Source organism: Spinacia oleracea, chromosome 6, assembly GCF_020520425.1.
Source record: "Spinacia oleracea cultivar Varoflay chromosome 6, BTI_SOV_V1, whole genome shotgun sequence".
NCBI classification, from domain to species: Eukaryota; Viridiplantae; Streptophyta; class Magnoliopsida; order Caryophyllales; family Amaranthaceae; genus Spinacia; species Spinacia oleracea.
Window position 1 is genome coordinate 67626565 of NC_079492.1, and position 60948 is coordinate 67687512.

General features: G+C 33.0%; 4 protein-coding genes and 2 long non-coding RNA genes across 11 annotated transcripts; 5 read left to right on the forward strand and 1 right to left on the reverse strand.

The window, feature by feature from the left end:
- The first annotated feature begins 8093 nt into the window (after positions 1-8093).
- LOC110799032 (protein GOS9-like) lies at positions 8094-9716 on the forward strand. The gene is made up of 4 exons (XM_022004231.2): positions 8094-8247; positions 8573-8761; positions 8900-9154; positions 9383-9716. The coding sequence occupies exons 1-4, from the start codon at positions 8227-8229 to the stop codon at positions 9389-9391; spliced, it is 474 nt and encodes a 157-aa protein (XP_021859923.1). The 5' UTR covers positions 8094-8226; the 3' UTR covers positions 9392-9716.
- Positions 9717-20482: 10766 nt separating this feature from the next.
- On the forward strand, positions 20483-22103 carry LOC110799029 (protein GOS9). The gene is made up of 4 exons (XM_022004230.2): positions 20483-20642; positions 20966-21154; positions 21293-21547; positions 21775-22103. Exons 1-4 carry the CDS (start codon positions 20622-20624, stop codon positions 21781-21783), a joined length of 474 nt encoding a protein of 157 aa, XP_021859922.1. The 5' UTR covers positions 20483-20621; the 3' UTR covers positions 21784-22103.
- Positions 22104-26061: 3958 nt separating this feature from the next.
- Positions 26062-33564, forward strand: LOC110780129 (uncharacterized). 3 transcript variants are annotated; one of them, XR_008924183.1, is made up of 7 exons: positions 26062-26202; positions 26528-26716; positions 26855-27109; positions 29735-29883; positions 32327-32515; positions 32654-32908; positions 33136-33564. It is a non-coding gene; the product is annotated as an uncharacterized lncRNA (long non-coding RNA). The 3 variants fall into 3 exon arrangements; XR_008924182.1 differs by lacking the exon at positions 29735-29883 and having other exon boundaries at positions 26064-26202; XR_008924184.1 differs by lacking the exons at positions 26062-26202; positions 26528-26716; positions 26855-27109; positions 29735-29883 and adding an exon at positions 31907-32001.
- Positions 33565-37942: 4378 nt separating this feature from the next.
- Positions 37943-58493, forward strand: LOC110799038 (uncharacterized). 4 transcript variants are annotated; one of them, XM_056830590.1, is made up of 4 exons: positions 37943-38679; positions 39005-44976; positions 55296-55413; positions 57705-58493. In XM_056830590.1, the coding sequence occupies exon 2, from the start codon at positions 40383-40385 to the stop codon at positions 41697-41699; it is 1317 nt and encodes a 438-aa protein (XP_056686568.1). In that variant the 5' UTR covers positions 37943-38679; positions 39005-40382; the 3' UTR covers positions 41700-44976; positions 55296-55413; positions 57705-58493. The 4 variants fall into 4 exon arrangements, 3 of the variants coding, with proteins under 3 accessions (XP_056686568.1, XP_056686569.1, XP_056686567.1); XM_056830591.1 differs by having other exon boundaries at positions 57723-58493; XM_056830589.1 differs by lacking the exons at positions 55296-55413; positions 57705-58493 and adding an exon at positions 45115-45361.
- Positions 45740-51576, reverse strand: LOC110799036 (uncharacterized). The gene is made up of 4 exons (XR_002536284.2): positions 51321-51576; positions 48612-48763; positions 47057-47148; positions 45740-45878 (listed from the first exon to the last, which is right to left on the reverse strand). It is a non-coding gene; the product is annotated as an uncharacterized lncRNA (long non-coding RNA).
- An 11-nt stretch (positions 58494-58504) lies between the features above and the next one.
- LOC110799035 (protein GOS9-like) lies at positions 58505-60124 on the forward strand. Its single transcript, XM_056830596.1, has 4 exons — positions 58505-58651; positions 58978-59166; positions 59304-59558; positions 59787-60124. The coding sequence occupies exons 1-4, from the start codon at positions 58631-58633 to the stop codon at positions 59793-59795; spliced, it is 474 nt and encodes a 157-aa protein (XP_056686574.1). The 5' UTR covers positions 58505-58630; the 3' UTR covers positions 59796-60124.
- Positions 60125-60948: the final 824 nt, after the last annotated feature.

Genomic DNA, 60948 nt, shown 5'->3' on the forward strand with positions numbered 1-60948 from the left:
GAATAATAAAGTTTTTATATATGTAAAAAGGGTGCTACAGAAAATTATTTATTTTAGGTCCACACTAATATTATTATGGACCAGGTCCACACAAGAATAATTTTTTCCCTAGTTTCTTTGTGGTATTTTATGTTGTTGATGTAATGTTTTTACTCCATGGGAGGTGATAAATCCAAGGAATAATTTCACTTCTTCTAAGAAAATCAACATTTCTCAAAGTTGACTTCTTAGGAAGAAGTGATTCCTTGGATTATACCATTCTTGACTGATATACAACTATATATGGAATACAATATTTGTGCTCAAGACATTTTTACCGTCTTTCCTTGAGGATTGTATGATTTTTCTATCTCTGGACAGGGAATGACAGATAATATGAGGCCTTTTACGTAGAATGTTTTGTTCTTTATACTCTGTAGTACCTTAAGATATAATCTTTATGATGGCTGTAAATGTGGATAATTAAGGTAATATGGTACCTGCCTAACTCTACTGGAAACGTCAGCATGTACAGAGTTTCAGTCTAATTGCCGTTGACATTTACATTGCTTATGTTTTAAAGGCCATGTTATATAAGTTTTTTACCCATAATGGCAATGGATCTGATTCGGATCGGATGTAGTAAACTCCAAATTCGATCCATATACTATTCGGACCCCATATTTGAATCCAAATCCGAATCCGACTCCGAACTCCGAATTCCGACTCCGATCCATTTATCCTTATAAGAGGTCCGAATCCGATCCATCCAACGGACCTCCGAAAGGGCCCGAATCATCCGATACGAATGCACTTGAAAGGGTCGAACTCGAGTTTGGCTCATATTCAAACCCGACTGGGCTCATAACTCGAACTTGAGCTTGAACTCAACTCGAATTCCAATCTCATTACAAGTTTATAGCCAAAATCAATATATGCATAAGCCCAAATGTGCAATTGAACCAAAAGTAAATAATATAGATTTGGATCGGGTTTGAACTCATGCCTTGGTGGGCTTGTGGGATCCAAATCTATAATGTGAATGAAAAAAAAAATTCCCATAAAAGTAAAGCAAAAACACATTAAAGTAAATTTCATTGAACCAAAAGTAAATAACAAAATGTGTCATTTCTTATACTTAAAACTTTTCAACTTTTAAGGAAGAAAACATATTAATAACCATAAAGTATCAGCATGAACAACTAATATTTGATTTTTTTTTTATAAAGGATGTGTTCTCTTCAACTTATAAGGCCAAAACTTATCTGAACTTATCTTATCTGAACTTATCTGACCTTATAGTAACTTATATGAACTTATCTTATCTTAACTTATCTGACCTTATAGTAACTTACTTGAACTTATTTAAACTTATATATAACTTATAGGACCTTATTAAAACTTATATGACTTTATTGGAACTTATTGAAACTTATATGACCTTATTGGAACTTATATGACTTATACGACCTTATTGGACCTTATAGGACATTATAGGAACTTATAGGACCTTATTGGACCTTATATGACCTTATAAGACCTTATTGGACCTTATAAGATCTTATTAAACCTTATTAAGCTTTTTTTAAAGTTTATTTGATTATTACTAAACTTTTAACCATTACAATATTGAAAGTAATTATCCAATACTCTGATGATTGAAGCAATCAATTGATAAGATATATAAGTATCTATATTATTAAGAAACGAAATATGTTACCTCTAATTACTTACAGGGGGTGTTGCAAAACGCTGTGATTACTACTACGTACATGTTATTTGTTGCACGTCTCACCAAAAAAATCGTCAATTGATTTGTGATGTACAAATAATATTCAAAAGAAAGTTTTTCCCTTAAAATTATATTGATAATAATTAATAATAACATATTAATTAATTCTTACAAATAATTGATAATTATTAACTTTAATTAGTGATCACAAAGAATTTTAATATAATAACATAAATATGATGTATTTAATATAACAACGCAAATAATCATACTATTACATATTTGTTATAAATGTATTGTATTGTGGATGCCCATTATACACCTAGCATCCTTATCCTATATAATACATGTATATGTACATATTATATTGATGGGAATAAGAATCATAACCGCCTGTTTCTCTCTTCCTCACTCCCTCTCTCCCTAATTTCATCACACGTTATCAGCACCATCGCTCATCGACAGAAGATAACAATGGGAACGAAAACGAAAAGAAAATGAGATCATCACTAATGTAAGTTCAGTTTGATTGTTTGATTAATTTAAATTTGATCACTATGTACGGACAAAAATATGTTATAGTTCGACTTATGTTTTATATTTTTGGGGCTTATGATTTATCTACTTCGTTCAGTTTTGGGGTTGCGATTAATTCCACTTCTGAAGGAAGTAATTGGTTATTAAAGTCTAACAATGCCTCTCATACATCAATGAGAATAGATTATGAAGAGATATGCTTAGTAGATAGGCAAAATTGCTCCCACAATAGTTAAGAATAGAATATATGCATAAATCAGGGGGAGATAGCTTTTAATTTTACAAAATAGTGATATATGGATTAAAATAATACATGGATGGTAAATGTGGTACAGGTTTTTGTTCATAAATTATGAACACGAGTATGAGTTTATGATATTGATATCATCCTGAAGATGAAAAAAAAGATGAATATGTATATTGAAATTGATATGTACCACAATTACAATGCATACTCCAGAAGAGTATAAGCTATCTTTCCATAAGTTTTGTTAAATTGTCTTGCTATCACAAATGAGACACCATTTTGTGTCGTTATATCACATCACAATATGTTCAAATTATAGTATTTTATAATTCCAGTGATCACTTTGGGAAGATAACCAGCAGTTATCGAATGAAATATTTTATATTATATTATATACGTACGATGTGATAATTCAGGCCACCTGGGTTTAAAAACACCCGTCATGAGAATTTGAAAATTCTTGTCTAATAAAAGTTTATGTGTTGACATTCCCTCATATGTTGTATATATTCAAAGGCAAGACATAATGATGAGGTTGAGTTGTATTTCAATCGAATGTCGATTGAGAAAATAAATACAAGAGATATTAAATACTTTGAAAAGTTGTATAATGATATGATAGGTGATTTGAAGTTCACCATGATAGTAAGTGACCCGAAGTTCACCAAAAATGATAGTAAGTGATTGGAAGATCACCAAGAAGTTTACAAGTGTTTTGTGATTGATTTAAGTATCATAAATCTCTTGATTGGGGCAATCATACGTCAGCACGAAATGAGAAAATATGAAAAGAATACAACTGCATATTGCATCTACTCCCCATGATCAATGTTAATCTCCAGAAGAGAACGAAAGTATGAAACATTTATCAAAATACACGTTGAAAAGTGTATTATTAGTTGGTGAAAGATTTTATGCCCCATAATATATTGAAAATATTTTCCCAACTTAGGGGGAGACGAGCTAGAAAAGTTGACAAATTTGAAAGATAATATATTGATCCCCATATGAGTAAGTGTAAATGCCAACTGTATGTCCTCGAAGTATGTTTGGACATAAATATCTATGACTTGATTACATTAAATTGTTACATGTTCAGATGCAGAAATGTGTATAATGGTCATAGTGCTCGATGTTACCATAATGATGTCGCCAATATTTATTTAAATCTTTGCACCTGAAGTGTAAATTATATATACGGTTCCAACATAATTAATGATGAATTATAGATTTATTTATATGAAAGGGCACGATAATGCAGTTGATGATATTATTGAAAAGAAAGAAAACACTATTATATAGTGTGTGAAATACCCTTGAAGTGGTATAGATATCTGAACTATAATAGATGGCCCGTGAGAAAAGATGAATGGTACCTATTGAATAAGTATTCAGATATCATTGATGAATAGCATGCAAAGTATATGTTGAAATTTTTTGATGATACCGGTATATGATGGAACCGAAATATAATGCATATGCGAGAAATAATGAATTGAATAGGGGATTGTAAATTTATGTCTATTTTGATGTAGACATCATTATAATGATCAAATGAGCTCATGGACCTGAAGTCCAACAAGTTTTTTTATGGATTTGAAATATCCACACTGTACAGTATTTTGCATTTGAGTCTTACATTCATATACATGTGTAGTTAATAGGTAAATGCATCATGCATCATTCATCATACATTTAGTTTGTTTTATGTTTTATCATGATATGATTTTTATTTATCCAGTTATATATGTTTCAAAACTATTATGATATCGTTTATGAATATGCATCCAAAGAATGGTAAGACGGATTTGCAACTTTATGAATATTATAAGAGGAGTTTCTTACTCCAATGGGCGAATAGTTGCGAATGAAGTATATAATTAATGTTGATTTAAATAACATGTTATGAATCATGCAAATAAGAAGAGTTCTTGAAGAACTTATACACGATGTTCTTAACATCTAGCCCTTTAAGTTTTGCATATGAATATCACAACATTGATGAGATATTATCAAAAATCTTAAAGAGTGATTTTGAAATGCCGTCTCAACCAGTAGTTTGAGTACTTGAGAATTATGAAATATACATATTAATTTATTCACGGCAGAATTCTTGTACACATACGAGTTGATTCATAATATAAGATAAGAATATGTAATGTCCTTGCATTTGAGTTTTATTTTATGGTCCAGAAGAACCATAAATTACATTTTTAGTTATATACCCTAAGTTGGACATTGACATATTATTTATCATGTATTGTCATGAAAGTATGACTAGAGAAATTTTGATCAACATTAATGATTACTAATACTTATGACCTCCAGAAGAAGGTTTACATATGTCCAATATGAAAGGATACATTTTGTAATATTATATGCAAGAATATATATTTATTTCAGGTATTATTTTCAAAAGTTTGGTGATATAAATACTCACCTAGTGCATACAAGTGAAGATTTGAAAATTCAAGTCCAATGGTGGAGAATCAAATTTCAAGGAGCTACATGTTGATACATTTGAAAAGTTATCAACAATATTATATTCATTGAACTTGAAGATCTCAAGTGATGTATTCATCAGGGGGAGAAAATACGCGTTGCACTCTTTTTCCCTTAACCATGGTTTCGTCCCATTGGGTTTTCCTGGTAAGGTTTTTAACGAGGCAACATCCCAAGCGTATTATGATGAGTGTTTTACTCTTTTCCTTCACTAAGTTTTTATCCCACAAGGTTTTCTTAGTAAGATTTTTAATGAGGCATCATTCCATGTATATTACAGGGTCATTGTATTATTTTAGATAATGGACATCCAAGGGGGAGTGTTATAAATGTATTGTATTGTGGATGCCCATTATACACCTAGCATCCTTATCCTATATAATACATGTATATGTACATATTATATTGATGGGAATAAGAATCATAACCGCATGTTTCTCTCTTCATCTCTCTCCCTCTCTCCCTAATTTCATAACAATATTTTATTTAAGAACTTATTGGAACTTGTATGACCTTATTGGAACTTATAGGACCTTATTGGAACTTATATGACCTTTTTGGAACTTATCGAAACTTATTAGAACTTGTCTGAACTTATCTGAATTTATATGACCCGAAAATAAAGTCCTATAAGTTGAAGAGAACAAAGCCAAAATGTCATTTTGGATAATTTTTCGTTAATTTTATAGTAAAAGTATATAAAATTAGTCAAAATTAAATGCAATTTCATTAAAAGTAAAGAAACTGAGAACCAGTTTGAAAAGTTGTATAAATACGAAAATGTAAATATTAATGACACAGAAATATTTTGGACCATCCGATTTTGATTATCTAAGAGCCCATATTGGTTCTTAGTTATCATTTTAGGGTGTGGTTCTCACTAGAACCTTATCCTATATATATAAGGATCAGGGTCGGGGACGCGTTGCATATATGAATTTTATGTTGAAAATATTACATATTTATATACTCCATAATTCTTTTGTTCCTTCTGATTAAAAAGACATTATGTCGTAGTTTCAGAACCTGCATGTGTACCGATATACTCCCTCTGTTTTCTTACTACGTCGCTTGATTCTTATAGAGATTTTTTTAAATACATCAATTCAATATTTGATTTCTTTTTACCATATTTTATTACGGAGTACTTATTTCTCTTTCATTAATTATCACTGAACATATTTTATTGTTTTATACAGTTTCAGATATTTAACTGTTTAACAAGGGAGGCCAGTAGAAGAATTAAACAATATATTAGGTAATTTATACAATTATATTCAAATTTCCGGGGGCGGGCCCACCCCGACCATCAAGAACATCCGTCCCAGTTTTAATTTTCTCTCTCTACCCAATTAAATAATTTAAAAAATTCCATCTCTCACACATGTTATCTGTATCAGAATCGCTACTTTTGTTTTACTAGAATAAATAAATCATATAAGCCATATTTTGAATTTTGATAGTGCATATATTCTGTGTTTTTTTCATTAATCTTTTCTCAATAAAAAAGATAACAAAAAATATTGTACGCACAAGAAGTACAATAAATTTATTGTACATCAGCCTGTCATCAAGATAACTTTTACCTAGTTAATTTTTTGTAACTTTAAATATGTTTTGAGTACCTTTTATGTACAAAAAGTTGATATATAAAAATTTTCAAAAGTTAAATGATTAACTTTACAGTTAATTTTACACATTATTATTGATACTGAATAACCTATTTTAATTAAAATGAAAATCCTTATCACTACAAATTAAAATAGATAACTTTTCCAAATATGAGGGTAACTTTTAAACATTTTGAATTAACATTTACCTCAGTGAAAAATATTTATTACAGACCGCTTGTAAATAAGAATTTGTGAAAAGCTAAGGAAAGACCTCAACAGATCTCTCATTTGAGTAACTTCAATTTTGGATGAAAATATGCTTTAAAAGTATGACTAATCATATACCCCTTATAATGAGTAAAGAAAAAGTACCATCAAACTTACACTAAGAATCGAAGCTTATTTTTATACCAAAGAATAGAAATGGAAGGATAATAATAGTGGATGCTTCTTTTTCCAACCAAAGGAATATTTATAGAAATGGTGTATGTAGAGAATATATATTGCCATCAGATGTTGAAATTATTAACTAAATAAATAATGGAAAATAGGAAAAAACAATGCAAACAAACTGCAAAAGTATTAGACACGGTAGAGTTGTTACAATTGAGGATTGTACACATGTATGTAGGTTAGGTTCGAATCTCCTCTTCCATTTGTACTCCCTCCGTCCCTTAATACTCGCACCGGTTTGACATGTGCGGAGTTTAAGACACTTGAATTCACTTATTAATTTAATAGGTGTTAGTTGATAGTGGGGTGTTTTTTTTTTTATATAGTTAGTGAGAAATGTGTCAGGAGTGGGGAGTGGTGAGTTGGGGGTGTGAATTTTTAAATGATGTTTGTAGGGATTAGGGGTGTAGGCGGGTTAGTAGGTAAGTGTGAAAAATAATATAATATTGCTAAAAATTCCATTTAACGTAGCGGTGCAAGTGTTAAGGGACAACCCGAAAATGAAAGCGGTGCGAGTATTAAGGGACAGAGGAAGTATTTTTTTTGTATTGCATTTGTACCTCACTCGTACCAGAAAAACATATTTATAGAGATATAAGAAACATACTTGTTCCTACATATATACCTATCCATTTTCTCCATTTAACAATAATTTTGCTGGAGCCTCCTATAACCATGTAACATGAAAAATGCATTTAAAAAACCAGAGGGAGTATAAGTCTAGTTAAGAGAGGAAATAGCCAAAACAAAAATTAGAGAAAATTTTAAGATGAAGAATTGTCACAATATTTTCTCAAGAAGTCAAGAACAAATTATATACAATATTTGTCAAAAATAGATGAAAATGCAGACTAGTTGATATAAAATATATTGATGAACATCTTGGTATTATGCATGCAAATGCATAACAGAATAAATGGAATTGGACCTTGTTCTTTTCTGAATGCATATATAAATTATGCATACACTTGACGAATAAATAAGTGGTGGGCATGACGGACCACCAGAATATGTTCGTGTGTGGTGAGTTGGTGATTCAAATGTGTGTATATATATGAAGATATCTGGCCTCCTCAATTACAACACACAACAACTTATTTCCTACTTACTTGTACCACATACTAATACAGAAGCATCAATCTCACCTTTTCAAACTCAAGAAAATGGCTCAACTTGCCGCTCAGGTAACGTATTCAATCACTTACTAAAGTTTAGAAACTAAAAAAAAATAATATTCTTTGTACGACACAACTAGGATTAGGATGAAGATATATGTACACGATGATCCAAAACAGTTAGGTTGATTTTTAAATTTGTTTTATCTATCCCAATATAAAAATGATGCACCTTATTCTACAACATAAAATTCAAATAAAATTAGTGGATAGGATTAATAGTCTTTCCCTTTGTAAATACATAGATTTTAATCAATTTCACCCCTCGTAGTTAAGTATTCTGTATCTAATTGTATGCCATTAAGTTTTACTCAATTTATTTTGATTTACACAGAGTCAGGGTGTTGAGAAATACGGGCCTTATGGGTGTCAAACTGGACAACCATGGTCTATGATGCTTGAACCATGTGAAAGTTTATGTGAATTAATCATAAAAACTGGTGCTGTTGTTGATTCAATTACGTTTGTCACCACAAAGTGTCGTCGAAAGTTTGGCGGTAATGGCGGAAATGCTGAACACAAGGTCACATTTTCTCTTCACTTTCATAATTATATTCACTACCTAATTCATATACTCGTTTTATCTTATTTAACATGTATTCAATAATTTATTGGGACATTTAATTAATCTAGTTATAATTGAGACATTTAATTTATACAGGTTACACTCCAATGTGGCGAACATGTAACCAATATAAGTGGGGCTATTGGAGAATGGCACAAAAATGTTGACGTAACCAAGTTAAAGATTCATACTAACTTGTGTAAGGATGGTTATGGACCTTATGGAGGTGGACCGTACACCAAGTATTTGTATGATTTTAGCTCAGAAGTACCATCAAATGGCCGTGTTGTCGGATTCTTCGGAACATTGGAAAACAGCTACGTTCAGTCCATTGGACTCTACGTCAAAAAGGTACATTATTAATACACAAACTATTTTATTTTTTTATTTCCATTCCGAACTTCTAAGTTAGTTTTCAAATGAAAGTAACAGCCTTGTCCATAACCATAAACAACATCGAGCACGAAATGGAGGATAAAGTATTTCATATTTACTTAAGGGTTTTTTTTTCCAACAACAATCGCCTCTATTTTGTAGCTAATATATATTTTTTGGTTTTCATGTTCAATATTTGACCAGGAGTGCTAATGCTCTAAACTTCTTGCGGATGTTGCTCAAGTCTTTGGCTACCTTAAAAGCCATATGCTTTCTGCAAAAATACAATAGTCCGCATGTACTACGTACTACCTAATGTACTACTAATGATTTATGTACTGCTTTATTAATAAGCTTCCACGATGATCAATATGTATGTTCCGTGGAATTTCTTTGCTTTCAATAAGCCACATATCATGTACACTACAAAGTGGCCTCTCTCCTCAAGTGTGGTTGTTTCTAATCGCGAACATGAGTGAGTGTGTTGCATCTTGTATCGTTTTCAGTTACAATATAATATTAGCTTTTCTTTACGTGATGTGGCGATGTCACTATGGAATTTAGAATTAAAATAAGCCAACTTTTACTTATTGTATTATTTTAATAAAAAATTTATTAGATAAATTAACCTTATTATTTTCTAGAAATTTTTCAAATGCATACAAATTACGTAGTATATCCTTAAAATTGATATTGCAAATAGCAGCTTAAAAGTATACTCCCTCCGTTCTTAAATATTAGTCCTATTTTGACTTTTCAACTCGGTTCAACTCAATATTTAAACGTAAATATCTCAAAATATGTATGTAAGAAAAATATAAAATTTTGATATTGTTAAACTACACATTAAGACGAACAAAATAAGATATTACATGAATATGTTTCAAATCACGTATTTGAAAGAAATTAGAAGATTCTCTTAAATTGTGAATAGTGTAAGGATTCCAAAAGGGACTAATATTCGAGAACAGAAGGAGTACTTATTTGTTAAATTTGACATTAACCATTTTAGGTAGGGGAGTGCATGTGTGAAAATAGATATGATCGGCGTTGTCTCGATTTTTTCTAACCTCAATTACCCATATCTGTTATAAGTATACGACATCAATTAACCAGATCTATTATAAGTACACGACGTTTCCTTATCAAACAAGGGGGAATTTGCTATTCACATTCCTAATTTTCCTTTACATAAGGCAAATGGAATCATTAAAAGGTCCATAAACGAAAGATCGCAACCTTAACTACAGGTACAAGAATGGCTCAAACCAACAACAATCCGGAGGTGAAGATATAATACGTACATGTTTAGAGACTTACTAGGCTTGCAGAAATGGAGCGTCAAAAAGTGAAATCGGTAGAAGCATTTAGTGCGACTTTAAACTCCCCCTCTCCGGCAAGCAGTACCCCACGACGGAAGTCAGTGGAAATAACATCCACATCTTCGTAACTAACTTCGCTTTCACCCATAAAGGGAAATACTATAAATAGCGATTAGTGAATTCAAGAAACAAACATCATAATATTTTCTAATTTAGCATAGGCGCATAGAATATGTTGGAAATTCTTGTTAAGAAAAAAGAGTGAAAAGTTTAAAGTGAAAAACGTCCCACATTGGTAGAATATCAAATCATTTCTTTATTTATAAAAGTGGGTATGGGTATACTTCTTGTAAAATAAATAAGTAGGAAGGGTTGGTGGACATTCTCAATCGCGCGCGCAGGTGGATTTTGTTTGGGCGTAGGCCTTGGATGCCTGGGTGGGATTGTGGGATCCAAATATGTAATTAGAATGAAAAACAATTTTTCCCCCCTAAAAGTGAAGTAAAAACACATTAAAGTAAATTACATTAAACCAAAAGTAAATAACAAAATGTACAATATCTTATACTTAAAATTATCAACTTTTAAGGAAGAAAACATAAAGTATCAGCATGACCAATTTATTTTGCAATCTTTTTCTCATAAAATGTCATTTTGGATAATTTTTCGTTAATTTTATAGTAAAAGTAAATTCAAAACTAGTAAAAGTTAATAAAATTAGTCAAAAGTTCAATGAAATTTCATTAAAAGTAAAGGAACTGAGAACTAGTTTGAAAAGTTGCATAAATACAAAAATTTCAATATTAACGACACGGAAATCTTTTGGACCATCCGATTTTGATGATCTAAGAGTCCATATTGGTTCTTAGTTATCATTTTAGGGCGTGCTTCTAACCAGAACCTATATTTATAAGTATTAAGGCCGGAAACGCGTTGCATATAAGCATTTTATGTTTAAAATATTACATATATATATACTCCCTAATTCTTGTGTTCCTTCTGGTTAAAAACATTATTTCGTAGTTTCAGAACCTGCATGTGTACCGATATACTCCCTCCAATTTTGTAATTCATCGCTTGATCCTTATAGATGTTTATTTCAAATGCATCAATTCAATATTTGATATACTTTTACCATATTTTATTATGGAGTACTTATTTCTCTTTCTTTAATAATCACTCACCATATTTTGTTGTTTTATTCAGTTGAAGATCTTTAACTGTTTTACAAAGGGGGCCAGTAGAAGAATTAAACAATATAGTAGGTGATATATACAATTACATTAAAATTATAGGGGGAACTAAAAACACACTACGGGAATTTTTTTGGGGGGCGAGCCCACCACGACAATCAAGAAGGTTCGTCCCTGTTTTTATTATCTCTCTCTACCTAATTAAATTATTTGAAAATAACATCTCTCACACATGTTATCTATATTAGAGTCCCCGGCCCGTTTTTGTTTTACTAGAATAAATAAATCACGTAAGCCATTTTTTGAATTTTGGTAGTGCATACTCCCTCCGTCCCACAATAGTTGTTACACTTTCATGGGCACATAGTTTAATGCGATAAGTAGTAGTGTGGTTATCAATTGTTATTTTATTGAAAAAGTAGATGTGATAGGAGTTAGTGAGGTATTTTTTTAATTGAATGAGAGAGGGTGTGGGGACAAAAAAAAATTTAGTGGGAAGAGAGACAATATAATAATTGTGGGGTCATTCCTAATTTAGAAGTGTAACAACTAATCTGGGACGGACGAAAAAGGAAAGTGTAACAACTAATCTGGGACGGAGGGAGTATATTTTGTTTTCTATTCATTAATCTTTTGCCAATGAAAAAGATAACAAAACATCTTGTACGCACAAGGTGTATAATAAATTTATTGTACATCACCCTGTCATCAAGATAACTTTTACCTAGTTGTTTTGTAACTTTTAATATGTTTTGGTTACCTTTTATATAAAAAATATTGATAAATAAACATTTTCGAATGTTAAATGATTAATTTTACAGTTATTTTAATACATTGTTATTGATATTGAAAAAATAATTCTTTTTAAATTGAAATTTTTTATCACTACAAATTAAAATAGATAACTTTTACATATATCAGGGTAAATTTTACACATTTTGAATTAACATTTACCTTAGAGAACAATATTCATTGCATACCGCTTGTAAATAAGAATTTGTGAAAAGATAAGGACAAACCTCAACAAATATCTCCTTTGAGTAACTTCAATTTTGGTATAAGATATTCTTAGTATGACTAATCATATACTCCTTATAATAAGTAAAGAAAAAGTAGCATCAAACTTACACTAAGAATCGAAGCTTATTTTTATACCAAAGAATATTTATAAAAATGGAAGGATAATAATAGTGGATGCTTCTTTTTCCAACCAAAGGAATATTTATAGAAATTGTGTATGTAGAGAATATATCTTGCCATAAGATATTGAAATTATTAACTAAAAAAATAATGGAAAATAGAAAAAAGGATGCAAACAAATTGCGAAAGTACTAGACACGTTAGAGTTGTTACAACTGAAGATTGTACACATGTATGTAGGTTATCATAGGTTCGAATCTCCTCTTCCATTTGTACTCCCTCCATCCCTTAATACTCGCACCGGTTTGACCGGTGCGGAGTTTAAGACACTTGAATTGACTTATTAATTTAATAAGTGTTAATTGATAGTGGGGTATTTTTTATTAATATAGTTAGTGGGAAATGTGTCAGGAGTGGGGAGTGGTGAATTGGGGGTGTGAATTTTTAAATGATTTTTGTAGGGAGTAGGGGTGTAGGTGGGTTAGTAGGTAAGTGTGAAAAATAGCATAATATTGCTAAAAATTTTCATTTATAGTAGCGGTGCAAGTGTTAAGGGACAACCCGAAAATGAAAGCGGTGCGAGTATTAAGGGACAGAGAGAGTATTTTTTTTGTATTGCATTTGTACCTCACTCGACCAGAAAAACAAATTTATAGAGATAAAACAAACATACGTGTGCCTACATATACACCTATCCATTTTTCCATTTAACAATAATTTTGCAGGAGCCTCCTATAACCATGTAACATGAAAAATGCATTTAAATAATCAGAGGGAGTATAAGTCTAGTAAAGAGAGGAAATAGCCAAAACAAAAATTTGAGAAAATTTTAAAATGAAGAATTGTCACAATATTTTATCAAGAAGTCAAGAACAAATTATACACAATATTTGTCAAGAATAGATGAAAATGCAGACTAGTTGATATAAAATATATTGATGAGCATCTTGGTATTATGCATGCAAATGCATAACAGGATAAATGGAATGGGACCTTGTTCTTATCTGAATGCATATATAAAGTATGCAAACACATGAGGAATAAATAAGTGGTGGGCATGACGGACCACCAGAATATATTCGTGTGTGGAGAGTTGGTGATTCAAATTAAATGTGTGTATATATATGAAGATATCTGGCCTCCTCATTACAACACACAACAACTTAGTTCCTACTTACTTGTACCACGTACTAATACAGAAGCATCAATCTCACCTTTTCAAGCTCAAGAAAATGGCTCAACTTGCCGCTCAGTTATCGTATTCAATCTTTTACTAAAGTTTAAAAAACTAAAAAAAAAAAAAACTTTGTACGACACAACTAGGATTAGGATGAAGGTATATGTACACGACGATCTGAAACAGTTAGGTTGATTTTTAAATTTGTTTTATCTATCCCAATATAAAAATGATGCACCTTATTCTACAACATAAAATTCAAATAAAATTAGTGGATAGGATTAATAGTCTTTCCCTTTGTAAATACTTAGATTTTAATCAATTTCACCCCTCATAATTAAGTATTCTGTATCTAATTGTATGCCATTAAGTTTTACTCAATTTATTTTGATTTACACAGAGTCGGGGTGTTGAGAAATACAGGCCTGATGGGTGTCAGACTGGGCAACCATGGTCTATGATGCTTGAACCATGTGAAAGTTTATGTGAATTAATCATAAAAACTGGTGCTATTGTTGATTCAATTACGTTTGTCACCACAAAGTGTCATCGAAAGTTTGGTGGTAATGGCGGAAATTGAGACATTTAATTTATACAGGTTACACTCCAATGTGGCGAACATGTAACCAATATAAGTGGGGCTATTGGAGAATGGCACAAAAATGTTGACGTAACCAAGTTAAAGATTCATACTAACTTGTGTAAGGATGGTTATGGACCTTATGGAGGTGGACCGTTCACCAAGTATTTGTATGATTTTAGCTCAGAAGTACCATCAAATGGCCGTGTTGTCGGATTCTTCGGAACATTGGAAAACAACTACGTTCAGTCCATTGGACTGTACGTCAAAAAGGTACATTATTAATACACAAACTATTTTTTTTTTTTTATTTCCATTCCGAACTTCTAAGTTAGTTTTCAAATGAAAGTAACAGCCTTGTCCATAACCATAAACAACATCGAGCACGAAATGGAGGATAAAGTATTTCATATTTATTTAATGGTTTTTTTTCCAACAACTATCGCCCCTATTTTGTAGCTAATATATATTTTTTGGTTTTCATGTTCAATATTTGACCAGGAGTGCTAATGCTCTAAACTTCTTGCGGATGTTGCTCAAGTCTTTGGCTACCTTAAAAGCCATATGCTTTCTGCAAAAATACAATAGTCCGCATGTACTACGTACTACCTAATGTACTACTAATAATTTATGTACTGCTTTACTAATAAGCTTCCACGATGATAAATATGTATGTTCCGTGGAATTTCTTTGCTTTCAATAAGCCACATATCATGTACACTACAAAGTGGCCTCTCTCCTCAAGTGTGGTTGTTTCTAATCGCGAACATGAGTGAGTGTGTTGCATCTTGTATCGTTTTCAGTTACAGTATAATATTAGCTTTTCTTTACGTGATGTGGCGATGTAGCTATGGAATTTAGAATTAAAATAAGCCAACTTTTACTTATTGTATTATTTTAATTAAAAATTTATTAGATAAATTAACCTTATTATTTTCTAGAAATTTTTCAAATGCATACAAATTACGTAGTATATCCTTAAAATTGATATTGCAAATAGCAGCTTAAAAGTATACTCCCTCCGTTCTTAAATATTAGTCTTATTTTGACTTTTCAACTCGGTTCAACTCAATATTTAAACGTAAATATCTCAAAATATGTATGTTAGAAAAATATAAAATTTTGATATTGTTAAACCACACATTAAGACGAACAAAATAAGATATCACATGAATATGTTTCAAAGTACGTATTTAAAAGAAATTAGAAGATTCTCTTAAATGGTGAATAGTGTAAGGATTCCAAAAGGGACTAATATTCGAGAACAGAAGGAGTACTTATTTGTTAAATTTGACATTAACCATTTTAGGTAGGGGAGTGCATGTGTGAAAATAGATATAATCGGTGTCGTCTCGATTTTTTCTAACCTCAATTACCCATATCTGTTATAAGTATACGACATCAATTAACCAGATCTATTATAAGTACACGACGTTTCCTTATCAAACAAGGGGGAATTTGCTATTCACATTCCTAATTTTCCTTTACATAAGGCAAATGGAATCATTAAAAGGTCCATAAACGAAAGACCGCAGCCCAACTGCAGGTACAAGAATGGGTCAAACCAACAACAATCCGATGGTGAAGATATAATACATACATGTTCAGAGACTTACTAGGATTGCAAAAATGGAGCGTCGAAAAGTGAAATCGGTTGAAGCATTTAGTGCGACTTTAAACTCCCCCTCTCCGGCAAGCAGTTCCCCCACGACGGAAGTCACTGGAAATAACATCCACATCTTCGTAACTAACTTCGCTTTCACCCGTAAAGGGAAATACTATAAATAGCGATTAGTGAATTCAAGAAACAAACATCATAATATTTTCTACTTTTTACTAATTAACATAGGCGCATAGAATATGTTGGAAATTCTTGTTGAGAAAAAAGAGTGAAAAGTTTAAAGTGAAAAACGTCCCACATTGGTAGAATATCAAATCATTTCTTTATTTATAAAAGTGGGTATGGGTATACTTCTTGTAAAATAAATAAGTAGGAAGGGTTGGTGGACATTCTTAATCGCGCGCGCAGGTGGATCCGGTTTGGGCGCAGGCCTTGGATGCCTGGGTGGGATTGTGGGATCCAAATATGTAATTAGAATGAAAAACAAATTTCCCCCCTAAAAGTGAAGTAAAAACAAATTAAAGTAAATTCCATTAAACCAAAAGTAAATAACAAAATGTGCAATTTCTTATACTTAAAATTATCAACTTTTAAGGAAGAAAACATAAAGTATCAGCATGACCAACTAATTTTTCAATCTTTTTCTAATAAAATGTCATTTTGGATAAGTTTTCGTTAACTTTATAGTAAAAGTAAATTCAAAACTAGTAAAAGTAAATAAAATTAGTCAAAAGTTCAATGAAATTTCATTAAAAGTAAAGGAACTGAGAACTAGTTTGAAAAGTTGCATAAATACAAAAATTTCAATATTAACGACACGGAAATCTTTTGGACCATCCGATTTTGATGATCTAAGAGTCCATATTGGTTCTTAGTTATCATTTTAGGGCGTGCTTCTAACCAAAACCTAATCCTATATTTATAAGTATTAAGGCCGGAAACACGTTGCATATAAGAATTTTATGTTTAAAATATTACATATTTATATACTCCCTAATTCTTGTGTTCCTTCTGGTTAAAAACATTATTTCGTAGTTTCAGAACCTGCATGGGTACCGATAAACTCCCTCCATTTTTTTAATTCATCGCTTGATCCTTATAGATGTTTATTTCAAATGCATCAATTCAATATTTGATATATTTTTACCATATTTTATTGGAAAAATTACTTTTAATAATCCAACCTTTAAGCGATTTTCCAATATTAATCCAACTTTTTGATTATTATATTTATCTATTAATCCAACCTTTATACCCCTTTAACCTTTATTGCTCTTTACAGGTTACCAAGTAGGTTAACCCGGTCATAACTGATGACGTGGCATGTAACACTTACAATTTTGTGCGTGGGCCCATATCTCAACTGATTCCTTAAAAATTCCTCCCTTGTTCCTATTTTTTTCTTTCTCTGCACTTCTCTGATTCTTTGTTCTTTTACCCCTCATCCCCCTTCATCATCTTCCTTCACATCCATTGAAGACATAGCTTCATTCTCCAAGAAAATGGGTTGTTGATTTAATTTGTTCGGTTTAGATGAGTTTCAGGAGGGGAATATTTGAAAAACATTTGATAAAAAAAATTGGAATTTTTTTGGAAAATTTGATAAAAAGTATTTCATCAATACCGTTTCTCTTTTAACAATTTCAAGTTCTTCATATAAATGGGTTGCTGGGAGTATTTGAAGATATTGAAATGCCAACAAATCTGGGTTCCTTCGTCATAGGCTCAATTCCATTTGAAGTTCTATTAATTATTTGAAGGACACCAAGATCTGTACTCTGAAAACAACCTCTACCCAACGAAAACCACCACCCACTTTCTCTCCTAACCCCTTCCGCCTGGCCAGAACCACCCCAAACCAGCCCAATGCGAAAGGAGATTTTTTTTTCGGTTTTGAATGGAGGTTGAATTGGTTGTAATTTGTAAATAGGGTCTGAATGGGGCGAGGGTGTTGATGGTGGTTGGAGATAAAAATGAAGATGCAGGAGAGAAAATGTGGGTAATGGTGTTATCTTGTTGAGTTGTTGATGGTGGTTGACTGTTGAAGATGATGATAAATGATTGAATAAAAATTAAAAGAATAATATAAAAAGTTATCTTGAGGAGTAATGAAAAAAACGTAATGAAAAACCGGTTTAGCCGGTTGCAAGTTTTTTGGAGCAATAAAAGTTAAAGGGGTATAAAGGTTAGATTAATAGATAATAATCAAAAGGTTGGATTAATTTTGGAAAATCGCTTAAAGGTTGGATTATTAAAAGTAATTATTCCTATTTTATTATGGAGTACTTATTTCTCTTTCTTTAATAATCACTCACCATATTTTGTTGTTTTATTCAGTTGAAGATCTTTAACTGTTTTACAAAGGGGGCCAGTAGAAGAATTAAACAATATAGTAGGTGATATATACAATTACATTAAAATTATAGGGGGGAACTAAAAACACACTACGGGAATTATTGTTGGGGGGCGAGCCCACCACGACAATCAAGAAGGTTCGTCCCTGTTTTTATTATCTCTCTCTACCTAATTAAATAATTTGAAAATAGAATCTCTCACACATGTTATCTATATTAGAGTCCCCGGCCCGTTTTTTTTTTACTAGAATAAATAAATCACATAAGCCATTTTTTGAATTTTGGTAGTGCATATATTTTGTTTTCTATTCATTAATCTTTTGCCAATGAAAAATATAACAAAACATCTTGTACGCACAAGGTGTATAATAAATTTATTGTACATCACCCTGTCATCAAGATAACTTTTACCTAGTTGTTTTGTAACTTTTAATATGTTTTGATCACCTTTTATATAAAAAATATTGATAAATAAACATTTTCGAATGTTAAATGATTAATTTTACAGTTATTTTAATACATTGTTATTGATATTGAATAAATAATTTTTATTAAACTGAAAATTTTTATCACTACAAATTAAAATAGATAACTTTTACATATATCAGGGTAAATTTTACACATTTTGAATTAACATTTACCTCAGAGAATAATATTCATTGCATACCGCTTGTAAATAAGAATTTGTGAAAAGATAAGGACAAACCTCAACAAATCTCTCCTTTGAGTAACTTCAATTTTTGTATAAGATATTCTTAGTATGACTAATCATATACTCCATATAATAAGTAAAGAAAAAGTAGCATCAAACTTACACTAAGAATCGAAGCTTATTTTTATACCAAAGAATATTTATAGAAATGGAAGGATAATAATAGTGGATGCTTCTTTTTCCAACCAAAGGAATATTTATAGAAATGGTGTATGTAGAGAATATATCTTGCCATCAGATATTGAAATTATTAACTAAAAAAATAATGAAAATAGAAAAAAGGATGCAAACAAATTGCGAAAGTACTAGACACGTTAGAGTTGTTACAACTGAAGATTGTACACATGTATGTAGGTTATCATAGGTTCGAATCTCCTCTTCCATTTGTACTCCCTCCGTCCCTTAATACTTGCACCGATTTGACCGGCGTGGAGTTTAAGACACTTGAATTGACTTATTAATTAAATAGGTGTTAGTTGATAGTGGGGTATTTTTTTATTAATATAGTTAGTGGGAAATGTGTCAGGAGTGGGGAGTGGTGAATTGGGGGTGTGAATTTTTAAATGATTTTTTGTAGGGAGTAGGGGTGTAGGTGGGTTTGTAGGTAAGTGTGAAAAATAATATTATATTGCAAAAAATTTCCATTTATAGTAGCGGTGCAAGTGTTAAGGGACAACCCGAAAATGAAAGCGGTGCGAGTATTAAGGGACATATGGAGTATTTTTTTTGTATTGCATTTGTACCTCACTCGACCAGAAAAACATATTTATAGAGATATAAGACACATACTTGTGCCTACATATATACCTATCCATTTTTCCATTTAACAATAATTTTGCAGGAGCCTCCTATAACCATGTAACATGAAAATTGAATTTAAAAAAGCAGAGGAAGTATAAGTCTAGTTAAGAGAGGAAATAGCCAAAACAAAAATTAGAGAAAATTTTAAGATGAAGAATTGTCACAATATTTTCTGAAGAAGTCGAGAACAAATTATACACAATATTTGTCAAGAATAGATGAAAATGCAGACTAATTGATTTAAAATATATTGATGAGCATCTTGGTATTATGCATGCAAATACATAACAGAATAAATGGAATGGGACCTTTTTCTTATCTGAATGCATATATAAAGTATGCATACACATGACGAATAAATAAGTGGTGGGCATGACGGACCACCAGAATATGTTCGTGTGTGGTGAGTTGGTGATTCAAATGTGTGTATATATATGAAGATATCTGACCTCCTCAATTACAACACACAACAACTTAGTTCCTACTTACTTGTACCACGTACTAATACAGAAGCATCAATCTCACCTTTTCAAGCTCAAGAAAATGGCTCAACTTGCCGCTCAGGTATCGTATTCAATCACTTACTAAAGTTTAGAAACTAAAAAAAAAATATTCTTTGTATTACACAACTAGGATTAGGATGAAGATATATGTACACGACGATCCGAAACAGTTAGGTTGATTTTTAAATTTGTTTTATCTATCCCAATATAAAAATGATGCACCTTATTGTACAACATAAAATTCAAATAAAATTAGTGGATAGGATTAATAGTCTTTCCCTTTGTAAATACATAGATTTTAATCAATTTCACCCCTCATAGTTAAGTATTCTGTATCTAATTGTATGCCATTAAGTTTTACTCAATTTATTTTGATTTACACAGAGTCAGGGTGTTGAGAAATACGGGCCTTATGGGTGTCAGAATGGGCAACCATGGTCTATGATGCTTGAACCATGTGAAAGTTTATGTGAATTAATCATAAAAACTGGTGCTGTTGTTGATTCAATTACGTTTGTCACCACAAAGTGTCGTCGAAAGTTTGGCGGTAATGGCGGAAATGCTGAACACAAGGTCACATTTTCTCTTCACTTTCATAATTATATTCACTACCTAATTCATATACTCTTTTTATCTTATTTAACATGTATGCAATAATTTATTGGGACATTTAATTAATCTAGTTATAATTGAGACATTTAATTTATACAGGTTACACTCCAATGTGGCGAACATGTAACCAATATAAGTGGGGCTATTGGAGAATGGCACAAAAATGTTGACGTAACCAAGTTAAAGATTCATACTAACTTGTGTAAGGATGGTTATGGACCTTATGGAGGTGGACCGTACACCAAGTATTTGTATGATTTTAGCTCAGAAGTACCATCAAATGGCCGTGTTGTCGGATTCTTCGGAACATTGGAAAACAACTACGTTCAGTCCATTGGACTCTACGTCAAAAAGGTACATTATTAATACACAAACTATTTTATTTTTTTATTTCCATTCCGAACTTCTAAGTTAGTTTTCAAATGAAAGTAATAGCCTTGTCCATAACCATAAACAACATCGAGCACGAAATGGAGGATAAAGTATTTCATATTTACTTAAGGGTTTTTTTTCCAACAACTATCGCCCCTATTTTGTAGCTAATACATATTTTTTGGTTTTCATGTTCAATATTTGACCAGGAGTGCTAATGCTCTAAACTTCTTGCGGATGTTGCTCAAGTCTTTGGCTACCTTAAAAGCCATATGCTTTCTGAAAAACTACAATAGTCCGCATGTACTACGTACTACCTAATGTACTACTAATAATTTATGTACTGCTTTATTAATAAGTTTCCACGATGATCAATATGTATGTTCCGTGGAATTTCTTTGCTTTCAATAAGCCACATATCATGTACACTACAAAGTGGCCTCTCTCCTCAAGTGTGGTTGTTTCTAATCGCGAACATGAGTGAGTGTGTTGCATCTTGTATCGTTTTCGGTTATAATATAATATTAGCTTTTCTTTACGTGATGTGGCGATGTCACTATGGAATTTAGAATTAAAATAAGCCAACTTTTACTTATTGTATTATTTTAATTAAAAATTTATTAGATAAATTAACCTTATTATTTTCTAGAAAATTTTCAAATGCATACAAATTACGTAGTATATCCTTAAAATTGATATTGCAAATAGCAGCTTAAAAGTATACTCCCTCCGTTCTTAAATATTAGTCCTATTTTGACTTTTCAACTCGGTTCAACTCAATATTTAAACGTAAATATCTCAAAATATGTATGTTAGGAAAATATAAAATTTTGATATTGTTAAACTACACATTAAGACGAACAAAATAAGATATTACATGAATATGTTTCAAAGTACGTATTGGAAAGATATTAGAAGATTCTCTTAAATTGTGAATAGTGTAAGGATTCCAAAAGGGATTAATATTCGAGAACAAAAGGAGTACTTATTTGTTAAATTTGACATTAACAATTTTAGGTAGGGGAGTGCATGTGTGAAAATAGATATAATCGGTGTCGTCTCGATTTTTTCTAACCTCAATTACCCATATCTGTTATAAGTATACGGCATCAATTAACCAGATCAATTATAAGTACACGACGTTTCCTTATCAAACTAGGGGGCATTTGCTATTCACACTCCTAATTTTCCTTTACATAAGGCAAATGGAATCATTAAAAGGTCCATAAACGAAAGACCGCAGCCCAACTGCAGGTACAATAATGGCTCAAACCAACAACAATCCGGAGGTGAAGATATAATACATACATGTTTTGAGACTTACTAGGCTTGCAGAAATGGAGCGTCGAAAAGTGAAATCGGTAGAAGCATTTAGTGCGACTTTAAACTCCCCCTCTCCGGCAAGCAGTTCCCCCACGACGGAAGTCACTTGAAATAACATCCACTTCTTCGTAACTAACTTCGCTTTCACCCGTAAAGGGAAATACTATAAATAGCGATTAGTGAATTCAAGAAACAAACATCATAATATTTTCTACTTTTTACTAATTTAGCATAGGCGCATAGAATATGTTGGAAATTCTTGTTGAGAAAAAAGAGTGAAAAGTTTAAAGTGAAAAACGTCCCACATTGGTAGAATATCAAATCATTTCTTTATTTATAAATTGGGGTATGGGTATACTTCTTGTAAAATAAATAAGTAGGAAGGGTTGGTGGACATTCTCAATCGCGCGCGCAGGTGGATCCGGTTTGGGCGCAGGCCTTGGATGCCTAGGTGGGATTGTGGGATCCAAATATGTAATTAGAATGAAAAACAATTTTTCCCCCTAAAAGTGAATTAAAAACAAAGAAAGTAAATTCCATTAAACCAAAAGTAAATAACAAAATGTGCAATTTCTTATACTTAAAATTATCAACTTTTAAGGAAGAAAACATAAAGTATCAGCATGACCAACTAATTTTTCAATCTTTTTCTCATAAAATGTCATTTTGTATAAGTTTTCGTTAATTTTATAATAAAAGTAAATTCAAAACTAGTAAAAGTAAATAAAATTAGTCAAAAGTTCAATGAAATTTCATCAAAAGTAAAGGAACTGAGAACTAGTTCGAAAAGTTGCATAAATACAAAAATTTCAATATTAACGACACGGAAATCTTATGGACCATCCGATTTTGATGATCTAAGAGTCCATATTGGTTCTTAGTTATCATTTTAGGGCGTGCTTCTAACCAGAACCTATCCTATATTTATAAGCATTAAGGCCGGAAACGCGTTGCATATAAGCATTTTATGTTTAAAATATTACATATTTATATACTCCCTAATTCTTGTGTTCCTTCTAGTTAAAAACATTATTTTGTAGTTTCAGAACCTGCATGTGTGCCGATATACTCCCTCAATTTTTTTAATTCATCGCTTGATCCTTATAGATGTTTATTTCAAATGCATCAATTCAATATTTGATACATTTTTACCATATTTTATTATGGAGTACTTATTTCTCTTTCTTTAATATTCACTCACCATATTTTGTTGTTTTATTCAGTTGAAGATCTTTAACTGTTTTACAAAGGGGGCCAGTAGAAGAATTAAACAATATAGTAGGTGATATATACAATTACATTAAAATTATAGGGGGGAACTAAAAACACACTACGAGAATTTTTGTTGGGGAGCGAGCCCACCACGACAATCAAGAAGGTTCGTCCCTGTTTTTATTATCTCTCTCTACCGAATTAAATAATTTGAAAATAGCGTCTCTCACACATGTTATCTATATTAGTGTCCCCGGCCCGTTTTTGTTTTACTAGAATAAATAAATCACGTAAGCCATTTTTTGAATTTTGGTAGTGCATATATTTTGTTTTCTATTCTTTAATCTTTTGCCAATGAAAAAGATAACAAAACATCTTGTACGCACAAGGTGTATAATAAATTTATTGTACATCACCCTGTCATTAAGATAGCTTTTACCTAGTTGTTTTGTAACTTTTAATATGTTTTGATTACCTTTTATATAAAAAATATTGATAAATAAACTTCGAATGTTAAATGATTAATTTTACAGTTATTTTAATACATTGTTATTGATATTGAATAAATAATTTTTATTAAACTGAATTTTTTTATTATTACAAATTAAAATAGACAACTTTTACATATATCAGGGTAAATTTTACACACTTTGAATTAACATTTACCTCAGAGAACAATATTCATTGCATACCGCTTGTAAATAAGAATTTGTGAAAAGATAAGGACAAACCTCAACAAATCTCTCCTTTGAGTAACTTCAATTTTGGTATAAGATATTCTTAGTATGACTAATAACATACTCCATATAATAAGTAAAGAAAAAGTAGCATCAAACTTACACTAAGAATCGAAGCTTATTTTTGTACCAAAGAATATTTATAGAAATGGAAGGATAATAATAGTGGATGCTTCTTTTTCCAACCAAAGGAATATTCATAGAAATGGTGTATGTAGAGAATATATCTTGCCATCAGATATTGAAATTATTAACTAAAAAAATAATGGAAAATAGAAAAAAGGATGCAAACAAATTGCGAAAGTACTAGACACGTTAGAGTTGTTACAACTGAAGATTGTACACATGTATGTAGGTTATCATAGGTTCGAATATCCTCTTCCATTTGTACTCCCTCCGTCCCTTAATACTCGCACCGGTTTGACCGGTGCGGAGTTTAAGACACTTGAATTGACTTATTAATTTAATAGGTGTTAGTTGATAGTGAGGTATTTTTTATTAATATAGTTAGTGGGAAATGTGTCAGGAGTGGGTAGTGGTGAATTGGGGGTGTGAATTTTTAAATGATTTTTTGTAGGGAGTAGGGGTGTAGGTGGGTTAGTAGGTAAGTGTGAAAAATAATATAATATTGCTAAAAATTTCCATTTATAGTAGCGGTGCAAGTGTTAAGGAACAACCCGAAAATGAAAGCGGTGCGAGTATTAAGGGACAGAGGGAGTATTTTTTTTGTATTGCATTTGTACCTCACTCGACCAGAAAAACATATTTATAGAGATATAAGAAACATACTTGTACCTACATATATACCTATCCATTTTTCCATTTAACAAGAATTTTGCAGGAGCCTCCTATAACCATGTAACATGAAAAATGCATTTAAAAAACCCGAGGGAGTATAAGTCTAGTTAAGAGAGGAAATAGCCAAAACAAAAATTAGAGAAAATTTTAAGATGAAGAATTGTCACAATATTTTCTCAAGAAGTCAAGAACAAATTATACACAATATTTGTCAAGAATAGATGAAAATGCAAACTAGTTGATATAAAATATATTGATGAGCATCTTGGTATTATGCATGCAAATGCATAACAGAATAAATGGAATGGGACCTTGTTCTTATCTGAATGCATATATAAAGTATGCATACACATGACGAATAAATAAGTGGTGGGCATGACGGACCACCAGAATATGTTCGTGTGTGGTGAGTTGGTGATTCAAATGTGTGTATATATATGAAGATATCTGACCTCCTCAATTACAACACACAACAACTTAGTTCCTACTTACTTGTACCACGTACTAATACAGAAGCATCAATCTCACCTTTTCAAGCTCAAAAAAATGGCTCAACTTGCCGCTCAGGTATCGTATTCAATCACTTACTAAAGTTTAGAAACTAAAAAAATAAAAAATTCTTTGTACGACACAACTAGGATTAGGATGAAGATATATGTACACGACGATCCGAAACAGTTAGGTTGATTTTTAAATTTGTTTTATCTATCCCAATATAAAAATGATGCACCTTATTCTACAACATAAAATTCAAATAAAATTAGTGGATAGGATTAATAGTCTTTCCCTTTGTAAATACATAGATTTTAATCAATTTCACCCCTCATAGTTAAGTATTCTGTATCTTATTGTATGCCATTAAGTTTTACTCAATTTATTTTGATTTACACAGAGTCAGGGTGTTGAGAAATACGGGCCTTATGGGTGTCAGACTGGAAAACCATGGTCTATGATGCTTGAACCATGTGAAAGTTTATGTGAATTAATCATATAAACTGGTGCTGTTGTTGATTCAATTACGTTTGTCACCACAAAGTGTAGTCGAAAGTTTGGTGGTAATGGCGGAAATGCTGAACACAAGGTCACATTTTCTCTTCACTTTCATAATTATATTCACTACCTAATTCATATACTCTTTTTATCTTATTTAACATGTATGCAATAATTTATTGGGACATTTAATTAATCTAGTTATAATTGAGACATTTAATTTATACAGGTTACACTCCAATGTGACGAACATGTAACCAATATAAGTGGGGCTATTGGAGAATGGCACAAAAATGTTGACGTAACCAAGTTAAAGATTCATACTAACTTGTGTAAGGATGGTTATGGACCTTATGGAGGTGGACCGTACACCAAGTATTTGTATGATTTTAGCTCAGAAGTACCATCAAATGGCCGTGTTGTCGGATTCTTCGGAACATTGGAAAACAACTACGTTCCGTCCATTGGACTCTACGTCAAAAAGGTACATTATTAATACACAAACTATTTTATTTTTTTATTTGCATTCCGAACTTCTAAGTTAGTTTTCAAATGAAAGTAACAGCCTTGTCCATAACCATAAACAACATCGAGCACGAAATGGAGGATAAAGTATTTCATATTTACTTAAGGGTTTTTTTTCCAACAACTATCGCCCCTATTTTGTAGCGAATATATATTTTTTGTTTTCATGTTCAATATTTGACCAGGAGTGCTAATGCTCTAAAGTTCTTGCGGATGTTGCTCAAGTCTTTGGCTACCTTAAAAGCCATATGCTTTCTGCAAAATACAATAGTCCGCATGTACTACGTACTACCTAATGTACTACTAATAATTTATGTACTGCTTTATTAATAAGCTTCCACGATGATCAATATGTATGTTCCGTGGAATATCTTTGCTTTCAATAAGCCACATATCATGTACACTACAAAGTGGCCTCTCTCCTCAAGTGTGGTTGTTTCTAATCGCGAACATGAGTGAGTGTGTTGCATCTTGTATCGTTTTCAGTTATAATATAATATTAGCTTTTCTTTACGTGATGTGGCGATGTCGCTATGGAATTTAGAATTAAAATAAGCCAACTTTTAATTATTGTTTTATTTTAATTAAAAATTTATTAGATAAATTAACCTTATTATTTTCTAGAAATTTTTCAAATGCATACAAATTACGTAGTATATCCTTAAAATTGATATTGCAAATAGCAGCTTAAAAGTATACTCCCTCCGTTCTTAAATATTAGTCCTATTTTGACTTTTTAACTCGGTTCAACTCAATATTTAAACGTAAATATCTCAAAATATGTATGTTAGAAAAATATAAAATTTTGATATTGTTAAACTACACATTAAGATGAACAAAATAACATATTACATGAATATGTTTCAAAGTACGTATTTGAAAGAAATTAGAAGATTCTCTTAAATTGTGAATAGTGTAAGGATTCCAAAAGGGACTAATATTCGAGAACAGAAGGAGTACTTATTTGTTAAATCTGACATTAACCATTTTAGGTAGGGGAGTGCATGTGTGAAAATAGATATAATCGGTGTCGTCTCGATTTTTTCTAACCTCAATTCCCATATCTGTTATAAGTATACGACATCAATTAACCAGATCTATTATAAGTACACGACGTTTCCTTATCAAACTAAAGGGCATTTGCTATTCACATTCCTAATTTTCCTTTACATTAGGCAAATGGAATCATTAAAAGGTCCATAAACGAAAGACCGCAGCCCAACTGCAGGTACAAGAATGGCTCAAACCAACAACAATCCGGAGGTGAAGATATAATACGTACATGTTTAGAGACTTACTAGGCTTGCAGAAATGGAGCGTCGAAAAGTGAAATCCGTAAAAGCATTTAGTGCGACTTTAAACTCCCCCTCTCCGGCAAGCAGTACCCCCACGGCGGAAGTCACTGGAAATAACATCCACATCTTCGTAACTAACGTCGCTTTCACCCGTAAAGGGAAATACTATAAATAGCGTTTAGTGAATTCAAGAAACAAACATCATAATATTTCCTACTTTTTACTAATTTAGCATAGGCGCATAGAATATGTTGGAAATTCTTGTTCAGATAAAAGAGTGAAAAGTTTAAAGTGAAAAACGTCCCACATTGATAGAATATCAAATCATTTCTTTATTTATAAATTGGGGTATGGGTATACTTCTTGTAAAATAAATAAGTAGGAAGGGTTGGTGGACATTCTCAATCGCGCGTGCAGGTGGATCCGGTTTGGGCGCAGGCCTTGGATGCCTGGGTGGGATTGTGGGATCCAAATTTCTTTGGATGCCTGGGTGGGATTGGATGCCTTGGATGCCTGGGTGGGATTGTGGGATCCAAATTAGAATGAAAAACAATTTTTCCCCCTAAAAGTGAAGTAAAAACAAATTAAAGTAAATTCCATTAAACCAAAAGTAAATAACAAAATGTGCAATTTCTTATACTTAAAATTATCAACTTTTAAGGAAGAAAACATAAAGTATCAGCATGACCAACTAATTTTTCAATCTTTTTCTCATAAAATGTCATTTTGGATAAGTTTTCGTTAATTTTATAGTAAAAGTAAATTCAAAACTAGTAAAAGTAAATAAAATTAGTCAAAAGTTCAATGAAATTTCATTAAAAGTAAAGGAACTGAGAACTAGTTTGAAAAGTTGCATAAATACAAAAATTTCAATATTAACGACACGGAAATCTTTTGGACCATCCGATTTTGATGAACTAAGAGTCCATATTGGTTCTTAGTTATCATTTTAGGGCGTGCTTATAACCAGAACCTAATCCTATATTTATAAGTATTAAGGCCGGAAACGCGTTGCATATAAGCATTTTATGTTTAAAATATTACGTATATATATACTCCCTAATTCTTGTGTTCCTTCTAGTTAAAAACATTATTTCGTAGTTTCAGAACCTGCATGTGTACCGATATACTCCCTCCATTTTTGTAATTCATCGCTTGATCCTTATAGATGTTTATTTCAAATGCATCAATTCAATATTTGATATATTTTTACCATATTTTATTATGGAGTACTTATTCTCTTTCTTTAATAATCATTGACCATATTTTGTTGTTTTATTCTTTTGAAGATCTTTAACTGTTTTACAAAGGGGGCCAGTAGAAGAATTAAACAATATAGTAGGTGATATATACAATTACATTAAAATTATAGGGGGGAACTAAAAACACACTACGGGAATTTTTGTTGGGGGGCGAGCCCACCACGACAATCAAGAAGGTTCGTCCCTGTTTTTATTATCTCTCTCTACCTAATTAAATAATTTGAAAATAACATCTCTCACATATGTTATCTATATTAGAGTCCCCGGCCCGTTTTTGTTTTACTAGAATAAATAAATCACGTAAGCCATTTTTTGAATTTTGGTAGTGCATACTCCCTCCGTCCCAGAATAGTTGTTACATTTTCATGGGCACATAGTTTAATGCGATAAGTAGTAGTGTGGTTATCAATTGTTATTTTATTGAAAAAGTAGATGTGATAGGAGTTAGTGAGGTATTTTTTTAATTGAATCATTAAAAGGAAAGTGTAACAACTAATCTGGGACGGAGGGAGTATATTTTGTTTTCTATTCATTAATCTTTTGCCAATGAAAAAGATAACAAAACATCTTGTACGCATAAGGTGTATAATAAATTTATTGTACATCACCCTGTCATCAAGATAACTTTTACCTAGTTGTTTTGTAACTTTTAATATGTTTTGATCACCTTTTATATAAAAAATATTGATAAATAAACATTTTTGAATGTTAAATGATTAATTTTAAAGTTATTTTAATACATTGTTATTGATATTGAATAAATAATTTTTATTAAACTGAAAATTTTTATCACTACAAATTAAAATAGATAACTTTTACATATATCAGGGTAAATTTTACACATTTTGAATTAACATTTACCTCAGAGAATAATATTCATTGCATACCGCTTGTAAATAAGAATTTGTGAAAAGATAAGGACAAACCTCAACAAATCTCTCCTTTGAGTAACTTCAATTTTGGTATAAGATATTCTTAGTATGACTAATCATATACTCCATATAATAAGTAAAGAAAAAGTAGCATCAAACTTACACTAAGAATCGAAGCTTACTTTTATACCAAAGAATATTTATAGAAATGGAAGGATAATAATAGTGGATGCTTCTTTTTCCAACCAAAGGAATATTTATAGAAATGGTGTATGTAGAGAATATATCTTGCCATCAGATATTGAAATTATTAACTAAAAAAATAATGGAAAATAGAAAAAAGGATGCAAACAAATTGCGAAAGTACTAGACACATTAGAGTTGTTACAACTGAAGATTGTACACATGTATGTAGGTTATCATAGGTTCGAATCTCCTCTTCCATTTGTACTCCCTCCGTCCCTTAATACTTGCACCGATTTGACCGGCGTGGAGTTTAAGACACTTGAATTGACTTATTAATTTAATAGGTGTTAGTTGATAGTGGGGTATTTTTTATTAATATAGTTAGTGGGAAATGTGTCAGGAGTGGGGAGTGGTGAATTGGGGGTGTGAATTTTTAAATGATTTTTTGTAGGGAGTAGGGGTGTAGGTGGGTTAGTAGGTAAGTGTGAAAAATAATATAATATTGCTAAAAATTTCCCTTTATAGTAGCGGCGCAAGTGTTAAGGGACAACCCGAAAATGAAAGCGGTGCGAGTATTAAGGGAAAGATGGAGTATTTTTTTGTATTGCATTTGTACCTCACTCGACCAGAAAAACATATTTACAGAGATATAAGAAACATACTTGTGCCTACATATATACCTATCCATTTTTCCATTTAACAATAATTTTGCAGGAGCCTCCTATAACCATGTAACATGAAAAGTGAATTTAAAAAAGCAGAGGAAGTATAAGTCTAGTTAAGAGAGGAAATAGCCAAAACAAAAATTAGAGAAAATTTTAAGATGAAGAATTGTCACAATATTTTCTCAAGAAGTCGAGAACAAATTATACACAATATTTGTCAAGAATAGATGAAAATGCAGACTAATTGATTTAAAATATATTGATGAGCATCTTGGTATTATGCATGCAAATACATAACAGAATAAATGGAATGGGACCTTTTTCTTATCTGAATGCATATATAAAGTATGCATACACATGACGAATAAATAAGTGGTGGGCATGACGGACCACCAGAATATGTTCGTGTGTGGTGAGTTAGTGATTCAAATGTGTATATATATGAAGATATCTGACCTCCTCAATTACAACACACAACAACTTAGTTCCTACTTACTTGTACCACGTACTAATACAGAAGCATCAATCTCACCTTTTCAAGCTCAAAAAAATGGCTCAACTTGCCGCTCAGGTATCGTATTCAATCACTTACTAAAGTTTAGAAACTAAAAAAATAAAAAATTCTTTGTACGACACAACTAGGATTAGGATGAAGATATATGTACACGACGATCCGAAACAGTTAGGTTGATTTTTAAATTTGTTTTATCTATCCCAATATAAAAATGATGCACCTTATTCTACAACATAAAATTCAAATAAAATTAGTGGATAGGATTAATAGTCTTTCCCTTTGTAAATACATAGATTTTAATCAATTTCACCCCTCATAGTTAAGTATTCTGTATCTAATTGTATGCCATTAAGTTTTACTCAATTTATTTTGATTTACACAGAGTCAGGGTGTTGAGAAATACGGGCCTTATGGGTGTCAGACTGGGCAACCATGGTCTATGATGCTTGAACCATGTGAAAGTTTATATGAATTAATCATATAAACTGGTGCTGTTGTTGATTTAATTACGTTTGTCACCACAAAGTGTCGTTCAAAGATTGGCGGTAATGGCGGAAATGCTGAACACAAGGTCACATTTTCTCTTCACTTTCATAATTATATTCACTACCTAATTCATATACTCTTTTTATCTTATTTAACATGTATGCAATAATTTATTGGGACATTTAATTAATCTAGTTATAATTGAGACATTTAATTTATACAGGTTACACTCCAATGTGGCGAACATGTAACCAATATAAGTGGGGCTATTGGAGAATGGCACAAAAATGTTGACGTAACCAAGTTAAAGATTCATACTAACTTGTGTAAGGATGGTTATGGACCTTATGGAGGTGGACCGTACACCAAGTATTTGTATGATTTTAGCTCAGAAGTACCATCAAATGGCCGTGTTGTCGGATTCTTCGGAACATTGGAAAACAACTACGTTCAGTCCATTGGACTCTACGTCAAAAAGGTACATTATTAATACACAAACTATTTTATTTTTTTATTTCCATTCCGAACTTCTAAGTTAGTTTTCAAATGAAAGTAACAGCCTTGTCCATAACCATAAACAACATCGAGCACGAAATGGAGGATAAAGTATTTCATATTTACTTAAGGGTTTTTTTTCCAACAACTATCGCCCCTATTTTGTACCTAATATATATTTTTTGGTTTTCATGTTCAATATTTGACCAGGAGTGCTAATGCTCTAAACTTCTTGCGGATGTTGCTCAAGTCTTTGGCTACCTTAAAAGCCATATGCTTTCTGAAAAAATACAATAGTCCGCATGTACTACGTACTACCTAATATACTACTAATAATTTATGTACTGCTTTATTAATAAGTTTCCACGATGATCAATATGTATGTTCCGTGGAATTTCTTTGCTTTCAAAAAGCCACATATCATGTACACTACAAAGTGGCCTCTCTCCTCAAGTGTGGTTGTTTCTAATCGCGAACATGAGTGAGTGTGTTGCATCTTGTATCGTTTTCGGTTACAATATAATATTAGCTTTTCTTTACGTGATGTGGCGATGTCACTATGGAATTTAGAATTAAAATAAGCCAACTTTTACTTATTGTATTATTTTAATTAAAAATTTATTAGATAAATTAACCTTATTATTTTCTAGAAATTTTTCAAATGCATACAAATTACGTAGTATATCCTTAAAATTGATATTGCAAATAGCAGCTTAAAAGTATACTCCCTCCGTTCTTATATATTAGTCATATTTTGACTTTTCAACTCAGTTAAACTCAATATTTAAACGTAAATATCTCAAAATATGTATGTTAGAAAAATATAAAATTTTGATATTGTTAAACCACACATTAAGACGAACAAAATAAGATATTACATGAATATGTTTCAAAGTACGTATTTAAAAGAAATTAGAAGATTCTCTTAAATTGTGAATAGTGTAAGGATTCCAAAAGGGACTAATATTCGAGAACAGAAGGAGTACTTATTTGTTAAATTTGACATTAACCATTTTAGGTAGGGGAGTGCATGTGTGAAAATAGATATAATCGGTGTCGTCTCGATTTTTTCTAACCTCAATTACCCATATCTGTTATAAGTATACGACATCAATTAACCAGATCTATTATAAGTACACGACGTTTCCTTATCAAACAAGGGGGAATTTGCTATTCACATTCCTAATTTTCCTTTACATAAGGCAAATGGAATCGTTAAAAGGTCCATAAACGAAAGACCGTAGCCCAACTGCAGGTACAAGAATGGCTCAAACCAACAACAATTCGGAGGTGAAGATATAATACATACATGTTTAGAGACTTACTAGGCTTGCAGAAATGGAGCGTCGAAAAGTGAAATCGGTAGAAGCATTTAGTGCGACTTTAAACTCCCCCTCTCCGGCAAGCAGTTCCCCCACGACGGAAGTCACTGGAAATAACATCCACATCTTCGTAACTAACTTCGCTTTCACCCGTAAAGGGAAATACTATAAATAGCGATTAGTGAATTCAAGAAACAAACATCATAATATTTTCTACTTTTTACTAATTTAGCATAGGCGCATAGAATATGTTGGAAATTCTTGTTGAGAAAAAAGAGTGAAAAGTTTAAAGTGAAAAACGTCCCACATTGGTAGAATATAAAATCATTTCTTTATTTATAAATTGGGGTATGGGTATACTTCTTGTAAAATAAATAAGTAGGAAGGGTTGGTGGACATTCTCAATCGCGCGCGTAGGTGGATCCGGTTTGGGAGCAGGCCTTGGATGCCTGGGTGGGATTGTGGGATCCAAATATGTAATTAGAATGAAAAACAATTTTCCCCCTAAAAGTGAATTAAAAACAAATAAAGTAAATTCCATTAAACCAAAAGTAAATAACAAAATGTGCAATTTCTTATACTTAAAATTATCAACTTTTAAGGAAGAAAACATAAAGTATCAGCATGACCAACTAATTTTTCAATCTTTTTCTCATAAAATGTCATTTTGGATAAGTTTTCGTTAATTTTATAGTAAAAGTAAATTCAAAACTAGTAAAAGTAAATAAAATTAGTCAAAAGTTCAATGAAATTTCATCCAAAGTAAAGGAACTGAGAATTAGTTCGAAAAGTTGCATAAATACAAAAATTTCAATATTAACGACACGGAAATCTTATGGACCATCCGATTTTGATGATCTAAGAGTCCATATTGGTTCTTAGTTATCATTTTAGGGCGTGCTTCTAACCAGAACCTAATCCTATATTTAAAAGTATTAAGGCCGGAAACGCGTTGCATATAAGCATTTTATGTTTAAAATATTACGTATATATATACTCCCTAATTCTTGTGTTCCTTCTGGTTAAAAACATTATTTCGTAGTTTCAGAACCTGCATGTGTACCGATAAACTCCCTCCATTTTTTTATTTCATCGCTTGATCCTTATAGATGTTTATTTCAAATGCAACAATTCAATATTTGATATATTTTTACCATATTTTATTGGAAAAATTACTTTTAATAATCCAACCTTTAAGCGATTTTCCAATATTAATCCAACTTTTTGATTATTATATTTATCTATTAATCCAACCTTTATACCCCTTTAACCTTTATTGCTCCTTACAGGTTACCAAGTAGGTTAACCCGGTCATAACTGATGACGTGGCATGTAACACTTACAATTTTGTGCGTGGGCCCATTTCTCAACTGATTCCTTAAAAATTCCTCCCTTGTTCCTATTTTTTTCTTTCTCTGCACTTCTCTGATTCTTTGTTCTTTTACCCTTCATCCCCCTTCATCATCTTCCTTCACCTCCATTGAAGACATAGCTTCATTCTCCAAGAAAATGGGTTGTTGATTTAATTTGTTCGGTTTAGATGAGTTTCAGGAGGGGAATATTTGAAAAACATTTGATAAAAAAATTGGAATTTTTTCGGAAAATTTGATAAAAAGTATTTCATCAATACCGTTTCTCTTTTAACAATTTCAAGTTCTTCATATAAATGGGTTGCTGGGAGTATTTGAAGATATTGAAATGCCAAAAAATCTGGGTTCCTTCGTCATAGGCTCAATTCCATTTGAAGTTCTATGAATTATTTGAAGTACACCAAGATCTGTACTCTGAAAACAACCTCTACCCAACGAAAATCACCACCCACTCTCTCTCCTAACCCCTTCCGCCTGGCCAGAACCACCCCAAACCAGCCCAATGCGAAAGGAGATTTTTTTTTCGGTTTTGATGGGAGGTTGAATTGGTTGTAATTTGTAAATAGGGTGTGAATGGGGCGAGGGTGTTGATGGTGGTTGGAGATAAAAATGAAGATGCAGGAGAGAAAATGTGGGTAATGGTGTTATCTTGTTGAGTTGTTGATGGTGGTTGACTGTTGAAGATGATGATAAATGATTGAATAAAAATTAAAAGAATAATATAAAAAGTTATCTTGAGGAGTAATGAAAAAAACGTAATGAAAAACCGGTTTAGCCGGTTGCAAGTTTTTTGGAGCAATAAAAGTTAAAGGGGTATAAAGGTAAGATTAATAGATAATAATCAAAAGGTTGGATTAATTTTGGAAAATCGCTTAAAGGTTGGATTATTAAAAGTAATTATTCCTATTTTATTATGGAGTACTTATTTCTCTTTCTTTAATAATCACTCACCATATTTTGTTGTTTTATTCAGTTGAAGATCTTTAACTGTTTTACAAAGGGGCCAGTAGAAGAATTAAACAATACAGTAGGTGATATATACAATTACATTAAAATTATAGGGGGAACTAAAAACACACTACGAGAATTTTTGTTGGGGAGCGAGCCCACCACGACAATCAAGAAGGTTCGTCCCTGTTTTTATTATCTCTCTCTACCGAATTAAATAATTTGAAAATAGCGTCTCTCACACATGTTATCTATATTAGTGTCCCCGGCCTGTTTTTGTTTTACTAGAATAAATAAATCACGTAAGCCATTTTTTGAATTTTGGTAATGCATATATTTTGTTTTCTATTCTTTAATCTTTTGCCAATGAAAAAGATAACAAAACATCTTGTACGCACAAGGTGTATAATAAATTTATTGTACATCACCCTGTCATTAAGATAGCTTTTACCTAGTTGTTTTGTAACTTTTAATATGTTTTGATTACCTTTTATATAAAAAATATAGATAAATGAACTTCGAATGTTAAATGATTAAATTTACAGTTATTTTAATACATTGTTATTGATATTGAATAAATAATTTTTATTAAACTGAAATTTTTTATTATTACAAATTAAATTAGATAACTTTTACATATATCAGGGTAAATTTTACACACTTTGAATTAACATTTACCTCAGAGAACAATATTCATTGCATACCGCTTGTAAATAAGAATTTGTGAAAAGATAAGGACAAACCTCAACAAATCTCTCCTTTTAGTAACTTCAATTTTGGTATACGATATTCTTAGTATGACTAATAATATACTCCATATAATAAGTAAAGAAAAAGTAGCATCAAACTTACACTAAGAATCGAAGCTTATTTTTATACCAAAGAATATTTATAGAAATGGAAGGATAATAATAGTGGATGCTTCTTTTTCCAACCAAAGGAATATTTATAGAAATGGTGTATGTAGAGAATATATCTTGCCATCAGATATTGAAATTATTAACTAAAAAAATAATGGAAAATAGAAAAAAGGATGCAAACAAATTGCGAAAGTACTAGACACGTTAGAGTTGTTACAACTGAAGATTGTACACATGTATGTAGGTTATCATAGGTTCGAATCTCCTCTTCCATTTGTACTCCCTCCGTCCCTTAATACTCGCACCGGTTTGACCGGTGCGGAGTTTAAGACACTTGAATTGACTTATTAATTTAATAGGTGTTAGTTGATAGTGAGGTATTTTTTATTAATATAGTTAGTGGGAAATGTGTCAGGAGTGGGGAGTGGTGAATTGGTGGTGTGAATTTTTAAATGATTTTTTGTAGGGAGTAGGGGTGTAGGTGGGTTAGTAGGTAAGTGTGAAAAATAATATAATATTGCTAAAAATTTCCATTTATAGTAGCGGTGCAAGTGTTAAGGAACAACCCGAAAATGAAAGTGGTGCGAGTATTAAGGGAAAGATGGATTATTTTTTTTGTATTGCATTTGTACCTCACTCGACCAGAAAAACATATTTATAGAGATATAAGAAACATACTTGTGCCTACATATATACCTATCCATTTTTCCATTTAACAATAATTTTGCAGGAGCCTCCTATAACCATGTAACATGAAAAATGCATTTAAAAAACCAGAGGGAGTATAAGTCTAGTTAAGAGAGGAAATAGCCAAAACAAAAATTAGAAAAAATTTTAAGATGAAGAATTGTCACAATATTTTCTCAAGAAGTCAAGAACAAATTATACACAATATTTGTCAAGAATAGATGAAAATGCAAACTAGTTGATATAAAATATATTGATGAGCATCTTGGTATTATGCATGCAAATGCATAACAGAATAAATGGAATGGGACCTTGTTCTTATCTGAATGCATATATAAAGTATGCATACACATGACGAATAAATAAGTGGTGGGCATGACGGACCACCAGAATATGTTCGTGTGTGGTGAGTTGGTGATTCAAATGTGTGTATATATATGAAGATATCTGACCTCCTCAATTACTACACACAACAACTTAGTTCCTACTTACTTGTACCACGTACTAATACAGAAGCATCAATCTCACCTTTTCAAGCTCAAGAAAATGGCTCAACTTGCCGCTCAGGTATCGTATTCAATCACTTACTAAAGTTTAGAAACTAAAAAAATAAAAAATTCTTTGTACGACACAACTAGGATTAGGATGAAGATATATGTACACGACGATCCGAAACAGTTAGGTTGATTTTTAAATTTGTTTTATCTATCCCAATATAAAAATGATGCACCTTATTCTACAACATAAAATTCAAATAAAATTAGTGGACAGGATTAATAGTCTTTCCCTTTGTAAATACATAGATTTTAATCAATTTCACCCCTCATAGTTAAGTATTCTGTATCTAATTGTATGCCATTAAGTTTTACTCAATTTATTTTGATTTACACAGAGTCAGGGTGTTGAGAAATACGGGCCTTATGGGTGTCAGACTGGGCAACCATGGTCTATGATGCTTGAACCATGTGAAAGTTTATGTGAATTAATCATATAAACTGGTGCTGTTGTTGATTCAATTACGTTTGTCACCACAAAGTGTCGTCGAAAGTTTGGCGGTAATGGCGGAAATGCTGAACACAAGGTCACATTTTCTCTTCACTTTCATAATTATATTCACTACCTAATTCATAAACTCGTTTTATCTTATTTAACATGTATACAATAATTTATTCGTACCCATTTTTCTTCGAATGTTAAAAATGGCGGGGAAGGGGGTAGTGGGCCTAATTTGAATTCTACTACTCTCAATGAACCTGTAAGAATGCATATGGATGAAAATGTGTTGTTGAATTCTCCTATTTCTCCTGCTAATACTTCGATTCATTCGTCCCCTGTTTTGTCCCCTGTTATAATTAAAATCGAAGATATTGAAGATGAAATCAGTTTCTGGCAATCTGCGATTGTATGTTATGTGTTGGGAGCTAACCCTCCTCAACATGTAATGGAAGGGTTTGTACACAGGATTTGGGGGAAATTGGGGGTGGACAAGGTTGCTTTGATTGGGAAAGGTATTTTCATTGTTCGATTCCTCAACATGGAAAACTGCCAAAAGGTCTTAAATGGGAATGCTCAATTTTTTGATAAGAAACCCCTCATTATCAAACCTTGGTCAGCTGAGGTGAATTATGCTAAGGATCCAGTGAAACAGGTTCCAATCTGGATTAAGTTCCCTGATTTAGATGTGAAATACTGGGGGGTAAAGAGTATGTTTAAGATAGTTGGTCAAGTGGGGAAAGCAATTAGAGTTGATCAGGCTACAAAAAATAGGGACAAATTGATGTTTGCAAAGGTGTTGGTTGAGGTGAACCTTGGTCAAACCTGCCCCAAATTAATTCAGTTTGTCAATGAGAAAGGAGATCTTGTGGACCAACCTGTGGAGTATGATTGGTTACCTACCATTTGCTCCCACTGCAAGGGGTTGGGTCATGAGAGTAGGGTATGCTCTAAACTACAGAAACCACCACAGAGGAAGGAATGGAGACCTAAAACTGTCCAACAAGTGAAGGAACCTTCTCTAATTCCAACTGGTGGCGTGCAGCCAACTGTTGGAGAGGTTCTGGTTCCTGCAGTGGGACACATGGTGGGGAGTGGGAGGAATAAAGATGGTTTTGTCCAAGCTACCTCCTTCAGTAGACAACATGGACAACAACTCAGACCTGTAATTACAAAGAACAATTTCCATGCTCTCAACTTGGAAGATACTGATGGATTTGATCCTGTAGGGGATGTAGCTGGTCTGTTGGATCGGGGGTTGATGACCCCTAGATCCAATGGATAGTGTTCTTAGCTGGAATGTAAGAGGGCTAAACAGGAGAGCAAAACAGATGGAGGTGAAGAGATTCATTCACACCCACAATATTAAACTGGTTAGCCTTCTTGAAACCAAGGTTAAGGCATCCAAATTGGGTGACTTATATCTTGGGGTGTGCCCTGGGTGGAACTTCACAACTAATATCAGTTGTTCCACTTCAAGTAGGATTGTGTTAGCTTGGGATCCTAACTCCTTTACACTGAATATTTTGTCAATGAGCAGTCAACTTATTCACTGCTTCATCACTCCAAGAAGCACAGGTGTGGGATTTCTTGGTACCTTCATTTATGGCATGAATACTAAGGAGGATAGAGTGACTTTATGGAACTCTCTCACTCAAATTTCAGACAACTGTACTCAACCATGGATCATCATGGGGGATTTTAATGCTCTAATGGATGTTGAAGATAGAGTGGGTGCCACTGTCAGAATTAGGGAAATTCAAGCTATGAGAGCTTGTATGAATCACTGCAACCTATCCACCATCAAAACAGTGGGGAGACAATTCACTTGGAATAACAAGCAAGTGGGGGAGGACAGAGTGCTGTCTAGAATTGATAGAGTGTTGGCTAACGCTAGTTGGACTGACATGTATCCTGATGTAGAGGCTAACTTCTTACCAGAAGGCCTTTTTGATCATAGCCCTATGATTCTCAAGGGATATAGAAGAACCAACTCCAAGAAACCTTTCAGGTTTTACAATATGTGGACCTGTGCAGACAGTTTCATGGGTTTGGTCCAAAGAGTTTGGAATAAACAGGTTCATGGTTGCCACATGTACAGATTACAACAAAGGCTGAAATGGCTCAAAGTTGAACTGAAAACTTTGAATAAAGCTGGTTTTAGCAATGTGGAAGCTGAAGATGTGAAAAATTATGCAGTTCTATTAGAAAAACAAGCTATTCTCCACCAACTCCCTGGTGACTTCATAGCTGCAACTGAAGAGAAACAAGCTGCAGAAGAGTATAGGATTGCACACCAAGTGTACCTATCTTTTTTGCAGCAGACTGCTAAACTTCAATGGCTGGAAAAGGGAGATGAGAACACCAAACTCTTTCATCAAAGTATTAAGCACAGGAGACAACAGAACTCAATTCATTCAATCCATGATATGAATGGGAACTGGACAGATACTCCTGATGGAGTTAAAAGGGCTTTTACTCAATTCTATGCATCTTTGTTTTGCAACAAGATGCACCAGAGAACTCCTGTGAACTCTTTGATTATGGATAGGGGTCCAAGGCTAACTGATGCTCATAGAAGTCTGTTGGTATGAAACTTCACCCTAGAGGAGATCAAAAATGCCTTATGGTCAATTCCTGATCACAAAGCACCTGGTATGGATGGCTACAACAGCCATTTCTTCAAATCTGCTTGGCACATCATTAAGAATGACCTACATAGTGCTATCAATGATTTCTTCACCACTGGAAAAATTCTCAAAGAAATCAATGTAACTTCTATCACTTTGATCCCAAAGATTTCTATTCCTGCTTCAGTGAGTGACTTTAGACCCATTGCTTGTTGCAATGTTATTTATAAATGCATCACTAAACTCATCTGCAGCAGGCTTAGCAAGGTACTCCCTGCAATTGTCTCTCCCAATCAAGGAGCCTTTGTTACTGGAAGATCCATCCTCCATAATGTCCTCATTTGCCAGGATTTGATCAAAATGTACAATTATTCTCAAACATGTCCCTGCTGCTTGTTGAAAGTAGATATCAGGAAAGCTTATGACACAGTTGAATGGGGCTTTATTGAAGAAGTTATGGTGGAGTTAGGGTTTCCCCCCTTTTTTGTTCAGCTCATCATGACTTGTTTGCCAACCACAAGGTACTCAATTCTCATCAATGGTGAGCCTACTGAGCTAATCCAGCCCCATAGAGGTTTGAGACAGGGTGACCCTTTGTCCCCTTTACTTTTCACTTTGTGTATGGACTATTTCTCTAGGTCCATGAAAGCAGTGGGTGAATGTCCCCAGTTCAGATTTCACACCAGATGCAGAACACTTCAGTTGAATCATCTGTGCTTTGCTGATGATTTACTAATGTTCTGCAAGGGTGAGCTTCACTCAGTTGCATTGCTGCTTGAGGGGTTCAAAGTTTTCTCAGATACCACTGGCCTTCAGGCAAACCACAGTAAATCCTCAGTTTATTGTTGTGGAATTGTGGAGCACACTAAACTGAACATTGGCACAATCAGTGGTTTCACCTTTGGTACTCTTCCTTTTAGGTACCTTGGTGTTCCAATTAGCACCAGGAAGCTCCAAGCTGGTGAATGTGATCTCCTAGTGGACAAAATGGTGGCTAGAATTAAAATATGGAGCTCTAGACATTTATCCTTTGCAGGAAGAACCCAGTTACTCAATTCAGTTCTCATGAGCATCTGTGTGTACTGGGGGAAAATTTTCCTCCTTCCTAAGTCTGTAATTAAAAAAATCAATGCAGTCTGCAGAGCTTTTTTGTGGTTTGGCACTTATGATGATAGCAGGCCTGGTCCTGTCTCTTGGAACAATCTTTTTGGTTATAAAACTCAAGGTGGGCTAGGTTTCAGGAATCTAGCTTGGTGGAACCAAGCTGCAGTTGGAAAACTGGCTTGGGCTATTGCTCAAAAACAGGATAACCTATAGGTTAAGTGGGTGCATGCTGTTTATGTAAAGCAAAAAGATTGGCTGGTGTATAGACCCTCTGTAGCTGCAAGTTGGGCTATAAAGTACATTTGCAAGGTAAAGCAAGACTGCTCAAATAGACTTTATTCCACTAGCTGGTTAACTGATCAGAAGTATTCTATTGGGGTCATGTATCAATAGCTGTGTGATATGACTCCAAAGGTCCATTGGCATTCTTATGTGTGGAATAGATTTACCCTCCCTAAACACAGAATAACTTTATGGCTTGCACTTCAAGACAGACTCAAGACCAGGGATAGACTTCATACCTATGGTGTCATCAATGATGATCAATGTGCTCTTTGTGGCTTAAGTACATAAACTTGTACACATTTGTTTTTCACTTGTCACTACAGTAAAGAGTGTTGCTCTTTGGTTTTACAGTGGTTGGGGTTTCATAACTCTAGGACTCAACTGTCTGTTTTGCTGAAATGGCTCCACAAGTACTGTAAGAACCCTTTCAAAAGGAGAGTTGCTTATGCTGCAGTGGCCAACATTGTGTATCAGATATGGAGAGCAAGAAACCTGGCTATTTGGGAACAGACAGTTCCTTCTATTGCCAACAATGTGAAATGCATTCAGTATACTATTAAGCACAGGATCTTAAGTATTCTTAGTCAGAAAGTTAGAACTAGAGATAGGGAGTGGCTTCATTCTCTGTAATAGTTGGTCAGTTGCTCTTGTGAGCTCCTGTTTCCTCTCTAGGGCTCCCCTTTTGAGTGGTTGTAATTGTTGTTGAGATTAATATATATCAAACTCCTCTTGCTTGCCAAAAAAAAAAAAACAAACATACTTGTGCCTACATATATACCTATCCATTTTTCCATTTAACAATAATTTTGCAGGAGCCTCCTATAACCATGTAACATGAAAAATGCATTTAAAAAATCAGAGGGAGTATAAGTCTAGTTAAGAGAGGAAATAGCCAAAACAAAAATTAGAGAAAATTTTAAAATGAAGAATTGTCACAATATTTTATCAAGAAGTCAAGAACAAATTATACACAATATTTGTCAAGAATAGATGAAAATGCAGACTAGTTGATATAAAATAGATTGATGAGCATCTTGGTATTATGCATGCAAATGCATAACAGAATGAATGGAATGTGACCTTGTTCTTATCTGAATGCATATATAAAGTATGCATACACATGACGAATAAATAAGTGGTGGGCATGACGGACCACCAGAATATGTTCGTGTGTGGAGAGTTGGTGATTCAAATGTGTGTATATATATGAAGATATCTGGCCTCCTCAATTACAACACACAAGAACTTAGTTCCTACTTACTTGTACCACGTACTAATACAAAAGCATCAATCTCACCTTTTTAAGCTCAAGAAAATGGCTCAACTTGCCGCTCAATTATCGTATTCAATCAATTACTAAAGTTTAGAAACTAAAAAAAAATAAAAATTCTTTGTACGACACAACTAGGATTAGGATGAAGATATATGTACACGACGGTCCGAAACAGTTAGGTTGATTTTTAAATTTGTTTTATCTATCCCAATATAAAAATGATGCACCTTATTCAACAACATAAAATTCAAATAAAATTAGTGGATAGGATTAATAGTCTTTCCCTTTGTAAATACATAGATTTTAATCAATTTCACCCCTCATAGTTAAGTATTCTGTATCTAATTGTATGCCATTAAGTTTTACTCAATTTATTATGATTTACACAGAGTCAGGGTGTTGAGAAATATAGACCTTATGGGTGTCAGACTGGGCAACCCATGGTCTATGATGCTTGAACCATGCGAAAGTTTATGTGAATTAATCATAAAAACTGGTGATGTTGTTGATTCAATTACGTTTGTCACCACAAAGTGTCGTCAAAAGTTTGGCGGTAATGGCGGAAATGCTGAACACAAGGTCACATTTTCTCTTCACTTTCATAATTATATTCACTACCTAATTCATATACTCGTTTTATCTTATTTAACATGTATGCAATAATTTATTGGGACATTTAATTAATCTAGTTATAATTGAGACATTTAATTTATACAGGTTACACTCCAATGTGGCGAACATGTAACCAATATAAGTGGGGCTATCACTAGTAGAAAAAACCCTTATTGCAGCGGGCTTTTAGACCCCTGTTGCAGCGTACATCGTATGCTGCAACTGGGGGGCCTGCAACAAGTCTGAACTTGTTGCAGCGTACAATGTTCGCTGCGAAAAGTGCTTTTTTGCAGCGTACATGCATATGTACGCTGCAAAAAGTGCCAAAAATTTGGCGAAATTCTGGACTTGTTGCAGCGTACAAATTGTTGTACGCTGCAAAAGACCCAACCTGTTGCAGGGTACATCTATTTGTACGCTGCAACAAGTCAAGAATTTTGCCAAATTTTTGGCACTTGTTGCAGCGTACACATATATATGTACGCTGCAACAAAGCACTTTTGGCGGGAAAATTTTTGTTTTGTTTAGGGATACCTAGAGTGCCTTGCACCAAATATAGATCGAAACCTGTCACAACATTAATTGAATATCGCAACCTGTATAACAAATATAAAAACAATAACAGGTGTTTTGTATATATCTCAAAACCAAAGTGCACATACCATATACATTTAAATAAATATATGTACGTTCCAATTTCAACGTACGCATACATTTTAACATAAAATATTGTTCTATAACATCTAAACCAACTCGATCAAGCGCGCTCAGGTCAATAATAAATACTTGCTGGTAAAAAACTTCGCCCATTGCTCACGAACCACGTCAATTTCCTCACTAGCATAAGGCGCAGTCCTCGGAGTATAAACCTTTACAAAAACAAAAATTTGATGGGAGCATTAGATCGATTAAATGCAAATAAAATGTCACATTTTAACATTCAAGAAACTAATTAAAATGTACTAATAGTCTAGAATACGAATCAATTAAGAGTAAGAAAAATTAATAAATTACCTATAACGACCCAAATTTGGGAGCGGAAATGTCATTTTAGTTCTAAATATGACCTATAACGACCCAACGAGCCTTAAATGTGCATAAATAGGTTCGAATGACTTTTCGAAAGTTAAAACTATGCATATTAGTCATGTAATAAGAATCAAATGTATCCTTAGGTTCTTTAGTTCAAAGTTGGGAGCGGAAATGTAATTTTAGCTCTAAATATAACCTATAACGACCCAAAGAGCCTTAAATGTGCATAAATAGGTTCGAATGAGTTATAGAATGTTAAAACTATGCATATTCGTCATGTATAAGAATCAAATGAGTCCTTAGGTCCTTTAGTTCATAGTTGGGAGCGGAAATGTCATTTTAGCCTAAATATGACCTATAACGACCCAATAAGCCTTGAATGTGCATAAATAGATTCGAATGAGTTTTAGAAAGTTAAAACTATGAATATTAGTCATGTAATAAGAATCAAACGTATCCTTAGGTTCTTTAGTTCAAAGTTGGGAGCGAAAATGTCATTTTAGCTCTAAATATGACCTATAACGATCCAGTGAGCCTTAAATGTGCATAAATAGATTGGAATGAGTTGTAGAGAGTTAAAACTATACATATTAGTCATGTAATAAGAATCATTCGAGTCCTTGGGTTCTTTAGTTCAAAATTGGGAGTGGAAATGTCATTTTAGCTCTAACTATGACCTATAACGACCCAGTGAGCCTTAAATTTGCATAAATAGATTCGAATGAGTTTAAGAAAGTTAAAACTATGCATATGAATAATGTAATAAGAATCAAATGAGTCCTAAGGTTCTTTAGTTCAAAGTTGGGAGCGAAAATGTCATTTTAGTCTAAATATGACCTATAACGACCAAACAAGTCTCAAATGTGCATAAATAGATTGTATTGAGTCTTGGAAACTTAAAATTAATAATATTAATCATTTAATTAGTTTGAAATGAATTCTTAGGTATATTAGTTCAAAGTTGGAGAGGGAGGGGGACCACGGCCTTTAATGGTCTTTGTAATCGTACTAATACCTTGTGATTCGTCACCCGTTGTGGGAGTAATGCCACCTTCTGATTCATGCCCAACAACAATTTGGTAATTAATCATCGTACATAGGGTGTTCCTGCATCAAGTAAAATATACAGAAGGGTGGTGAGTGAAGTATAGAATCAAATTTGCAGTCATATAAACTCGACCCCCAGTTAAGAAATTAACATCAGCAGATTGTCTTCGTGTTTGCAACTCTAGTTCAGTTAAGACTTAACTCTGGGGCATAGCAAATTCTAATCTAACAGTTAAATCTCAGTGTCTAATCCATAACTTCCTTCTAGTTACCGCGGAAAACATATATGTATGGATGTGGTATCAGCTCCATTTCAATAATGCTTTACACGAAGTAGTTTCTATGCTTACTTCCACCAAAAAGATTTCCAATGGTTCCTAATGAAACCAAGGGGCAAAGAGGAACAAGGATTTATGTTTGCAAAAGTTATGATGTTCCAGTACAGGACTAACTATCTAGTTCCAAATGCAAGATTAACAAGTAATATGAACTCGAGTCAAAACCATCTCTTAAACATTTAGATTTCCCTTACTATTACACTTCAGTTTTCAGTAGAACCGAAGATAATATAAAAGTGGTACCCTTAGTAACAGTTACTTTCCCAGAGACATGGAGAAATAGGTTTATAAAACATGATATTCATAATGAATCTTTTCATTCTTCATGCTACAAAGTATGAACACTATATCAAAACACATTTATAAAAGTGAAGGCTCATTCTGATGGAAAACTTTCCTGCAGTTTTTACATCAAGATGAAACCACTTTAGTAGAATTATTTTAGGGGTTTGGAACTATAGAATATAATCCCTTGGTGCTGTTTGGTATAAAATTGACTTCGGAAAAAAGATCTGATGAACATGAAAGTGAGATGAAAACAGAATATAATCCCTATGTTAAGGACTGTATAACAGATGACCACAGACCATTGCACCCCTTCAGATCATATTCTACGAGCCTGATGGAGATTCAATGAAGTCTGATGTGGGGGCAGGAATTGGATTCTGGCCAGCAAGAGAACCAGTGGGGGTGCTCATCTTAAATATCTCAACTCCATTCAGAAATGAGTTATAGTAATTAGGTTTGGGAGTACCACTGGTATCTGGATGCAGTGCAAGCCATAGATTCTGCTGAGGTTCTTTACTATCGGGAAGAAGCACCACAAAGTCCTGAACATTAGGTATCCCATTGCTTGTTGCCAAGGCAATGATATGATATCCAGAGGATGCAGTTTGATTGTTGAGGTAGATATTAAACAAAAACTGGTTTACCTTTGTTATATTAGCAAAGATCTCACAGAAATGCAGTCTAACCAAGTAACTTAACCCAGTATCGGAAAACCATTACCATTCTCCATACACAAGTAGAAGTATGAAGCAATGTTATTAAGTCTTAGGCATATAGAAACATTTAGAATCAACCGAATTCGATTACTTCGTATATAAATTGAATAAATCCCAAATAAACTCGCCAGCCAGTAGAGTATTCAACAATTTTCAAAATCAAAGAATGACTGACCTTTACCTCCTGAAATAAGCTACCTTCTGATCTGTGAATTTCAAGCCTGCTCGAAGTCATCAGGGAAGAGAGCCCTGGTAAATGTCATCATTATGCTTGCCAGCTATGTTCTGGATAAATAATTCCTCATCTATTGGAACACCACCGTTGAATCCTATCTGTTTAAACAAGAATACTAATCAATTCATGACATACATCTTGCGATTCTCTCTCATTATTTATACTATCTAGAGTTGATACAAGTTGTGCATTTAGACATCAGAAATATGTACATGATTTCCACGGGAGATCTCATATTTAGAATTGCTAGTCAAGTTGATTGCCCTGAATGGAGAAGAAATACAACATGCAATATGCAAGATCAATGAGCTAAAAACCAAGAGCCATGTAACATATACAGATCTTTTCATGAATATATCTCATCATGTTCATGTGTATGTCCCATGGACTCACTAAAAGAGTGGTATGACTCTTGTTCTTATTTACAAGGACAATCATTAAATTAAGCAGAATGTTTTATTGATTTTCTTTGACAGAAGCTTATATAGCATAACAGTAAGACTGGATTCTGCAGTAAACACTAGCAGAGAACAAGAAGAACCAATAGATCATTACGTATTACTTATAAACTTCAAATATTGCTGCTACAAGTTATTTCTATTGAAGCCTTATAAGTTAATTGAGGATACGATTGCGAAATCACTACAAGTTATTGAGGAAACCTGCTTATTAAAAAAATTAATTGTCTTGAACTTTTAATTTCATACATCAGGCTTTCAGGGCAGTTTCCCAAAACTCCAAATTTATGATTTTAGTAGCAAAATCTGCATATACTCCTGCAGTTTCTAGATTACTAGCAAAAGAAGGAAAACAACATACACACAAACTGATTGGAACATACCATATTTTACTGGAAAATCAAAACTAATCGAACTGAAAAATCAAAACTGATCAGAAAGCCTCAGTGTTACGATTACAAATTGATCAGAACAACCTCAATGTTGTACTGAAATATCAAAACTTATTTTTTTTTGGGAAATAACTTATAAAAACCAGAATCGGAACCAAAATTTGTACAAGATCAACCAACTTAACACCTAGGCTTTGCAACAAAAGCAAGCCAAAAACAAAAAAATCTAAGACTACTGAGAAGGTTTGAGAAAAGGTAAATGCTAGAAAAGAAACCACGCGGATGCAAGTTGCGTATTTACCAGTTCATATGTTTCTAAAAATGCAAAAGATGTTCACATAGATCCCAATCCAACTAATAAAAATAATCGTCCAACGGTTTCACAAAAATTCACAAGAATAGCAGGAAATAAAAGACAGAACAACAGGCAGCACATAACTTAAGCACCAACTTACTAAGCATACTCAGTGAGCTTCCTAAGGTTTTGATTGTCCAATATAGCTAGGATCAACTTTTTGTTCTCATAAAGATACTGCAATAGAATGTAAACATAAGATCAAGCTCGGGGAAGAAAAATGCACGTGTCTTGTAGAGAATATATCACATTACACAGAAGATTGCAAATGATACTTATACCCAAATAAAATAAAAAATTCTTAAACAGTCACCAGTAAGAGCAAAACAGAATATGAAAAATAAAAAATGACTCCCAATAAGAGCAAAACAGAATTGAACAAACCAGGAGCAGCAGCAAAACCAAAAACACTCCAATGCAAACCAGTATAACCCAACATGAGCTCCTATAACGGAATCTAAATCAGAAAAATAAATTCTCTTCTGCAAGACGGGAAGTACCCATCACACCAAACTTTAATAAGTAACTTAGTACTACAACTACAATCATAAAGTAAATTGTTAATTTCTATTTTCAAAATATTTACCCTTAACTTGAAACCTATGACCAAATTATCATTATTTACTTCCCCTATTTGGCTCTGGCTCTACCTAATTTTCATAAGCCCTTCCTAGATGCATTAGAGAATACAACGAGACATTTGCATTTGGCTCAAGCTGAGTACAAATCCAACATTTGTAGAACTAGTAGCAATATGGAATTAATAGACTTCACATCAAACAAAGAAACTAACAAAATCAAGTATGACTAATCACATTACAACAATAGTTCTTGCATTCATACCGTACTAATTTCACAGAAGAAACACACAAACTAACCAAATTCAATGTATTCCAATTAGTTCCTCGATTACTTGTATACCCTGACACATTTAAACCAATCTGAACTCCTAACTCTGCTCAAATCCTCCCAAAGATTTGATCCCTCAAAACCCTAATCTCACAACATATAACCTTACAAATAAAAAAAATAAAAATAAAAACTAAATTCCGTGAAATCCATAACAAACAAGAAAAAAAATCAACACAATCGCAGCAAAATCAACATGAAGTTCAAACGAAATCGACAAAACAATCAACAAATCAGAAATTGATGCTAAAAAGTTACAAATCTGGAAAAGGGCAAGAGCGATGAACTTTTCGAGGTTGAGTATAAGCAGATGCGCGCACTAAAAACCAATTGAACAAACAAATTGAACAAACCCTAAAAACGAATTGAACAAACGAATGAAACCCTAAAAACGAATTGAAAAAACGAATTGAAAAAACGAATTGAAAAAATGAATTGAACAAACCCTAAAAAAGAATTGAACAAACGTACAGAACCCTAAAAACGAATTGAACAAACCCTAATTCTTAAAACGAAAATCAGGTAAACGAATTGAGCAAACCTGAGGGGACAGGGAAGATTACTAGCCGCGACGAAGAGGTTGACGGAAAATAGGACGCGAGCAACTTTCTTTCTTGAAACCACCGGCGCGAGCAAGCTAAGTGTTTCCTTGGAACCAACGGCCGAGCAAGCTAATAGGTGGCCTCTGGCGAGGAGGCCAGAACCACCGACGAAGAAGCTAGATTGACGATGAAGGGAAAGGTTTTTTTTTATGAGGGGACGACGCAGGGAAAGTTAAGGGAGAAGAAGGGAGTTGAGCGCGAGAGATGCTTAATTTGTTTTGAATTAGTTTCAACGAATATTGCAGCGATTTTTTTTTTACCCGGGTTATTGCAGGGGGCTTTAACAAGTACGCTGCAATAAAAACGAGCTATTGCAGGGGGCTTTTAAAATGTACGCTGCAACAAACTTTTTTGCAGGGAACAATTAAATTGTACGCTGCAATAACCCTTTAAAGGGTTTGACCCGCGTTGACCGACTGGTTGTTGAAGCGTATTAACACATGTACGCTGCAACAAGGGGGCTGCAACAGGGGTTTTTTCTACTGTGTATTGGAGAATGGCACAAAAATGTTGACGTAACCAAGTTAAAGATTCATACTAACTTGTGTAAGGATGGTTATGGACCTTATGGAGGTGGACCGTACACCAAGTATTTGTATGATTTTAGCTCAGAAGTACCATCAAATGGTCGTGTTGTCGGATTCTTCGGAACATTGGAAAACAACTACGTTCAGTCAAGATAGCTTTTACCTAGTTGTTTTGTAACTTTTAATATGTTTTGATTACCTTTTATATAAAAAATATATAAATAAATATTTTCGAATGTTAAATGATTAATTTTACAGTTATTTTAATACATTGTTATTGATATTGAATAAATAATTTTTATTAAACTGAAATTTTTTATCACTACAAATTAAAATAGATAACTTTTACATATATCAGGGTAAATTTTACACATTTCGAATTAACATTTACCTCAGAGAACAATATTCATTGCATACCGCTTGTAAATAAGAATTTGTGAAAAGATAAGGACAAACCTCAACAAATCTCTCCTTTGAGTAAATTCAATTTTGGTATAAGATATTCTTATAATGACTAATAATATACTCCATATAATAAGTAAAGAAAAAGTAGCATCAAACTTACACTAAGAATCGAAGCTTATTTTTATACCAAAGAATATTTATAGAAATGGAAGGATAATAATAGTGGATGCTTCTTTTTCCAACCAAAGGAATATTTATAGAAATGGTGTATGTAGAGAATATATCTTGCCATCAGATATTGAAATTATTAACTAAAAAAATAATGGAAAATAGAAAAAAGGATGCAAACAAATTGCGAAAGTACTAGACACGTTAGAGTTGTTACAACTGAAGATTGTACACATGTATGTAGGTTATCATAGGTTCGAATCTCCTCTTCCATTTGTACTCCCTCCGTCCCTTAATACTCGCACCGATTTGACCGGTGCGGAGTTTAAGACACTTGAATTGACTTATTAATTTAATAGGTGTTAGTTGATAGTGGTGTATTTTTTATTAATATAGTTAGTGGGAAATGTGTCAGGAGTGGGGAGTGGTGAATTGGGGGTGTGAATTTTTAAATGATTTTTTGTAGGGAATAAGGGTGTAGGTGGGTTAGTAGGTAAGTGTGAAAAATAATATAATATTGCTAAAAATATCCATTTATAGTAGCGGTGCAAGTGTTAAGGGACAACCCGAAAATGAAAGCGGTGCGAGTATTAAGGGACAGAGGGAGTATTTTTTTTGTATTGCATTTGTACCTCACTCGACCAGAAAAACATATTTATAGATATATAAGAAACATACTTGTGCCTACATATATACCTATCCATTTTTCCATTTAACAATAATTTTGCAGGAGCCTCCTATAACCATGTAACATGAAAAATGAATTTAAAAAAGCAGAGGGAGTATAAGTCTAGTTAAGAGAGGAAATAGCCAAAACAAAAATTAGGGAAAATTTTAAGATGAAGAATTGTCACAATATTTTCTCAAGAAGTCAAGAACAAATTATACACAATATTTGTCAAGAATAGATGAAAATGCAAACTAGTTGATATAAAATATATTGATGAGCATCTTGGTATTATGCATGCAAATGCATAACAGAATAAATGGAATGGGACCTTGTTCTTATCTGAATGCATATATAAAGTATGCATACACATGACTAATAAATAAGTGGTGGGCATGACGGACCACCAGAATATGTTCGTGTGTGGTGAGTTGGTGACACTACTACAAAAATGGGCAAAGAGACCCTTTAGAAAAGACCCGTTGGTCGACGTAACGGGTCTCTTTAATTTAAGAGATCTAATATTATAGATAACGGCTCTCTTATGAGTTAAATGGCCCATTAAAATTAGAGGGGTGAAAAATAAAAGACCTGTTATCTGATTTAACGGGTCTCTAGCGTATAAAAGGGGCCATTTAAATGCCGTGCAAAATAAAATAAAAGAAGCAATAAACCCTTTATTTACTTAACGGGTCTCTTATGTATCAAGGGACCCACCACTTCTCGTAAAAAATAATTGGAAAATAGCAAAAGAGCCGTCATTTAACATAACGGGTCTCTATTTTCATTCATTTCCTGGCGCCAAGACTTTCGCAAAACCCAATTTCACCCTAGGTTTTTCTTTTCCCTCTTTCTTCTTCCCTGGACATACAACCCCTAGGTTTTTTCTTTGCCTCTTTCTTCTTCCCTGGACATACAACCTAAGGCAACCATCGACGAATTCATTGACGAACTCACCACTACCAACGGCTAATCGGAGAACTAAGTTACGATTGGCGACTTCACTCCCACTGGCGACCTCGACACAATCGCTAGCAAACTACAAATTTAGGTTTTTGTTCTCATCACTCTCTTCTTCTCTTTAATTATTTGTTTCAAATTTCTGAATTTCGTGTGGTTTTCGGTTTTGGAATTCGATTTGTAATTTCTGCTACAATTTAGGGTTTTTTTTTCCTGAAATTGTTTTCCCCTCTGAATTTCTGAAATTTCAATTGATGCGATTTTGTGTTTAGATGTTCATGTAATAGCTTGTTTCAAATTTCTGAATTTCGTGTGGTTTTCGGTTTCAATTTGTAATTTCTGCTACAAGTTAGGTTTTTTTCCTGAAATTGTTTTTCCCCAAAAATTTGATATTTCAATTGTTGCGATTTGTAATTTTAATTTTGGGGTTAGGTTTTCCAGTTTCATGGGAAAGTGTTTCGCCATGGTTTGTTGGAATACTGTCTTTCTAGAGTTTCTTGGCATGAGTGAGACACTGAATATGTTTGATCTTTCAAAACCTCCACAACATATTTATGGTATCCAGATTTGGGTGTTTATGGGATGCGCCCAAGTATCAGACTCATCTTTTATTAAAATTTTCTTATTTTGTAGTTTGAAGTGTCAAGTATCAAGGCACACCTATGTTTGAGTATCATGTATCGAACAAGGGAACCCACTATTTTGCATCTAGATGGATACAAATCTGAATAAATATATGATGTAGACACTGGAAATGTCGAGTCCAATAGTCTAGTAACATAACAGAAGATGGGCTTTGACTCCCCCTTTCCAAAATAGAACCCTCGTAGATTCGCACATCTTCTTGTCATCAAATTGTTTCAAAGTGATGCATACATAGCCACCCTCGACTCAACTGGATTTAATTGAATAATATTTAAGTGTAAAGGGTAAAGCTAATTTATTCTTGTCCATCCCCTTTCGTCATATTTTACTTAATGTTCGCTCTAGTAACTCGTTGTTTCTGACTGAAAGTAGTTTTAGAGATGATAATGTTGTTGAAGTCCAGACCCCAGAGTGGTACTTTTGTTCCTGCTCACTATTAAGTAGATATTTTATTTTATTTTGCCTAGATATAAGTTATATCTTATTTTTGCTCACTTTGGTAAGTTCATAATTTGAAACATGTCCTATTTGCCTCTTCACAGGTGTTTAATAGATACAATGGTGTGATTGATGGAGTCCAGTTCTCATCACATGACCCTGTAGGTGGCCTACTAGCTAGATCTACCCATTGATCCATCTGCTGGTATTCGTTGTGCAGAGGTATTGCTTGAAATTTTCCTATGCTTCTATGAGATGATTGGATCTTTATCACATCAATATCTTTCATTTGTATGAAGTGTTAAAACAATTCAAAAATTGTTTTATTTGTTCTTTTCTTGCTGATATATAATGGTATGTGCACAAGCTCCGCTACATCTGCTTGATATGTAGCTATACTTTCATATGTGGTTGTGTGTGTATAGTAAGCTGCTAAATTGCTTCTGTCAAGTTCTGAATCCGTGCTTCATTACTTTGAATGAATATTTTCAATCTTTCTCCATTTGACCAGTTAGTGAAAGGTTCTGAGATGTCCATTTATTTCTCCATTTAACCAGTTTAGTGAAAGGTTAATTGTGAGATTTATAGAATCATATCATTGAGAATACTAATCCAAAGATACTGCAGCTGTACCACTAGTAATGGGCATATAAATAACCAGTTATTTAAAAAAGTAGTAGTAACTGACACAAATAATGCCTGTTACAATTCCAAATAGATTAATTTTCTCAGTTTCAGTTTTAAGCTTTTAGCAATTACAGTTCTGAATGAGTTTCAAGATATGTTAGGCATTCAGATACTCTCCCGATTTTCCTGATTGTTCTAATTGTTGGTTCAAATCCTTCATTTCTACAATTTTTTGTTGGTATTCGCTTTTAATATTTCGATGTTCATAGATAATTTTGATCATTTAGAAATTTAATTTGAACAATCGTGTCTGATCCTAAATTTCTTTCATGGTTAATTCTGTTATTGTTTGCCATAATTCTTGGAAATATGATATATGGAAGTAATCAAATTGGAGTATACTTTCTTTGTATTACAGTGGCAGTCTCGTAGTGGTACTATATTGTGTAGGTGTGCTATTAATATGAGGGAATGTGGGTGAGTGTGGGTGTATCAAGGTGTTTGAATGTGTTTGGGGATGATGAGGATCTTTTTGGCTGGATTACTATTGGCAGGGGGCTGAATTATGTTGTGCAGGTGAGTGTTCATTTAAGGGAGGGAGTGTGCAGGTAGTTCTTAGGTTGTCGGGCTTGTTGGTTTGGTTGTGTGTGTGTGGTAGGGTCGGATTATAGTTTAGTTTTTGAGCTACTAGTCTTATATAGGGTATATCTGGTTCAAGTCACAACTTTAGTTAAGTGTCAAGATTTTCAGCTGACATATAAACCATTTTCTTAGTTGAGCTTTGCCTAAACCAGTTGGTACGAGTAGGATTTCTTCTAGATCCAAGAATCGTGTTTTAAGCACCAAGCCAAATCCTTTGCTTGCTGAAAATTTATATCATTCATCCCCTCAAGTGCCGAACACGTATGAAAAGCTTGTACGAACTGAAATTTTGTCTGGGCCTATCATCCTAAGCTCAAAGTCAATATTGAAAGAAAGCACTAATAACATACTGCCCCCACCTTTAACTGAGAGTATTTTAGCGCAGCAGCTTAAGCCTGAGATCGCATCAAGTAGCAAAAAACTCAATTTACTATTCTTTTCTGGTCCTTTGACTAGCAAGCCCTTGTCAAAAGCCTTCAATATCAACTTGAGTTCCAGTATGTGAGGAGTTTTGTTCAATAGAAAATACCAGAGCCAATGTTAAGTGAACAATATTATTGTGCTACGAAGACCCAAGCAACTTAATTATAGAGGTTATACGGTCAGTGAACAATGTTAAGTGAACAATATTATTGATTTCAAGATATGAAGCTTATAAACTCAGTTTGCTACCATCTCCTAATTTACAATGCCACACTAGAAATAGCAGTTAACTGCTACATAAAATCATTACTTGCAACTGGCATGACCTCAGTACATTAATTATAGAACAGTTATTAACATTATTAATTTATTATATTTACTTGTACAGAAGGAATAACGGGGCTTTTGTGATAGAGGGGATTGGATGGACTTTGTTGCCAATAGGTTGAGCAAAGGAGCCGAAGCTTTTGAAATGTGTATTGGTGGCAACATGAGCTCTCTATCAAACTTCCTTTTTTTTTTGTGTTCTTTTATCAGAAGGCATGTTTAAACGTGTCATAGATTAACTACAACATTTTTTCCGTATAAGCTCAGATTTTCTCCGTCAAAGTTCCTGATGGTAACACCTTTAGTTTGCTGCACCTTCTAGAAAGGTAGACATATATTGTGAATAGATGTATGCTTTGAGTGTATTGCACTAACTTGCCAGAAAACTGCTTTGATGGTTTCTTACTTTCTTTTAACTAATAATGTGTAATTCTGCTTCGAGACATCCAACTGATATTACTTGTTTTCTAAATTTAATTTCGTTGTTAATGCAGGTTTGTTTCTTGTTGAAGGTAAGGTGTAAGGGAAGTTCACATTTGGAAACCAGCCAAACAGTGTTGGAGGAGAACATATGCTTGTGCCCGCATTGGCTAATAATTAGTATTGTCAATTTGTTGATGCTTGTCACAATTATGTAAACTTTTGAGCCTTATTTTATTTTGTTATTTTTATATTTTTGAAGATTACAATTGATGTAAAGTGGGAAATAATTTATTGGGTGATTGTAAGAATTAGTTTGAAATTAAAAATTTGGTTAAATGCTGATTTTTTATGCCGAAAAATGGTCGTTTATGCTATTTTTTTTTTAATAAAAGTTAATGAAAAGAGACCCGTTAGGTATAAAAAGGGCTCTCTCGAGTATAATAATAAAAAATAGTAAAATATTCTAAGAGACCCTCTATCTAACATATGGGGTCTGAATTTGTTAATTATAATAATATTAAAAAATTCAAAGAGACCCTTTATCTTACATATGGGGTCTGAGTTTGATGGAAAAAATATTATTTAAAAATTCAAAGAGACCCCCTAGGTTAAATATTAGGTCTGAATATTTTTGCAAACATACCCCATATCTCTAATAAGGGGTCTCTTCTTCTTCTACATTATTTTTTACATGGTTAACGTAACATACCCCTTTTCTTAAATAACGGGTCTCTTGTTTTTAACAAACAGACCCCCTCTAGATGAGAGGTCTCTTTTATAAAGAGACCCCCCTATCTAGAGACCCCCTTAAATGGGGTCTCTTATGCCATTTTGAACGGGTCTCTTTGCCTATTTTTGTAGTAGTGTGATTCAAATGTGTGTATATATATGAAGATATCTGGCCTCCTCAATTACAACACACAACAACTTAGTTCCTACTTACTTGTACCACGTACTAATACAGAAGCATCAATCTCACCTTTTCAAGCTCAAGAAAATGGCTCAACTTGCCGCTCAGGTATCGTATTCAATCACTTACTAAAGTTTAGAAACAAAAAAAAAAAAATTATTCTTTGTACGACACAACTAGTATTAGGATGAAGATATATGTACACGACGATCCGAAACAGTTAGGTTGATTTTTAAATTTGTTTTATCTATCCCAATATAAAAATGATGCACCTTATTCTACAACATAAAATTCAAATAAAATTAGTGGATAGGATTAATAGTCTTTCCCTTTGTAAATACATAGATTTTAATCAATTTCACCCCTCATAGTTAAGTATTCTGTATCTAATTGTATGCCATTAAGTTTTACTCAATTTATTTTGATTTACACAGAGTCAGGGTGTTGAGAAATACGGGCCTTATGGGTGTCAGACTGGGCAACCATGGTCTATGATGCTTGAACCATGTGAAAGTTTATGTGAATTAATCATAAAAACTGGTGCTGTTGTTGATTCAATTACGTTTGTCACCACAAAGTGTCGTCGAAAGTTTGGCGGTAATGGCGGAAATGCTGAACACAAGGTCACATTTTCTCTTCACTTTCATAATCATATTCACTACCTAATTCATATACTCGTTTTATCTTATTTAACATGTATGCAATAATTTATTGGGACATTTAATTAATCTAGTATAATTGAGACATTTAATTTATACAGGTTACACTCCAATGTGGCGAATATGTAACCAATATAAGTGGGGCTATTGGAGAATGGCACAAAAATGTTGACATAACAAAGTTAAAGATTCATACTAACTTGTGTAAGGATGGTTATGGACCTTATGGAGGTGGACCGTACACCAAGTATTTGTATGATTTTAGCTCAGAAGTACCATCAAATGGCCGTGTTGTCGGATTCTTCGGAACATTGGAAAACAACTACGTTCAGTCCATTGGACTCTACGTCAAAAAGGTACATTATTAATACACAAACTATTTTATTTTTTTATTTCCATTCCGAACTTCTAAGTTAGTTTTCAAATGAAAGTAAGAGCCTTGTCCATAACCATAAACAACATCGAGCACGAAATGGAAGATAAAGTATTTCATATTTACTAAGGGTTTTTTTTTTCCAACAACTATCGCCCCTATTTTGTAGCTAATATATATTTTTTGGTTTTCATGTTCAATATTTGACCAGGAGTGCTAATGCTCTAAACTTCTTGCGGATGTTGCTCAAGTCTTTGGCTACCTTAAAAACCATATGCTTTCTGCAAAAATACAATAGTCCGCATGTACTACGTACTACCTAATGTACTACTAATAATTTATTTACTGCTTTATTAATAAGCTTCCACGATGATCAATATGTATGTATGTTCCGTGGAATTTCTTTGCTTTCAATAAGCCACATATCATGTACACTACAAAGTGGCCTCTCTCCTCAAGTTTGGTTGTTTCTAATCGCGAACATGAGTGAGTGTGTTGCATCTTGTATCGTTTTCGGTTACAGTATAATATTAGCTTTTCTTTACGTGATGTGGCGATGTCGCTATGGAATTTAGAATTAAAATAAGCCAACTTTTACTTATTGTATTATTTTAATTAAAAATTTATTAGATAAATTAAACTTATTATTTTCTAGAAATTTTTCAAATGCATACAAATTACGTAGTATATCCTTAAAATTGATATTGCAAATAGCAGCTTAAAAGTATACTCCCTCCGTTCTTAAATATTAGTCCTATTTTGACTTTTTAACTCGGTTCAACTCAATATTTAAACGTAAATATCTCAAAATATGGATGTTAGAAAAATATAAAATTTTGATATTGTTAAACTACACATTAAGACGAACAAAATAACATACATGAATATGTTTCATAGTACGTATTTGAAAGAAATTAGAAGATTCTCTTAATTTGTGAATAGTGTAAGGATTCCAAAAGGGACTAATATTCGAGAACAGAAGGAGTACTTATTTGTTAAATTTGACATAAACCATTTTAGGTAGGGGAGTGCATGTGTGAAAATAGATATAATCGGTGTCGTCTCGATTTTTTCTAACCTCAATTACCCATATCTGTTATAAGTATACAACATCAATTAACCAGATCTATTATAAGTACACGACGTTTCCTTATCAAACAAGGGGGCATTTTCTATTCACATTCCTAATTTTCCTTTACATAAGGCAAATGGAATCATTAAAAGGTCCATAAACGAAAGACCGCAGCCCAACTGCAGGTACAAGAATGGCTCAAACCAACAACAATCCGGAGGTGAAGATTAATACATACATGTTTAGAGACTTACTAGGATTGCAAAAATGGAGCGTCGAAAAGTGAAATCGGTTGAAGCAT

Excerpts from the sequence above, each read along its gene's own strand:
- LOC110799032 (XM_022004231.2), top strand. The coding sequence starts at position 8,227 with ATGGCTCAACTTGCCGCTCAG. Across the intron at positions 8,248-8,572 it reads TGGCTCAACTTGCCGCTCAG|AGTCAGGGTGTTGAGAAATA; the intron begins GTAACGTATTCA and ends TGATTTACACAG. Across the intron at positions 8,762-8,899 it reads GCGGAAATGCTGAACACAAG|GTTACACTCCAATGTGGCGA; the intron begins GTCACATTTTCT and ends TAATTTATACAG.
- LOC110799029 (XM_022004230.2), top strand. The coding sequence starts at position 20,622 with ATGGCTCAACTTGCCGCTCAG. Across the intron at positions 20,643-20,965 it reads TGGCTCAACTTGCCGCTCAG|AGTCAGGGTGTTGAGAAATA; the intron begins GTATCGTATTCA and ends TGATTTACACAG. Across the intron at positions 21,155-21,292 it reads GCGGAAATGCTGAACACAAG|GTTACACTCCAATGTGGCGA; the intron begins GTCACATTTTCT and ends TAATTTATACAG.
- LOC110799038 (XM_056830590.1), top strand. The coding sequence starts at position 40,383 with ATGGATAGTGTTCTTAGCTGGAATGTAAGAGGGCTAAACAGGAGAGCA.
- LOC110799035 (XM_056830596.1), top strand. The coding sequence starts at position 58,631 with ATGGCTCAACTTGCCGCTCAG. Across the intron at positions 58,652-58,977 it reads TGGCTCAACTTGCCGCTCAG|AGTCAGGGTGTTGAGAAATA; the intron begins GTATCGTATTCA and ends TGATTTACACAG. Across the intron at positions 59,167-59,303 it reads GCGGAAATGCTGAACACAAG|GTTACACTCCAATGTGGCGA; the intron begins GTCACATTTTCT and ends TAATTTATACAG.